Raw genomic sequence first — 69493 nt, 5'->3', positions numbered from 1 at the left:
TGAAAACGAGAAATATTTTAGCGATGAACGGATAATAAACCATTTATTTGGACGCAGTCTCATCCAATATGAAAAATATTGGATTAGACTTTGTCCAATAACTGCTTGATAGTATTATTCTTATGTGAATCTGAAAAAATCTTCAGAGGGTCGCTATACAATTCCATTATAGTGCTACCACTGTACTCTTAGGTTCCAAATAAAGGGGGGGTTGGAAAATTTTTGAGATTTTGATAAACGGGGGGGGGGCCTAATTGCCGGGGTGGTTAGAAATTGTATTTTTGTAAACCCAAAAATAAGGTAACTATAGGCTAAATCAGGCTATTTAGAGCAAAATAAGGGGCCTTCTCTTTGACAGCTGAAAATTATTCTTAAAAACTAATAAACGGGGGGTTCTAATAAGGTCCGTGGGGTTGGAAAATTTTCGAAAAATTAACAAGCGTTTATTTGGAACCTAAGAGTAATTATCTGCAGTAATTCATGATGTTATTATAAATTCAATTCTATTCATCTTCTCTGCTTCACTTCAGGCAAGAAGCTTTCCAACCACGATTTTGTGAAAATGTTTGAAACCATTCGCTCAATTTCTTCTTCGGCTGACGTAGGTTTAGCTAACGAAAGTGTCTCCCGTAACTACGAGGACGCCATTTTGTCACGTGGGATGATCATATTGAGAGAAGACATCAAAGAAAAACCAGGTTTGCTCTCTGTACAATCGTAATTTCTTTGGATTCGCTATTTACACCCATTCCGTTTATTCACAATGATCAACGTCACACCCGAGTTTGCCTGAATGTCCCCAAATTTCACAGGAAAAATTGTTCCAACCTTGTTTTTAGTCTCAAGGTCATCACAATTTCAATATCCCCCATTAACTTAATTAAAAAAAAATTAAAAAAAAGCTTCTTCCTGTATGTTTTCTGTTGTATTATAGGTCATGCGCTGCTTCACAAATTAGGTGAAGTCTGGACCAATTTCTATCAGAACATTTTACCAACACTTCAAGCCTTATTCTGTTCCATTCCTATGAAAGTACGTGAAGTAACTCTCTTGGCGTTCAGAGATAATGTTTTATTGAAACTGAAGATTGAAGAAGCCCTGAATATCAATGATCACCATATACCCAAATCCATCATGCAAATGTTTTGTGTTCTTTTTCAAGTAAGTATTAGGTTTGTTTTTCAAGGTCATTTACTATACTATCGTTTATCAGAAAAAAATTCGTTGACGAGAATTTTCATCACTTTTTCGAGGTGCGATATTACGTTCAATTGCTCACAAGTCAAAACTTTATACCTTATCGGCCCTTTTTACACCGGCGCCCTTATTGGCGTTATTTTTGGGCTCGTGGTGTAATAAGGGCCGACGTTAAAAGGGCTGGCGTAAAAAGGGTCAATATTTTGCAATTTTAACCTAAAAGCGGTGTTAATTTTTTATCATTATTTCTCAATTTAAAGGATTTTAGGTATGATTCGAAGACGAAAATTATCCATTGTTTTACTCCATATTTAAAACTTCAGTGAAATATTTAATATATTTAAAAATCAGTGATTTTCGATGGAGTTTTCAACAGTTTACTACTTAAAAAAGACATTTTAATGTAAATTTTAGTCATTATTTACTAATTTGAAGCTTAAGTAGCCATTTTTACAAATTTTGGCGTAAAGTAGTCTAATTTTTCGATAGGCATCACGAGACCCAGAGGAACGCGAGCGGAAGAATTTTGATGAACTAGAACGATTGATGGCTCGTGTGATCAATCCCTTCTTGGGAAGTAAAGGTCTACTTACACCACCACAAAGAAGCCACCATCATAATAGCCAACATTCTCATCATAAGAAACAAGACAAGTTGACACCCTCCTCTTCCATAGGATCCGGAGCAAGTACACCGGAAACCGAAGGTACCATTCTTCTTTCTTTTTGTCTATCGATAAAGTACCATAAAAAAACCTTCTCAGGTCGAAACATCTAAAACCTCAAAATATTCTGCTCAGCTTTTGAATCTGTTTGAATCATACTTCATACTCTTTTACGCATTTTTTTGTAAGCAACTCCAATTTTCGGGTCAGCCTTGGGGTTGCTTAGCATTCTAGCTCATTTTCTGAAAAAAAACTGCTTTGACCACCCCTGATATTATACCATATTTATACATTAAATCAAGGGCTATCGTTTGCCATGGTTAGATTATCTAAAAAGCTTATACTTTACGATATAGCGATATTAATTGGCAAATTTGAGCCATCAAGCCCTAGCAACCTAGTTGCTTAAAAAAACAATATTTTTCATTATAATTAAACAGACAAGTATTAAAGAAAAAAATTTTTTTAGCCTTGCGTCTGAAAATATGACAGTGGTAACAAATTTCTAGTTCCAGCAAAGTATCTAGACGTTCATAGTGAACTCTAGTTCCTGGTATATATAAGGCTTTCATTTCTGGTAATTATCATGTGTTGAATATTTTTCTTGTCAGTGAAATCGAATCAATGTTCTGCAGCCGATGATAATGATGATTTTGAAGAACTCCTGAACTTCCGACGACAAAATCTTAACCGGTTCGCTGGCGGCCCACAACGTCTATCAGCTGTCGATGAACAAAAAGGCGGAATTTCTGAATCTTTGGCAAGTCTCATCGCGGATGGGTTTGAACTTGGTTGATGTCAGGTTTGGGCGTATTTGCTCTTTTTAAGCTTGAGCTCTAAAACTAAACTATTAACTTCGTGATTTTCGACCTCCACAATTAAAATGTTTTGTCTTGTGTTGTTAGTTTAAACCATATTTTGAACAAGTGTTAAATTCAGCTAATTTCTTTGTAATGCAAACTTCTGATAATTTTTTGCATTTTCTTTGGTTAGAATGTACTATATGGGGGGGGGGCTTCTGATAATCCGGTATTGATCGATATTCCTGTGTTGACTTGTTTTTCCGGTATTTGACAGTATTGAAAGGCCGAATTTCCGGTAATGTCGTCGGAGCACTTGTTACCGGTACTGTATTTGAGAATTTTTTCTACTGTATTCCGGTGTCATGTTCCCTCGGAAGCCCCCGCTGCATGAATGCATTCTAATAAGTATCATCTCGAAGTATTGGTTCGTATTCGTAATTTTAATTATATTGTTCTTTAAAAAGATGATAGAATTTTTAAATTTATTAGAACTTATTATTTGTGTGTTTGGGAGAAGAGATTAGTTTTTGTGGGTCTAATTCCAGAGTTGAAATCAGTCACATTTTCTTTGTGCAAGGTTTTGGTCTTGTTTTCGCCGAAGATACTATTTTCGCTATTCTATGAAAATTAACTTATGTCACCTAATCTGTGAGGTCATTTTTGTGAAGACTGAATGACTGGAATTATTCAACGAATTGAACCTTGGTAGAGGTTTTCGAGTCATTGTATTTTCCGGGTGTGTTGTAATTATGTTTTAAGTACCTGTACTACTCATACAAAATTATCTTGACGAAAATACACTCTGTTCCGCTATGATTTTCTTATTGATGCATTCTTGTTTGAGGAAAGAAAACTTTTTTGTTGATAATTTTTGTTTACTTTTTTTGTGATTTTTAATATATTTCGTACATCAGATTATTATTTATACTTGTGTTTCTTTTTATAAATATTTCATTTCATATTTTTAATTTTCGAATTTTGATTCATAATATGCAATATAGCTTGTACATAATACTTGAACAAATTAAGCTGTAGTTACTTGAAATTGAACCTTCCCAATGCTTGGATACACACAGAAGCCTAGCCTGTAAAGAGTTTTCTCAATCACTGTCAGTAGACCGACCTAGGTACTTTTTGAAACGTGACCTTTGATACTTTTCGTTGTAAAAATTACGTAATTTCGATTAAGCGTAAACAATCCGGAACATACCAAGGTTCTTGCAAACAAATGTCACTTCATCTCATAAGGAATTTGACAGGGTCCGGCGTGAAACAATACATGAAATTAATATTCATGCCTGTTTCCTCAGTTTTTTCATCATGAATGGACGGAAATAAACGAAATTGTAAGGTTCCTTTTCATTTTTTGAAGCACGCAATGAGAGCTTTTCCATTCATAAATCTTTTTAGTGTAGATATTTTTCTTTCAGACTTCATTTTCTACGTAGGGTCAAACTCGCAGTTAAAGGTGAATTAGAATTAAAACATTTGCTTTGAAAAATTTATAACTGAGAACTTTATTTATGATTTACAATTGACAGTATGGAAATTAGTATGGCTTCTCTTTACGTACATTGTTAAAGCAAGGTTTGAGATTTCAAGATTTTTAATTTTATGATTTTTGTTTCAAGAAGTTACAGCTTGTTCAAAGGGAAAGATTTCTTCAGAAAAATCACGATGATGGAACCGTTAAATCTACAAGAAAACATCGAAAACGAAAGTGAAAGTAATCGACAAAATCGTATTCGGGAAGAGCGTAAAAAATTATTCCAGGAATTTTGTGGTAGTGTAACTTTACACGGATTTCGTTTTATTTTCGAAGAAAAACACATCCGTCGTTTTATTTGGCTACTCATAACAACTGGAATCTTCCTGCTTTCCATTATCTTGTTTTTCGAAATTCTTCAAGATTTCTTGGAGTATAAAACCGTGACCACCTATAAGACCGAGTATGTCACTCAAGATATCAAATTCCCGACCGTTACCATTTGCCCGCTCAACGGAAAATCAATCAGCAAATTGAATAAGACCATCAAAAATTTCAATCTCACACACGACGAATTTATACGAAACATTGACAAACTAACCGTCAATAAAGTCAATTTTACAGACCCGAAAGTTGAACAGATCTTTCAAAAGCTGAGGAAAGGAAATTTCACAACATACAAGGATTTGTTAACATCTTATCAACTGACTTTCAAAGATATGGTGGAGGAGAATCATATCATGCCAGCTTTGGAAGTTCCGCCCTGTAAATTCTACGGCCGCCAATGCACAAAGGATGATTTTGCTATCGTTCGGACGTGGTTTCTTGAATCGTTATGCATACAATTCAACCCTTACAAAGGGGTGGGCAAATCGGAACGCCCTACGCCCCTTTCATATTTGGATGGTTTTCAACTTTTTCTTGACTTGAATGAAGAGGAAGAGTTTGGGACGCTTCACAATTTACACGGTATATTCGATTAAAATGATTTCCAATCAAGAGTTTCCATTTTTAAATCAGTTGTCTGCCATTAATAAAACTTTGTTTTTGAAGAATTATTCTCATTGAGGTACTGTGTATAATAGAAGGCACTAATCACACCTTTTCTCACTGTGTAGACGAGACAAGTCCTCTCTAAATACCCAAGGAAAAAGTGGAACAGAACTTAGGTAAATAAGGAAAGAATTTTAATGACCTAATTAGATTATTTATTTTTCTCAAGTACCTTTAGAACTTCACTCCATACCCAACCATAGCCAGACAAAAGCTTTGGTGCTGCTTTACATTATCAATATCTTTTCTCTGAAGGTGTTGTGGTTTTGATCAAGTCGTATGGCAATCCTCATCAAGTGCTCGGTGATAACGAAATGGTAGCCATCAGTCCTGGTCAATACCATTTCTTCAAATTGAGCACCCGGAAGGTTTAACTTTTTAAATTCTTATAAAATCTTCTCTTTTACTCCTCTGCCGGTGATGGCTAGTTATTCACTAAAAGTGTTTAACGGATAGGCCATTTCGTTTTCAAAATTTAGGCTTGTTTTCGAATTACGTAATTATTTTCTTATCACTGGCTCCGGTTCAATTAGTGAAAAACACCGATGCTAACGTCAATCATTATAAAAATGAAAAAATTATTTTTGGCCTTCTAGGGTTTATGTTGTGACTTTTTGAAGTATTTTTAATTTTCAGTTCAAGCTGCTTCCACACCCATATGAGAGTGATTGCGGTGAACGCGAATTGGAGGTCATCAAGAAAAGCTATCCTTACTCACAATGGATTTGTTTTGTTGATTGCATCGTCTCTTATGCTTACCAGGAATGTGGATGTGTCGGCTTTGACATAGAAGAGCTTGTCGGTGAGATTTCTTATGTGGAATTATATCTTATGGGAATCTTTCTTTTCAAACGCTTCATCAGACCCCATGGCTAAACAGCTTCAACCTTAATAAGACTGTCCAGCCTTTCAATTATGTTACAGTTTAATTTCTCTAATTTGAACTCGAACGGGGATTTTTCTCTGTTTGAATTACAAATTGACGGGGGCTAGGAATAAGTTCGAATTATACTAAAATCCCAATGACAGAAGTTCCAATAAGCGAGAGTTTACTGCGTACACATATGTTGAAAGCCAGAATTATCACGGGATATTCTGACATGTGTTGAAACAAAGTATCTTTGGTTGAAACTTGTATTTTTTATCTCCTTAGATTTGGAAATTTGCCCAATTGAAAAGATGTATTGCTACGAGAAGGCGCGAGGTAAGAGTAAAAAATTAACTCTCTCTTCCGATTATTCAAATCCATGATCCTACCATGTTCCCATTGCAAGACTTTTCAAAGGCGCGCTTGATATTTATTTGAAGGGCTCCTTCAAAAGGAAGAAGAAAGGATCTTTCCCAACGATGCGTGGATCTTATTGATCCTTTCCTTGGATTATTGTCTATTCTAAGATAGGCAAATTATTGCACTTACCAGATACTGTCGGCCCTGTGCTTAGACAGATCCATAGCCTATCGGTGACATTACTCTAACAAGCGGTAGAAGGACAATTTCTCTCGCAAGCTCATCCATGCAAGATACATACACTCCTTCTTTGGAATGCTGGACTCCCGTGCGGGAATGTCGAAAAAGACAACAATAACACCTCTACGCCTTTAAAAGGCTAACTTTACTTTTCCCAATAAATTTTCCTATAAGTTTGATGGAGAGCGTTATATGAATAAGGTTTGTTTGTTGTTGATGAAATTTCATGCAACCGGTGCTGTTTCTTTTGTTTTTGTAGCGAAATACCAGGATGAGAATCGCGAGGAATGTTGGTTTCAAAGATGTCCACGGGAATGCACCAACGTCAAGTACAGACTCATGAAATCGAGTGTTGCTCTTGGCAACCGAAGGATTTACAACAATTTAGAACGCATGCCCGAATGGAACTACACACTTCAACAAACGAAAGAATACATCAGGTAGATTTCTTTGTCATCCATTCTCTGATGCTTGAAAAAATTGTTATCGGCCAGAGGCAAAATTATAAAAAACTTTCATGAAACCTATAAAAAATCTTCCCGTATCAATACAAACGTACAAACATATACTTTAGGCGTACAAACTTTCGCGAGCAGAAACTTTCGCGAGGACGAAAAATCGCGAAATTCACGACATTTACTTTCGCGAATTTAACGGAAAAATATATTTCGCGAGCATAAACTTTCGCGAATCGAGACGTAGAATTGAGAATTTTCACATGAAAAAATGGCTTAGAGGGACAAATACTTCTTGGATTGGTCTTGTCCTTTGACTTATTAGTCTTATAGCAGGCTAAAAACTGCCATAAAAGTTACATTTTATTCAAAGTTTGAAGATTTACAAATTATCTATTTTGTAAAGAATTTTTCGCGAGCATAAACTTTCGTGAATGGCCCTTCCTAGAATTTTTTAATACATCTACTTTCGCAAAAAGGGCCAAAATTCGCGAAAATCGCGAAAGTTTCTGCTCGCGAAAGTTTGTACGCCTAAAGTAGCAATTTCAACAAGTGGGGTCAAAATTCGAGAAAAATATTCTCTTGTTTACGCCCTTTGTATTAACGTCGATACACAATATTGCAAGATTTCGAATTATAACTTTTAAAGCTATATACCTTTAGGTTTAGCAAACTGAATCGCTAATGATAATTCCAGTGCGACTTTTTTTGTTCCCAACTACAGTATGATTTCCGTTCATTAAAGTCAAGAATTAAGTTTCTAAAAGTGATGTGTAATTCTAGACATTTCTTACAAAATCATACCTTTTAACACTGTATTTTTTATGGTTTTCAGGAAAAACATTGTTGGTATCCACGTCTCATTTCACGATTATTCAGCGCTGGTAGAAATCGCACTTCCTGCTGTTACTTGGACCACTTTATTCGGTAAGGGAAAAATCCTTTGACAAGATGTTTTAATCTACATGCTACACGCTAATTCCGATGTCACGCTCAGATAAGAGACAAAAGTCATACGTCTCTTACCGCTTGTCCATCTTTTGAACTTTTACTGTGGGACTTGATCGATTACTTCAATGGGGTAAATTAGCCAAAACTCGAACCCAGTTCCTTAGTTCGCGTTTTATGATACTGATCGTGATAGTGCTCACGTATGACGTCCATCAATCAAAAAGTGGTACATATGGCTCTGGCTATGAGGTTGTGTTTCACCAAAATGTAATCTTTCGCAGAACTTGACACTGTTATATTATTTTCATCACCTGTCCATCTTTACTTTATTTTCAGGTTCTATTGGAGGTTCGATCGGTCTTTGTCTTGGTTTCAGTTTGATTACCGGATTCGAATTCTTGTTCTTTATTTACGATTACATCACCATGCCTTGGAAAATAAAAAGAAGGGGCGAGCTTTGAAATTTGAACGATACAAAACTCCTTCATCATTCCGATTGTATTTATGATTGCATGTGTAATCATGATGAAGTATCATAACACATGGAGGTGCAGAAGATGTGACGATGGTAATGAAGGGTTAGAATTTGCACCTGTATTGTATCGTATTGGCTTGACCAGCCTGAAAATGACGATGACCTCCCTAATCGTCGTAATTGTCAATTCAATGGAAATGGTGTCTTTATCGTGTGTTATCTAGTATTGAATCCAATGGTGTATGTAATAGACGGTTGGAGAATGTCGAGTATGTGCAGAGCGAACCACCGAAAGCCGACCCTCGAAAATTTTGCAAAGTATTAAGTTACAGAGAGACAAAATATGCAAAAAGCCACCCTTAGAAGAGAGCAAACTTTTCAATAATTTGCCATCGGTTTTGCGCCACTACCCTAGTCTGAATCGTGCTCCTTATGCTACCTGTAGTGAGGTCTGATGCGATAATGCGATTCATACACGAAACTCCTATAAAGCTTTTTTCGCTAGAGAGGATGAGCAGAAGCCTACCAATACCCATCTCCCGTGGGTTTTTTGAGCGGAATTTCATATGCGAAGCTCAATCTAATCTACGATACAATACAATAAGACTTGAGGCAGATTAGGCTGCTTAGACATCCACTAACGGATTCGTGCTCCTTATGATACCTGTAGTGAGGTCTGATGCGATGATGCGATTCATACACGAAACTCTTCTAAAAGTTCGATAATTTACGATCAATAAAAGACTCAGGCAGTCAAGGACACCTTCAAATTAGCCTATCATAGGCTATTTAGACTATTTTATATAGGCTATTTAGCCGAAAATCGATTAAAACCTTGATTTCTGACGAAATATAAATAGTCGCGTCTTCTTTAAGGAATACATGGTTTCTCATTGTCAGAGAAATGTTCATGACAAATTTTGACTTTGGGTCAATTTTGGTTTAGGAAATATTCCATATTTTGGTACTGCGCATGCGCAGGGTTAGGAAATCGGGCTTTTTGAAAAAAAAAATTTTTTTAACAAACATGTGTTTTTGTACACGGCACTTTATTATCAGAAAATTAGCCTATAATCGGTTAGTTAGCCGATGGATAATAAATTTATTCATATTTCTGTTTCCAAAATTGAATATCTATATATTAATAGCGGTAGTCTGTATGTCGTTTTGTCTTTCTTTCTTTCTTTCTTTCTTTCTTTTTCTTTTTTTTTCTTTCTTCTTCTTTTTCTTTCGTATTCTTTTCTCTTTGTCTGTTATTTCTGTTTCTGTCGCTTCTTTTCTTCTCTTCTTTTCTTTCTTCTTATCTTTGTTTTCTTTTTCTTTCTTTCTTTTCGTTCTTTTTCTTTCTTTCTTTTCTTTTCTTTCTTTCTTTCTTTCTTTCTTTCTTTCTTTCTTTCTTTCTTTCTTTCTGTCTGTGCTACTTTCGTTTTCGTACGCAATGTTTTTGTTCTTTTAAAAGATGACTTTTGCTTCTTGCTGCACAAATGTGTTAAATCAGATTCGCGCCGTTTTATAAAGACTTTGTTTTGATTGATAGAGATTAGACTTTTTCTTTTTTTTCTTTTTTTTCTTTTGTTTTATGTTTTCGAATGTAAAGTAATTAACGACCTGATTTGATTTGAGACATTCGAATTCTTTTCAAAACAAAAGAAAATCTTTTAAAAAGAATCTGTTATGTTAAAGAAAAGAACAAATATGAAATAAAACACAAGAATCACATAACACCATAACAAGTTTCAGAAGCAGCCAACGAGCCCATTTCCCCGAAATATCTGTTTCCCTTTTCCAGGAGAGAGCTTTTTTTGAAAAATGGGGAAACAGATCCCATTTTCTAGGAGAGACCTTTTCCTTAAAACTATCTGTTTCCCCGCTCCAGCTGATACCGTCATCAGAGAGAAACAGATCAATATTTCTAGGAGATGACATAATAAATTGGGAAACAGATATCTGTTTCCAAAAAAAGATGATATTGCATTGGAAACAGATTGAACTTTATGGGGGAAACAGACATCAATAACAAAAAGAAAGGGAAACAGATGAAAATTTCCAGGAGAGGGGAACATATATCCTATTTGGGAAAACAGATCAAAATTTTAATTCTGAAAATTGTGGAAACAGATCAAATTTTCTAGGAAAGATACTTTGAGATTAAAAATTTAGGTTTTGCGGAGAAACAGATCTTCATTTCTAGGAATAAGATTTTGAAATATTCAGGCCAACAGATCAAATTTTCCAGGAAGGCTATGTCTGGGAAACAGATATTTAAAAAAAGGTCCTCGTTGGATGCTTTCGAAGTTTGTTAGAACAACAGCAACATTAAAAATACAATCAAAAGGCGGTAAAAACTAGAATTCTTTCTTCGTAAAAAGGGACCTTTAAACATGTATGTGGATAATTATTTTTCTGTAAATCTAAGTCATTGTTGAATTTGAAAAATTATTGAAGTTATGACGAAGTTATTTTATAAAAAGCAACATAAAATTGCGCTATCACGCTTTTTTGTCTGCGTGTCCTAGCTGCCTTCCGGGGGGACTATGGTTGCGAGCTGACTTTCGGCCCTGCCCCTCGGACCCTTAGCAGAATAAAGAGGAGAAGAAACAAGGGAAATTGTGTGAATTTTAAATCACTTTTTGGAACTAATTTGACCAAATTTCTATCTTTCTGGGGGCAAAAAGTTGAAATTTTCCTATTTTTCCAATTCTTAGTGGGACTGAAGTTTGATTTTCCGATTTTTCAAACTGCCATGTTTCAAAAAAGGCAGCCTTAAGGCCGGCACATACCCATACGAGCGTAGCGAGAAAAAAAATCTAATTGCAGAGCCGTCTCGGACGTCGCTGGTCGCCGGTATTGTGTAATTTGGGAATGACGCCCTCTTTGTTTTCTGATCATTTTTGCCACAAAAATCTTTTTCAAAATATGGTTAAAAGATACGTCACCCGGGAGGGATAGAGTCAAACTTTGAAGAGAATTCTTCCCTTTAATTTTGATTTTATCGTGTTTAAGCCACCTTCCCAACATCTCAAAGGACTTTAAATGCGTTCAGCAAACAGCTTAACCGGCGTGCGACGCCGGGTACCGGCTAGTTATATATATCAGTTTAAGTGAAAAAGATTCTTTTGGCTTTGGACAATGAAGTAATGCTGAAAAATAGACGCGACTATTTATATTTCGTCAGAAATTGAGGTTTTTATCGATTTTCGGCTAAATAGCCTATATAAAATAGTCTAAATAGCCTATGATAGGCTAATCAGCCTATGATAGGCTAATTTTTGAAGGTGTCCTTGACATTGAGTTTCAAGCCCGAAGGGCTAGAGGTCAATCTCTAACCTTTCTCAGGCAAGAAAAATTGAAGCCTTAAAATATGCGCCGTATTTTGGATGACGGATTGAATTTAGCAATTCCTTTGTCTTCGAGTGATATATTTTTCGAAATTAAGCGGTAAATTTTAGTTTCAATCTGTCATTTGTGTAAAAACCAGGCGGGTCGCTCAAGGCCGCGCACTTGGTAGGATTTGTTGGCTTCAAATCCTACCAAAGAGATTGACCTCTAGCCTTCGGCTTGAAACTCAATGGTCCTTGACTGTCAGGCCGATTATAATCAAATCTCCGGATACCACATGTTCCGGGACAGTTGAACATAAAATGGTAGCCGAAGCTTTGAAAATAAACAAATTTCGAAAACACGTGGAAGGAGTGAGAAAAGTATGAACACAGAATATTGTTTTATATGGTAAATATTTTGTGCATAATTTATAATATCCTATATTTTAATGTTTTAAGCACTTTTTATAGATATTTTCTAATTACTTGATAGTTAGCTTGAAAAAGACACTGTCAACTAGCCATATTGAATTGTACCATCCTGAAATCGGGTGAAACTTTGCTTTGTTTGATTGGCTGGGCCATTCCAGAATTTGTCTGTAACAGGGCGGGGACAACACAGGATTTCCAAGGGCAAAAGTTTTCACCAAAATTCGAAATTTCCAAGACGAGAGAAGACTAGCCGTATTGTATAACGACCCTCGACATGGCCCGAGAATTCTCGGGCCAAAACTTTTAATGGAATTCGCGTAAAGCCCGAGTATGGCCCGAGCTGGCCCGAGCTGGCCCAAGAATTCGGTCCGTGTTCGGGCCACACGCAGGCCAAGCACGGACGGGCCACACTCGGGCCAATTTTTGAAAACATGATTTAATCAGGTGTGTAATTTCAGGACTGAATTTTCTTTTAGAAAAACTTGGTTTCTCTTAATTATATTAAATATATGAATGTTGTAAATTCATATAAATATTAAATGTCTTCTTATTTGGTATGAAAACATAGTTATAAATATACTTAGGGTGGAAATATTTGCTAGTAAACTGGTCCTGGTTTTAAACTGAAGCGTGTCCACGGGAAGCTCGTAAAGTTTTTTTGAGCGATATAAACAAAACAGACAAATCTTATTTTGTACTATTTGACTGGACATGCTGAATCAATTTAAATATGGAATCTTCTGACTTAGATTAGTATTCCGTACTTAGATTAACTCAATGGACCCAGCCAGACAGGCTTAAAAGCGTTACTAAAAAGGAGGCCCGAACATGGCCCGAATGACTCGGGTCATGTTCGAGCCAAAAGAATTGATAGGGTCTCTCAGCCCGAACATGGCCCGAAGAGCCCGAGAATTCTCGGGCCATGTCGAGGGTCGTATTGTATAATGGTCAGTCTAAACTTAAACTCCTATATCAGGATTAGAAGCTAGGCTAGTCTTACCTCTTTTATCTTTTCCTTTACAACAATACAATGCTAACAAGTTGACACAACACATGTGTACTCTCGGGTGCCTAATAAACGTACAGACCAAAATAAACGTACAGGGGAGAGAATAAAATTGGAATTAATAAACGTACAGGCTGAAATAAACGTACGTGCGAGAAATCAGAGCTAAAATAAATAAACGTACAGGCTGAAATAAACGTACAGGGAATAATCTACCAATTTTTCAAAAGTAGAACATCCAGGTCAAAACGAATGACTTAAGTATAGGTATATCTCTTATAGATCAATGACAAGTACTAAATAAGCAAAACGTTCGAATTTACTCGTGTAACACTTGAAATCTCCCACAATACGTTCGAATGTAATTAACTGCCTTTCAACATGTCTTCCTTGGACAAAAAATAACAAATTTTTCCAGTATAAATTGGGCAATATTGGGTGAAAATAAATAAACGTACAGGAGGGAATAAACGTACAGGCGGGAAAATTCTTCAGAATAAATAAACGTACAGTTCCTAATAAGGTGCGTACAGGCGGGAAATTTGACACGAAAAAAATAAACGTACATGTACGTTTATTAGGCACCCAAGAGTACATTGACAAGTAATCTCTGAGAGAAGTTTTTATAAAAATCTGCAACAAAAACAAAAGTGGTCTCTTCTACTGATTGCTTCCCAGCGCTCCTTCGCAGCTGTTTATCAAATTTCCACCAATGAGGTTGCCACATTTCAAACGGCCACTTCTTTTTGGCACCCATGTCCTTTCAGTGCCTTGCACGACTGGTGGCTGTAAAATCCCACCCTTCATATATTTGTTTCAATCCATGATCCGTGGCTTAGGTTTTTTCTCATCTTCAATTTACTGAAGAAAGCGGGAATTTGATGCAAGAGTTAGATTGTCAACAAAGTGCGGTAAAAAATCATTGAATAAAAGAAGAACTTAAAATCTTAAATATTTTCATTTTGAAGAATAGGTGGAAAAAAGTGAAACATAGAAAAGTTTCATTTTTTATTGCATTAATCGAAATGGGGGATTTGGAAAATTTTCTATGTTTAGTTTTTTGCACAAACCCCTGTAACTATGGGCGAGCACCCCGTTGCTAAGATGTTGGCTTGAAATCGAAAATGAAACCACTCAAAACGAAAGTAAAATTGGCCCGTACTCGAAATCCCGTAATCTTGATATACAAGTTTAAGTCTATACTGATGGTTGTGAAGTGATCCAGACTCTCCACCTCAATCCCCAGACCCGATCTATCGAACTTGTCAAACCAATCGAACAATCGAACTAATCGAACTCCATCGAACGATTAAAACCTAATCGGACACTCACAATTTTTGAAGCAATAGCAGTTTGATTGGTTCGATCAGTAAAAAGTTCGATTAGTCTGATGATATTAAATCCTCATATATCTTCCCTCGCTTGCAAAAACTTTGTCCTGGCACGCGATTGCCATTTCGACAGTACCCGGACTTAACAGCTTGACGTTTATTGCACCCGGATATTTGTCTATCCCGAATAAAGTCCGTCAGTTACATCAAAATGCCTCAAAAATGTCAATATAAAAATTGCGTAATCAGAGAACGTATGTCTCGCTCATTATAAAAAGGCCGAGACAAACTTTCAATAATTGGATTGTAACATCGAGTTAAGTCTATTTTGTTAAGTCACCAGGGGGCAAATAAAACAGACCTTGATACATTTATCGTTCGTTTCAACTTGACGATCCATTTAAAACTCAGCTTCCTAAATATTTGGGGTAGGTAAAATATGTACAAAGAAATTCATACTTTTCTAACCCGGCGAATCTTTAAAAAAGCAGCGGAAATAAAATATAATTACCCTTTCCAAATAAACCTCTTCGGTGGCGAGCGTAGTCTACTCTGACGTAATTGTAGAGTTTATGTGATGGGAGTTTGACATAGTAATGTAATGTTGTTTGGGGAATTATGAAGCTCTCTGGAATTTCAATTGAATTTATTCAGGTTGATTTTTTATGACTTCTAATGGTACTTTTTCTAACGAGTTTGATTACTCTGTCCTCACACTTATGTCTTTTTTTTTCGCGTCCTTTTCTGTGATTACTTTTATTTATATTTTTAAAGACAGGTAAGAAGGCATATTGATGTAACTGTCCGCAGCCCCCTCCGTTGCGATTTCGCGCGCGGCCGGATGACGGAATACTACGCCCCAACAAACCCCGCCTCTGGCGCTAAAAGGATACAGGAAAAGTGTGTAATCCGTTATCAGAAGTAATTTCCCGATTTACATTCCAAATTTGGGTTTGAAAAGAAGCTAATATACGGTGGCGGAGCAGCACAAACTTGTCGAACAAAATTGGTTTATCGAACTGATCGAGCCGAAACCCATTGATCGAACTTAATCGAACACTCACAATCTTTTAAAAAATCTTACAATTCAATTAATTTTTTTAATCAAACTTTAATCGTTCGATGGAGTTCGAGTAGTTCGATTGGTTCAACAAGTTCGATTGATCGGGTCTGGCTCAAATCGCAAGTTGCTAGCAAAATAAGAGACGCTCTAAAATCCCTCAAATAAAGCCGCTATTATAGAGACAAGTTCGTTAGAGCCTTAATGCCCCAAACACATCACATAATCCACGGCGGCACAACACCCGCCACCGCCCGCGCATCGCTCTTTTTTCCTTCTAGTTATTCTAGTGTGTTAATGGTGCCTTAAAATAAAATCGAACGATATTCGTCGAACGATCGAACATTTTTATTCGAATCACGAGTCGTCTGTCGTAATCATCAAAACATAAAAATAAAACAAAAACAACAAGACGACTTAAAGTCGAAAATTTCGCATAATAATTGAACATCAACAACGAAGCAAGACGAGTGAAACGTGACTCCGGCAGCATTATGGATTTTGAGTGAAGCGTTACACAAAATATACACATTGTATTGTACACACAGGTCGTAGATACCCTGTTTTCTTATGCAAAATCTCAATCCATTAAAAACAAAAAGATTCCTAAAGAAATGCGACTAAAAAATTCCTTTTTATAAGGTAAAAAAGATCTTTTAATTCAGAATAAATCAGAGAACTGCAATATACTTTAGAAAAATAATTTGAAACTTTTTGAAAATGAAGAAGAAAAAATGAACTTTTCATTCTTTGAAAAAACTTCATTTTGTGCTTTGATAACAAGTCATTTGTGATAAGACTTCTTTCACTTGCGCAAAGTTTATATCAACTTCTTTCTATAAACGTAGAATTTTTCTAAAATTGAGAAAATAGCTACAGTAGTCAAAAAAATCTGTTGTATACTTTCTTTCTGATATGAATGATGGCGCACCACCATCAAAATGGCTTTTCCAGAAAAAAAATTAATATTGCAGAATATTGTGGGGGGGTTGGAGGATACCTTAGGGGAATAAATTAATGCGAGAATAAATTAATGCGAATGACACCTCAAAAATTTCATGTTTTGCAGAATTAATTAATACAAATGAGCCACATTTTAAACTTTATTCATGATATAATCACAGCAAAATTATTGAAAATGCGGAATTTATTAATGCGAATTGACCAATGTTAGGAATTGCGGAATTAAATAATGCGAATTAGGGCCAAATTTGCATTAATTAATTTCGCATTAATTTATTCTTGCATTAATTTATTCCCTTAAGGTATAACATTTTTTGGAAATTTACCCTGTGACTTTTAACCCACAGACAGCAGGTCTAACCCCCCGGACAGCAGGTCTACCTCTCAGACAAGCATCAGTTGACCCCATACCATTAAAGGCAAAAAGCAATTGAGTAGTTGAGCTCCAGCTTCTGAACTAGAAAATGGCAGGGTAAAAACTAGCCAACTTTAAGCTTTAAAGAAATAATACTCCTTGAGATTAAAATTTTCCAAAATCTCAATGCAATAATCCATATAAAATATATTAAGAAAAGCTTGTAACTACAGACTTCGGTCAAGATAGAATATGGGGATTTATTAACCACCTGTCACTCAAATTTTTCCCACCAGATACAAATTGACTAAACCTCACTAAAAGTGATGCAATTATTTTCAATTTTCAATTATTTTCTGATGCTATAATAGAGAACTTCAAAATTAATTATTTCTAGGTTGCCCGTAAATCTTTCAAAATCATAAAATAAATGTTTACACACCAGTGAAAGTAGTAAGTGCTAAAAATAGTAAAATAATCAATATTATACGTAATCAATTAATGGCACTTCTAGCAAATCACAACAATGACTCCTTTATAACTTCTCTAACTGCATCCCATTAAAACAAACCCTCCCCAATCTCTTGCTGGTTATCCCGTAAAATATATATAGGGGAAACATTCCAGAGAATTTTAGTGCGGAAATGGGAATCTCATACAAAACAACGGTACCGCTGGAGTTTTAATGAAAATCCTGATTAGCAAAAGGGGTATCAAGATCGGTGAAGTTTGATTGAAGCTCAATTAGTTTGATTTATTACCTTGTTGCCCATTCTTTTTACACTCTGACGGCTTATTAGCAGACACCCAGGCTAAAGCTTAAAGAGTAGGCCAATATCTATCATCCCATGGGCCAGGCGATGTTCGAACTGTTCGATTACCAAACCAGATCCAACAGTCACCAAACCAAGAAATTCCGGTAAAGTTCAATTAGTCATTAGTTTGATTACTGTTGGATTAGGTTCGATAATCAAACACCTATAGTTCGATTGCGTTCATGAAATTTGATGGTTCGATTACTAAAATCGGTTTGATAGGGTTCGGTTGACATCATCGCCTGGCATCGGGGAGGAAAAGCTGGAACTTTTTCTTAATCCAAACTCATCGAACACCAATCAAACTTCATCAGATAAAAAAACTGTCATCAAACTTATATAATAACTAATCAAAAAATTGTCTTACCAAATTAGGCTCGGTAATGACGAACAGCTATCGTTTGATTTTGTTGAATTTCCAAGGCAATTGAATTAAACTAGCCGTATTGTGTAAGGGTTGCGAAGTGATCCAGACTTCACCTCAATTCGCAAGTTGCTAGCAAAATAGAGCCAATCTTATAAAACCCCAAAAGAGTCTTTCTTAAGCCTTATAATACCCCAAACACACCACACAATAATATACCACGGCAGCACAACACCCGCCGCCCCGTGCAACGCTCTTTCTTTCCTTCTAGTTCTTCTAAATATAGATGGCGCCTTAAATAATCGAACGATATTCATCGAACATTCGAATTGTCTGTCGAAATCGTCAAAAATAAACAAAAGCAAAAATCTACAAAGTTTTGTCGATTTTTTATCATTTTTAAACTTTGACGTTAGGAGGCTGGGGTGGGGGGTTTTCAAATTAGCGTCAATTTGACGTTAGTCATGGGAAGAATCGATATGTCAGTGAACCCTTAGCGATTTCAACTTTCCTATTACTCCTATCCCTAAAAAAGGGTGTCGTAATTCAAAGAGGAATGTTGACTTTTAAGCAAAGAAATCGATAAAAAATTAAGTGTAAAGCATCAGTATGGTCATAACTCATAATGGTCATTTTCCAAAAAAATGGACTTTTTTATTTTGATGCAACGATTTGACAAAATAACTGTTTTGGAGGTGGGATTTATATAGCAATTTTTTTTTTAAAACGCTGCATACATGCAACTCACTGCAATAGTAATTCATACCTTAAATGTACATACTGCAGAAATCACACAAGGCAGCGCCAGGGCCAAGAGGTAGGGGGTCATACATTAGACACTTCTATAATATAGGTGTGAACAGACCTCACAGGCTAGGCTAACTGTTTATAACCACATAGGAGGGTACCCATGCACACAGGAACATAAGTGGGTGTAGGCGCACTGCTGGCCAGATGTGCGGGTTACTCCTTTGCACCAGTGCCAGACAACTTTGTACAAACTCCTAAACCAGGGGTCAGAAAAATTTCAGTCTGCCACAATTCAAGGGTCTGGAAAAATATTTTTTAGGTATTCCATTGACTTCAATTCTGTTTCACAGTTGGTAAAACACTTTTCTTTGTTGAATATTACAGATTTTTTATTGGATTTTTTTGGCACTAAGCCAGGGGGGGTCAGTGTACTAGAAGGCGGCATGTATGTGTACTACAAGGTATTTTTCAAAACTTGACACCCACCCACCCCTGAAGTACACCATACTACATGGAAAAATCCGGATAATAGAGAAACTTTTTTCCGAAAATCGGAAAATCGGGTAAACATTTTTCCAAAAATCGAGAAATTGGGATAACTTTATATCGGAAAATCGGGAGATCGGGAAAACTTTTTTCCAAAAGTTGGAAAAACAGGAAAAATTTTCTCAAAAATCCAAAATGCGTGAGAAGTCAAACTTTTCAAAAATTACGTGAGACCATGTGGAAATACATGAGTCTCACGCCCAATGCGTGAGAGTTGGCACCTCTAATGTACGAATGTTGAATGTTTGAATTCAAATGTTCGAATGTTGACTCGATAAACCTTCATTTCAGTCTGGTAGGATTTCAATTCATTCCAAGAAGTTTGGAAGAATGATCTTGGACAAACTTGGCTTGATCAATTTATAATAGAACAACTTTACATTTCTATTTCTGAACCTTTTTGTTTCCACACTGTTAACATCGATTTTGGACCCAACACCCCTATTTTGGTACACAGGTAGTAAAAATCAAAATCGATTTTGAACCCAACACCCCAATTATAGTACACAGGTAGTACATGACAAATTTTTTTCTCAAACACCCACCCACCCCAGGATACATGCCGCCTTCTGGCACACTGACCCCCCCCCTGACTAAGCGTGTAATTTCATCCCAAACTATCATTTTGAAAAACCTCCCTTGTTCCAATCGCTTCTTTAAATTTTTAAATCCTTAGTGGCATAAGGCCCATACCATATGCCATATATTTAAAAATCACAAATCATCTTTGATAAACCGCTATTTAAAAACAATAATAATATCTACGAACTATGCAATCCATTTGTTGACTGAAGACGGGGTGTTTTTTCATACCAATCCCAATCTCAGCCAAATTATGATATGGTTTGGATATGATTTTCTTTCTTTTTTTGAGGCTAGGAAAAGAGTATAAAAGAAACAAGAAAAATCTGGAGAAATGGTATCTTTCATTTGTGACGCATGTGGGAACACTGTTAAGAAGAATCAAGTTGAAAAACATTACCAAACAGCGTGTAGAAACTGCTCTGTTCTATCATGTATTGATTGTGGGGTTGATTTCCCTGGCGATGCATATGCCTCTCACACAAGTTGCATATCTGAAGCTGAAAAGTACCAAGGACATCTCTATCAACCGAAAGATAAGGAAAACAAAGGGGAAGCAAAACAAAAACAATGGACACAGGTTTGTAAGATAATTACACACTAGCTGTTAATCATTTGCCACAAGAATTTGTCAGAACTCAATGCTGTCAGGCTGCTTGTCTCGCAGGTACAAATATCATTTAGAGATGTTTTTTAATCAAGCAAATTTTCTGAATAATCTCTTCTTTATTGTATTCCAGCAACTACAGGGTGCATCCAGTAATGTTAAAGATCCAAAGCTACGATCACTCCTTGAAAAGTTGTCAGAATATTCAAATATCCCACGAAAAAGGAAAAAGTTTGAAGTAAGCCAGCCTCTTAAAATTTATAAATAGTAGAATTTAGTATATTAGAAGAAACTTTTGATCTAAATTATTATAAGAACCGGTTATTAGGCCCATTATATGAAGCATATCGAGTTTAAAGTGTGGAAGGGCCTTGAGTTGAAACTTTTGAATGGGGAAATGTAGCCACTTATTTCCCATCTAAAACATGTGACCTGTCTGGTTTTCACACAATCACCAGATTTCCAGGTTATTTAGAATTATCAATATAAACTTAATACACTATAGGTTAGTTTTTTGTGTCTCCGTCTAAATCGAGTTTCCTTTACTTATTATTAAATGAAGCACTTTCAAAGTTTTTTTCTCTCATAGAATTTTTGCAAAAACAGTGTCAAGGTATACGATACAAAAACACTTGATGCACTTTGGGATGCATTTAATGAAGGCTCAAACACAAAAACGGTATGTAATTATATTAGATTTTAAGGTTGAGAACTCACTAAGTTTACTCATTGCGTATTTTTTTTAAATTTCAATCAAGCTTTACTTTGGAGAACTGTGTATGTAATTTCTGATCAACGATTTGAAAATATGATAAAGAAGATATAAAGGAGTATCACCTGAATGTAGCAAATTATGTTACGAATCCACTGAAAGACTGAAAAACTTAATAAACTGAAATTTCATTTTCCGCAACAGCCTACAACGAACGGTAATACACAAAATGGACATAACAATACAACAGATGTTAACACGAATGGTACAACGAACAACAACAAGGATGATAGTGAAGATGAAAATAAAGTCACAGAATCAAAGAAAAAGAAAAAGAAGAGGAAGCTTGAAGAAGATGAGGAGAAAGACCAAGATAAACAAAAAAATAAGAAAAAGAAAAAGAAGATAGCTGACCAAGAAGAAATAGGTATTTATTGTCAAATATGCTTAAGTTTGAATTTCCTGCAGCCTAAATTTATTTGTTTTTAAATGACGTTGAGATGACGATACCCATCCTATTGTAATGTTTTCCCTTTTCTCAGACGGGTTGATTTTGTTTTCAGAAGAGGTGCAAGGAGAAGAAAAAGATGAAAATGATAACCAACATAAAGGTACTTTTTTCATTAGGAAATATTTTTGAGGCTCTCTGCTCCAAATCTCCAAGAAATAGATGTCCCATTTGATGTGTTTGACCTTGTTACACTTGTTTACACCATTATCATTAACATAGTATCCATTATTACAGATTATTATCATCTAAAAATTATCCATTATCTTGTAAGCATTTTCAGGGCAGGGCCCGTAGGTTAAAAAAAACCTTGAAATGGCATTTTTTGTAAGTAGTCGAAAAGAGACATAATTCGAGGCAAAATCTTGTAAATTTCTCAAGGGAACTTGCTTTTATAATTTTTAAATCTTTTTTAGCCTAATATTTATTTTTTTTTGAGTTGAAAAATTACTTTCACTCCTTTATAAAAATTATATTGTTTTTCGTCAGGAAACACGTGCCTAAATTCCGTTGCAGAGGAAGGGTAGATTTTGCCGACTGAAAAGCCAGTAATCTAAAGAGAACTGATGTGACCCCCTTGCTTTCAAATAGGAAGAAATCTATATATTAATAGCGGTGCTTTGTGTGTCTGTGTGTCACCACTTTCGTTTTCGCTTTGTTTGTGTTTTAAAATTATGACTTTTAGTCTCTTGCTCCACAAGTTTGTTCTATTGGATTCGCGCCATTTGCAAAAGATCGGATAGAGCTTGGTTTAGACTTTATTCAGCCTTTGTTTTGAAAAGGCCGATCTACATTTTAGTAATTTTAATTTCTTCCCAAATTGTCTTTTGTCTCTCTTCTTTTGTTTTAAATGTTTCGAGTAATTTAACGATCGTATTTTAATGACATCGATTCTTTTCACAAAGCCCACAATTCAGTTCAAATAAAAGAAATTTTCCAAGTCATCAGGAACATCAAAATGTTTGTGGCAACAAACAACCATCCCAAAGGATATAACGATATAATGAATAAGCATAAGAAAAAATTAGTTCCCTTCCCCTATAAAATGATTGAGTCGTCGTTATGTTAAAAGGTGGTATACGACGTCATTTTTTAGTTTAAATTTTCGAAAATTTATGCCAAGAGGGTAAAAAAGAACTTGAATTGTTTTATTTACTTTCGATGATAAAAAACAGAGTTGCACGATTCGTGTGACCTTCGTCCCACTTTTTCTGAAATTGTATTTAAACGGGCATATGTAAAAACGCGCGAGCGAGAAAATAAATACCTGCAAGTCGTTTTAAACGACACTGTACAGTAAACGGCTCTTTTTTGATATACTTTTGACAAAAAATTATATCACGGGGGGACAGTACACGATCCAAATATGGTTAAAAGATAAGACAGCCGGGGTAGGTTAGAGTTAAACGTTGTAGAGATTTCTTTTTTTTTGTTTGATCGCTTTTGGACCTACCCCGGTGAGGTCCTATAATGTAACCTTTGTCAGTCTGTCCCCGTTAGTGTTACCACTTGTCTCGAGATTGCTCTTAGTTTTTTTTTTTTCTGATTTTTTTGCACAATGAATGCAAATGGCAATGCCCAAAATGTGACGAAGCCCGATTTTCGAAAAAAATTGTTGGGCAAATTTGGGCCAAAAACGCTAAAAACGGGGTTTTTGACTTTGTGAGAATTGATCATAATTTTTCTGATTTTTTGCACGAAAGTAGGGTACCATCATAGGATAGATGGTTCAAGCAGAGTTGGCAAAAAAATTTTGTTGGCATCAAAAACCGCATGTTATCTATAGATCACTATAAAAGCATACTCAAATTTCTTGTCAATTAAATCAATGTTTTTATGAGAAATGTTTTTTTTCTGGCTCAAGCAGGGCTTACTTTTGAAGAATATGTGTTATAGACAGGAAATTTGGTTGCTTGGCGTGTGTTTATAGAAAACTGGCCAAATTCGATATTTTTTTATAAGCACATTATCAATTTTAGGTATTGCTTTTCTTCCTTGTTCCTCCCCCCAAGATTGGGCCCAACCCCCCCCCACCCCATTGGAATTTTTACAAAAACACAAGATGCAAAAACATAAAACCCCTTGAAGAAACCACAAAACCCAATTTTTCAAAAAAAAAAAAAAAAAAAAAAAAAATGGTTCCCCCCCCAAATTTTAGAGGACCCAGAAGGGCCAAAACACCCAAAAAAAAGGTTGTTTTTTGGACTTGTTGAAGTTTGGTTTTTTAATTTTTGTCTAATTTTTTTTGGGTGTGGTGGGTACCATGTTTGTGTTTAGAGTGGCTTTGGGAAGCAGTGTTTTTTGCGGTGACCGTTTTGTTTGTTAAAATTTGTGTGGTTTATAGGTTTTTACTGTCACTTTAAATAAGCATAACATCAATGTTCTTTAGACCAAATTAAAACTCCCGACACTTCAATTTTTTGTTTTTGGAGATGTGTTTTTTTTTTTTTTTTTGCCTCAACGGATCTTGAATATTAAAAAGAACATTTTCAATAGCATGAAATTTTGGTTTCTAAAGGTTTTTTATAAGAAACAAACGACTAATTTTAATAGATCGTCACTATTTGTGTTCTGAATGATTGTTTAATGGTCACGTCACGTAGATATCAATTATAAACGTGTTAAATGCATAATCCAGGTAGGTCCATCAAAGTATCACTTGTTTAAGCCAGCTTTAACATCCAAAGAACTTTTAGTGCGTTCAGCTACAGCTTAACCGGCGTGCGACGCCGGGTACCGGCTAGTAAAATATAATTAGGGTTGTATTGAAAGCACGATCTACTGTATTCTACCTGACAGGGAAATTCCACTGGCATAAGGCAATCAAAACGGCGTTGAAAGAATCAGATGATCACGAACTTCCTTTGAAAAAGCTCCGAAAAAAGGTAATTTCTTGTTTTTATATCCAGAGAAAAATTTCTCAGAACTCTTAGAATAGGTTGTTATTCAACTTTCTTTCTCTTAAAGTAATTAGCTCATTTTGAATCAAATTAAGTCATTCTGAAGTATTTCAGAAGAGCAAATAATTTATATTCCTAGCAAATTCTTGGATTGGTATGAATTAAATCGTGATAATATTTTTCAGGTAATAGCGGCATACGAAGCACATGGCACGGACCATCGAGCGAGCGATCTACAGCAGTGTCGAACATTGTTCGAAAAGAAATTGAACACTTATCCAAAAGCTAAAATTATCAAAGATAAATATGTGAAATTATGTACATGATAATACAACAAAATGAATACTTTTTATAACAATTAAATCAAATGATACCCTTAATGTTGTTCCTGCAGGTTGGCCCTGGATTTTAGTTGTTGAACAGAAAAATGATATAGTACCTAGCATTCGTTTAAATTTCTAAATAGCTAGGTCGAGTAAAAGTGCAAAATTGACCTTATCAACACACAGAAAAAGTTAATTCATGATTTTTTATTTATAAGAACAATTTTATAAGAACACCAGCCTCAGATTTACGATTTAGGTCCTCAGAACAATAGCTCGATTGTTTGGAACAATAGAAATTTAAGAACGATCTCAGGCTTTGCCAAAATTTACTGGTTCTTTATAAAAAACAAGCGTGTTTACATGGAATTATGACTTGCAATTATGTTTTTTCTACTTTCTTTTTTCTTTATATTCTTTCTAGGAAGACAAAAATAATATTTATATTTAAAATCAGCAAAAAATGGAAATGTCTTCCAAGAAAGTTTGTGAGAAAAATTCACGGAGCAAGGTAAGAAAACCCTTTTTTTGTATGAGATTCGGAAGAGGGATTTCGAATACCTAGAGATAACAAGATTCAATTATCAAGAAAGTGTGTCTTGATAATTCAATATAAACTGACGCGATTCTATGGTTAGTTCTGAGTTAGACGCTTTTTAAATGTAATCCTTAAATAATCTTAAAGTTTGTTTTGGATTAGTGAAAAAAGCGTGTTTATGTTGTTAAATACAAGTTCTCGTGTTTTTAAAATCTAATTTTCCAAGAATAGTATCAATTTTTTTCTTTCTATTTTCCCTTTCTTGACAGAGTATATAAGTAAGCTAATTTCTATGAAACTATTTTCTCTTAATGCCAAAGGGTTTTATGGGACGTACTTAATTCAACCCAACGTCAGCAAAGTCTATTTATAATCCTGTTTTGACCTAATTGATAAGAACTGTTTATTGTAATTGGTTTAATTACCAAAACATTTCACGACATTGACGCGACTTGTTTGTTAGTGAGAGAATATAAGTTTGTTTTCCTCTTTGGACATAATCATTTGAGAGACAGAAATATACGAAGCAAGATGACTTCGTTTGATTGTAAAGGAGTTCAAGCTCCAAAAGCTGTATCGTTATTTTCAGCGTGCATGGCCATTTTGTTATGTTTTCTAATTACCGTTGGAAATTCAATGATCATTTGGGTGATTTATAAAGATCCTTTGAAAAAGCTTAAAACACCTTTCACATATTTTATTATCAATCTAGCGACGGCTGATTTGATCGTTGGACTTGTTACATGTCCTATATACGCCGTATCACTTATCCAAGAATATTTGGAGTGTTTAAATGGTGATTTGGCTAAGTTGATGCATATGACATTTTTTATTTCATGCACAGCAAGTATCTTGAGTTTGATTGCATTATCATTAGATCGTTCAACATCTGTTCTATGCCCTCTCAAACATTCATCCTACTTCGCTGTCAATCGTTGTCGATTCATAACTCTGGGGATCTGGGTTCTATCCATTTCAATCACCTTGGTCTACTTAAAAATTGGCTTTCTGTACCAAATGGTGGTTTTTGCCGGAGCTGCGATAGGAATTTCGTTCATCATTTTACTGGTGACTTGCTTTCTTGTCTTCAAAAGAACGGAACAACGGAATGAGAATCGACGGCGCTCGAGAGCGATGAGCAAAGACGATCTGTTGGATATCCAAACAACCGAACGCTGTGTTTTAACGCACGCTTTTCTCTACGTCATACTTTTCTTCATCGTGACGTATCTACCAGCTACCATTATGATTTACCTCTTGGAATTTTTCCCGTCATGGGATTGTATTGTTCGACATTGGATTCGTGACCTAGCCATTTTTTTCGTCCTTATCAACTCGTCAGTCAATCCTATCATTTATACCATTCGTTTGAAAAACTTTCGAAGATCTTTGAGATATTTGTTCTTGAAGAAGAAGCGAGGCGACTCGATGAACACATCTCGTACGCGATCGATTCGATCGTCAACTTTTCTATCTTCGACAACGAACCTTGACTTTCATTCCACTAGACCCTTAACGAAGTTCGTAAATACAGAAAATACAGTAGACTCACTATGAATTTCAGCAGTGTTAATTAAATGATTAAAAAACATTGGAATTATTAAAACATTGGTGTTGTTTATATATTCATGTATACGTTATTATAATAAGCTTAAAAAAGTTAGTAAAAGAAAAAGCTCAAGCGGTAATACCGCGCCAAACTAGACTAAAAGGTTTTCTGATCCAATTATTTTTTGTGTCGATGATTGTGCAATGCCGACGAGCTCGATTCGATGTGATTTTATATTTAGTAGTTTTAAAAATGAAAATCGCTATTAAAGATTAACAGTTTTAGATATGGGAAACCTCTTTGATGAGCCCACTATATATTTTGGATTATCACCATTTTTACCATTCAAAAGCTCTTCATTTTATTTGACATTTTCTGTGCTGTATTTCAGATTTCACCCCACTTAAGCCATGATTATTTTTGATAACGTCACATTTTTCACCTTTTTGGGTGTCACGTCATATTTTGACAGTTCGGGCAATCATCGGCTGTCATTTTGTGGTTATTCGATGGCTTTATTTATTGCTTTGACGGAAGGTATCTCACTTTTGATTGTTTATTTCCCTGTAGACTTTAATACAAACGATTGTAAGCATCAAATCTTAGCTTACATACACTACCAGTGAACCGCCTCCCATCTCGAGGTTTCTTATAGGGGTAATGTTGAAGTAACTTAAGTGCATATCTTTTGTAGCTTAACACATCCTGTTTTTAGCATATCAATGCAATGTTTTATTTGCGTTAGGTAAATTCTCATTCAAAAGATTTCTTTGTTTTTCTTTCGCAGATCATGTCACGTCACTTGACACAAAGACTTTTGTTTTGAAGTGAAATCTTGTTGCGGTGGCCTTCTAACACATACCAATTTACAATGGTTTGCTTATAATGGGACTGTTCGCCGGCCATCTCTCAATCGAAAACATTCGTTAGGAAGTGCAGAGGATTCAGACAAGCTAGTCGCTGGATGTTACTTGGTAAGCATAATATTTTTATTCATCCACTGACTTCACCCTTGTGTTACAAACCTATTAGGATCCCACTACCCACTAAAAAAATTGGCTAAGATTTCTTCCCGTTGGGAAAAGTACCCGTTGGGAAAAGTACCCGTTGGGAAAAGTACCCGTTGGGAAAAGTACCCGTTGGGAAAAGTACCCGTTGGGAAAAGTACCCGTTGGGAAAAGTACCCGTTGGGAAAAGTACCCGTTGGGAAAAGTACCCTACAATTTCAACCCCACTGGAACTGATTTGTTTTCACCGTCATTTGAAATTCAATGGAAAGCCATTCCAACTGGATTTGTTTTACCTGGGAACAATAGAATATCTCCATTGGGATTTCGATAAAAATTTTCATCCTCACTGTGGGAAGAAGTTCCATCAGGGCTGTGAGACAGGGATGTCTGACTGTTAAGTATCAAGTTTTGAAAGAAGAAAGAAATAAATCTTTGGGCCTGTTCTTATATCCAGCCTTTGAAATGAGCGTTCGTTTTCGAAAGATCCAGGTATTACTAAAGATATTCCCAATAATGGTAGTCTGTTTCCCTTTTTTGTCTTCTTCAATATCATGAAACTTTCTCACAACATTCCTATCTAATTATCACCTTCCCTTGTTATCATGTGACCCTCGTTATGCAATTAAATTGGTCTTTAACCAATCAAATCCAATCAACTGGGGTATTGTTTTTCAGCTTCCAAACAATCAGTGTTAATTGCTGAAATCCTATTTAGATAGAGCTATTTTGTTTTTTCGTCATAATGTACTTGCTAAACCGTTCAAATCCTTAATGTCTGGTTTAATGTCTCTCTAATGTGCTTGGTGTTTGAGTTATTTTTAACGTATTTGGTAACGATTACCTCAAGTTACAATTTTTGTCTTTTGAAGATAAGATCTTGATAAGATCTCTTAAGTCCGCGCTTATGATTTTCTTCTTTTTCCGGAGTAGATTCTACTTGCTGTGAGTTGAGCATGGCGATGGTCACTGAGTTGAGATGATGCTAAATTGAACTTCAAAATTGTTGAAAGCTTTCGAATGCTCTTAATGTTCTCATATTCAATGTTCTTGGTATTTTTTGGTAGAATTTCTTAGCGCGTATTTTTCATCTTAGTAAGTTTGATATATTTTAAAGTCTGAGCTTGAATTTTGGGCCGCTTCAGCCTTTTTCTTTATTCATTTTCTTATCGATGATAGTTTTATGATATCTTTTTTTAAGCTGAAAGACATTCTTGACCTTTGTTAAATTAATTTTATAGGAATGAGCATTAGGGGGTTTCGGGAGAAAAATATCATTTTTGTGCTTTTCAATCAACTCGAGATGATGAGTTTACTTGTGAGAAAGGGTTTTGTATAACGAGTGTTTTCCATCTTGTTCAGAGGTTGAAATGTTTAGTCACTACTGATAATTATATTTTGGGGAATTGTTGTGATGATGAAGATTCGAAATGGCAAAAATATTCATCGACCATGAGTTGTCAGCATTATCTTGTTAAGACACTCACTGTTTCACTATTATTAGTTAGTCGATCTATTGAAAATAAGGTCCAAAAGATATCTTACGATGCCATGGTTCACAGCTCTTAAATAAAAAACATGGAAAAGTACTCAGTATGTTTTTTTTTTCGTACCAGTTCATGCAAAGAGAATCTCTATTGAGAAACAGCGTGATCGTTTCTTTACGTGATTACAAGAGAGTAATCACGATGCTAACGTCCAACCTCTAAAAGGTTTAAATGTGAGGGGATGGAATTTGAGAGGACCGTTTAATGTTCAATTTATATCATCACTTTGTATATAAATTGAATGAGAACGAAAACACTGAAACTAAAAATCTTAAAAGGTTAAACTTGGTATCTATTTGTAGACAGACTTGTCTTTCGTGTCACATTTCGTTACGTTACGTGTGCCTAAGGTAAAGTGTTACATTTTGCAGTGTGATAAACTTTTTATGACCTGTTTTCAACGCTTTGAATTCTTCTTGGTTTTAATAGATGGATGTTTTCTATAGACGGACTGTAGGGTGGGATTTACTTGGGACATATCACTGGACTATCCAAGGATCAAAGGATCAAACAAAGGTTGGAATCAATGAACAGCGTCAGCTTAATGTCAACACTTTTGGATATCTTTATTCCTGTTGCAAAACTTTAAAATGGAATTTAGAAATAGCGTTTTATTTCACTTAATCACCTATTAAACCCGTCTTTTTTTATCGAGATTATATTTCAATGGAATCTCTATTCTGCTTTGCTTTATTTCTTATTTGTGACTATTAGATAAAAACTTTTGCATACTTTATACTGGAGGAATGCTGATGGGAAATTAGGCTTGAATCTCATGCTGGTTGCTGTACGATTTGCATTATTTTAAACTTGTGTGATTAATTTCAAATGACAATACTGACAGTTTGTACGGCGATGTTTGATGAATATTGATTTTTTCCATGTTGTGTTTATGGTCCGTTTTGTGTTCTGCAGAATTTCAAAATTTATTGTTGTAGTTGTTCCTAGCGAATAATGTATAAGACTATTACAATCTCATGGTTTTATTAAACTCGTCGAAAATCATTTTTGAAAATAGCAGTGTCTTTTATGGGTGGACGTGACGAATGAGTTATAGTTTCTTTCTGGAGGTCAGTCGTTCTGCTTTCTTTTGTGTTAATCTTACGAAAAATTGCATTAACATTTGAAAGGATCAATAAATCCAATGATTGTAATGAGATCAACAGTTCTCAAAGCTCAACAGGCCTCACTGCGGATCATCTACTTTGATTATACTAACTTTCCGTCTGACTATGAAATTAGCATTTTATTTTGACTTAGACGTTATTCTATACGAGATCAAGCTAATCTAGAACAACGTATATAAGAATATCAAGCTTTTTTGCCTCAAAATGGACATATTAAGATTTTTAAGAAAATACACCTTAAAGGTCGATTTTTTGCTCATATTTACTCAAATTTGACTAAATTTTTCCATATGCACTTTAAGAGATCAGTCTTTATTAAATTAGTTTCTAAAGTATAGGATATCACTTAGGAAACTTCACCAAAATCCTCTCAAAGTGCTGACGAACATATATTTTATCGTATCTGATGCGAGTAAGATCTCCAATAAATCTTCAGCAAAGAGGGCTTTTAGTGGAAAATGCTGCATCAAAAGTTTCAATTCCGCTTTTCATTTGGTGGAGGGTTTGATGTAAAGAAAAATCGATCTCATTTCGTCAACGGAAAGAGTGATTGGTTCTGTGTGTCTTTACAATAAATATCTGGATTCTTATTCAATTTGGATGTATTTTACTTTGGGCTGACCACTCGCGAGTGTGGCACGATCTTCGGGAGCCTCAGTTCTTTTATAGTTTTTTTTATTTTTTGAATCAAACTTTGGGGTTATCCCGATGTGTTTTACCGATTGTACTGGTTGTACGGGTTTCGTTAGAGACGAATCGTTGTCATTGATTGCTTCAATTTTTAGTAAAACAATTTACTAATTTGACTGTAAATACTGACTTGATAGACTTTTTTCCGCTCGTTTTGATGTTTTGATATTTGTTCCATTCAAACGAATGATTATTTCTTGCTCATTTGTCAAGGCGGAGTAATTGCAATATTTAATGACCTGTGACGTCACATGCATTATCATGCCTTTTATAATTAAGAAAACGTTAAGCTAACCACGGCAACTAGACAATGGCTTAGTATTGCTTTTTTTGTATCTTTGATAGTTAGGGATGGAGAGTGTTAACAAGAAGACTGGGAGCTAATAAAGGCTTTTTTTAAACTCCCCCTCTAAGTATTGATTACGTCACTCTTCAGTCATATTGTAAATGTAATGATGTAACGTTTGTCATTCATGTTTTTTTTCAGCTCCAAAAAAATCTTAGAAGAAAGAAAAATCTGGTTAACCTGACGGTGATAACAGCGGTGAAGACAATTCAATGACTTCGTTCGATTGTGGTGGGGTCCAAGCCCCTAAGGATGTTTCAATCTTTTCTGCAGTGACTTCTCTTTTGTTATGCATCATCATTTCAATCGGAAATTTCTTGATCATTTGGGTGATTTATAAAGATCCTTTGAAAAAGTTACGAACACCTTTCACGTATTTCATCGTCAATTTAGCGACGGCTGATTTGATCGTTGGAACGATCACATGTCCAATTTATGCTTATACACTTATTCTGGAAAGTTTGGGAGGTTTGAGTGATACAATGGCTCAAACAATGCATATGACGTTTTTTATCTCCTCGACAGCCAGTATTTTAAGTTTAATCGCGTTATCGTTGGATAGATACATCGCGATAGAATTTCCATTCCGATACAAGTTATATTTTACCGGCAACCGATGCCGGTTGATCACCATAGTGATCTGGGTGCTAGCGATTTCTTTATCATGGATTTATATGAAAGTCGGGTACATTTCGCATTTGATGGTTTTTGCGAACTCTTCTATCGTTATCGCGTTCTTTATTTTCATCGGAACTTACTTTCGAGCTTACCGATTTTTACGACAAGAAACGCAACGTTACCGACAACGAGCGATCACGATCATGAGCACGACACAAGAACATTTGAACCGATTAAACAACGAACGACGAGTAACTCGAGTATTTTTGACCGTTCTTATTGTATTTCTTTGTACATATTGTCCAGCAACCATCATGATATATCTTTTACAGTCATTCCCTTCTTGGGATTGTACAACCAGACACTGGATACGCGATCTTGTCATCTTTTTCATCACAATAAATTCAAGTGTCAACCCTTTTGTATACACTATCCGTTTAAAGACTTTTCAAACATCTTTAAGACTTGTTTTGAGTCGAAGCGAATCGATAAACCGACAAGATCGACATTCGTCAGTATCCTCATCGACGGTAATGACTCATGATTTACATTCGATTAAACGGGATAGTGGTTCAACTTTACCTCATCATTTGTAGAAAAATGTGGATTTTTCTTTTTGGTACTGGAAAGAACAATTTCTTACCAATCTCTTTATGATAAGATAACATCAAAGTGATTATGAAAATTGTATTTAATAAAATAGAAAAAGAATAGAGCATAAAATTTTAATTTCTGTAAGATATCTGCTCTTACATGCCAGCTTGAATAGACTATGAAAATTAGTTTCCTTGAAATCATCCGTTCTTACACGCTAGCTAGGAATATTTTTCAACGCAAGGGAGATATCGGATTTCCATGCCAAACATCTATAGCTTTGACCAAATTTTCAGATTTCCCTAGAACAGATCGCCATTTTCAGCTAGCAAATGTCTTCCAAACAAATATTTCTAAGAACCTATTAGAGGGCTAATTCGTAGGGCCCGTAGCATCTTTCTTGGGTCACACTGCATATAGTTGATTCCATTAAAAAAGGGCCGATTCCGCTCCTCCGCCAACCTTGAACCCCCCCATATATTAGACGTTGGTAGCTCGTAGTGGCATAGTGGTTTTTTTAAGGTTGAGGTTTGAAAATTTCTGGTGTCAATACCTTATTGGAACTAATTTTCGCGGGTTTTAATTTCAGCGTTTTTCGCGGTTTTTCGTCAAAATCGCGAAAATTTGATCCCGCGTTAAATTTTGAGAGTTGGAAACCGCGAAAATTAATTCCCGCGAAATACAATTTTTTCCAATTTTATCGAAAATTTTGAAAAATCCCTAGGAAAATGAAAGAAATTTGTCCAAAAAAGGGCAAAGCCGCGAAAATTAAAACCCGCGAAAATTCCAGAATGGAAAAAACCGCGAAAATTAAAACCCGCGAAATGCAATTTTTCGAATTTTTTTTTTCGACCGCGAAAATTAGTTCCAATAAGGTATTCAATAGCGCTCCGCAACGCATACGTCATAATTATTTCTTTTCACTTTTTTGACATTTGTACGAGTTGCAATCCCACAATTCAACGCGGCTCAATTAAAGATACGTGCAAGCTGTTATATAACTTTTGTCAAACGATGTAATTAACGTGCAAAAGAGATTAGCGCAAAGGTTGATGGGATTGGAACTCGTACAAACACATCGAGAGTAATGATTATCTCAAAAATAAAATCTATTTTTAGATTCAGCCTGGTGCACTATTTCTTATACATAGCTAGCATGTTTTTGCATCTTTCTCGCAATATAAAACGTCATAACGACATATCCTTAGCAATTTTGGGAATTGGATAAGTGCTCTTTTATGGAAATAACTGAACCGAACGGTTTTAACCAAAATAAAATCATTCATTTGAATTTTTCGACGAACTTACTGCTAGGGGTTAAAAGATTTACCTACATTGGAGTCAGCTAAATTTTTATTTGTTTATTTATTCACGATAGGATGAAATTATAAAAACTCTACTGTCTAGAACTTTATATACAGTCCGTTATTTATACACCAACTATGAAAATAAGATGAATTGCATTTACTTTTTTACTATGAAATGAGTTTTTACGCACGATGAGTTATTTTTTCTTATAGGCCTTTTCCTAAATTACGCCACGAACATCACTTGCCTCGTACTCAAACAATTATCATGGTGATTATATCCCTCGAGACATTAAATGATTTTTTTATGAAAATTAGTTTTAATAAAATTCGCTGAGAGTTAATGTTACAGAGAGTTAAATTACCATGGTAATAATTTCAAAACGAGGCAAGTGATGTTCGTAATTTATGAAAAGGTCTATTTGTCGTACCTTAATTAATAATGCAATTAATCGTTAATTGCATCCTGTAGAAAGCAATTAATCATTACTCACTCTTCAATACCGCGCAAATGTTTACCAAATTGATTTTATTGTTTATTCTTGCATTTTTTCATCGAACGCATTCGAAATTGATTTTGTGAGAAAGAAAATCCATAAATAACAATAAAAGAAAAACATAGAGAAAAATATAAAATTTTCAGTGTAATTTAATTCCCTAATGGGAAAAAAGTAGTGACACCAGTCTCACAGCCCCGGTGGAACTTTTTTCCTCAGCGGCGATAAAAATTCCTATTGAAATCCCAATGAGGATAAAAATTCTATTGTTCCAATGTTAAAAAATTCCTATTGAAATCCCAATGAAGATAAAAATTCTATTGTTCCAAGGTTAAAATATCCAGCGGGGATGGTTTTGAAGTGCAACTTTACACATGGAATTTCGAAAGGGGACGAAATCAAAGTCAATTTCTCACCGGAGACGAAATTTTTGCCAAATTTTCCAGTGAGGCTGGGGTCCCAGTGGGTCTGTGAGACAGGGGTGTGTAGTGAAACCAATTGTGTGATCAGCTGATCGAATTGCACTCGTTATCATATGATTACATTTACTAATCGAGAGCAAGTGTATATACAAAACTTTAAAAGTTAACTTCAAAGAGTGATATTACAAAATGTGTTCAAGTTTTCTAAATCAAGGGGTGTCCGAGAATGAACAGTGTCTGGTAAAACATGAAAATCAAAAAAATCCGCCAACGCAAGACTAGTTCCCAATTCAAATTTAGGAGCAGATTGCATGAACACGATAGGACGGGCTGCAGCTTTAGCCTGAATGAAATCGGTATAATCGTACCAGGTCCAGAGGCTAGTTGAGTTCGGAAAATTCGGTAAATGAGAGGGAAAAGTGACGCGGATAATAGCGACGGTTCGATCGCTTCCGGTGAGGGGTGATCTCCATTCGTCTGAAGCATTTTCCGGTCTTCTGATGATCGCTTGGATGTTTGCTTGACCGAGTTGTGGCCACCATGGCGGTTGTTGGGCGATCGGCATTTCACCAGCAAACATTTGTGAACATTCTGTCTGCCGACTATCGATTGCTGTCTTCAAAAGAAAGCCTACCCCTGGACGAGGTTTGGTAGTGCTATTCCAATGGCCAAATAAATCTGCTCTTATTCCTTCCATTCGTTCGAAACGGTTGTAATCGTGATAAAAGATGGTAGACTGGGAGCGGTCAAAAGGTGCGCCTGTGTATTCTTCGTCGTCATTCCAGCGATAGTACACTTTGGTTGGGTACGGGTTGTGCGGGTAATCTACTGGAATCATGTGAGCAGATACTGAAAAGTGATTGGTCCAGTTGAAAACTTGGAAATTATCGGGATTACCACATGTTAATCCGATTTTTCCGATATCCATGATATGAAGTCGTGAGTGGTGGATTGGCTCTGGTTTTGCGTTGACGATGAACGAGAATGAGTACATTTGAAAGAACGCCAAATTATCGGGTTCGCCTTTCAAGTTGCTTCTGGGTGGAGCGGAAAACATAATCCGAAACGGGAAACCGTCATTATTCCGATCGAACCATGTCCAGGTGGAGGTATTTTTGTAATTTTTTTTCCACCAATCAACGTCAACTTCATCATTCATCCAATTCAGTTGAGAATGTCCGATGTATTTGTCTTCTGGATCAATCCAATTCTTGCCCGGTAATGTCCATCCCAAATCGATCTTTTTCCACTGCATTGACGAATTTCTGGCCACGAACGTAGCATGCGTGGTCACATTAAACCACCATTCACCGTAAAGACATCCCTTTACATAAATCAACATTTCACCTTTTTGATAATCATAGGTCATCTGACCATGACTGAGTTGAAAGAAAGGAAAATCTCGTTCGGGTCCAGTCCCTTGTTCTTCACTAAACGGATGCAGGACAATGGTGGCTGACCACGTGTCGGGGAGCTGGTTGTCAACAGGCTGGTCCATCTCATGAATAGGAGGGAACGTCAACGGAGGATTCTTTTCAGAATCACATTCGTCAGCATTTAACATTTCAACAATTTTGTCAGGTGGACAATTTGGTGAGAGTGTGATAATTACAAAAACTGTTCTACGTCCTTGTACACCTTCGTAATGAGGCTGCCATTTTGGAATGACCATTTCGTCACCAGGCTTCATGTGAATCGTATTCTTCATTTCGTGAGATTTGAAATACATTTCACCTTCCAAAACCTCTAGCTTTAGATGTACAGGATGGCGATGGCATGCTCGTTTCCAACCAGCTTTCATAGCCATCATCACAACTGAACTATCCTTGGTCACCGACAACAAGTAAATCGGTTCACTCTCTGTTTCCAACTTCTTCTCCAAAACCTTTTTGATGTCTTTCACACGCTGAGTGTAGACGTGATCATTCCATAAGAAAGACAAATGTTTGACGTTTCGTCTTGGCCACCTGTTATCTACAAAATAAGAAAGTGATTGCTAGTTCATTGGTTCCTTTGACTACGCAGTGCAGTATCCTTGAAAAAGTTTTCGCTCTACGAAAACATATTAAAGAAGAATGTTAGCAGCCTAGCAAATACCACCTTGATTCATTTTTGCGTGTGTTTATGTTATGACCAAAGAAAATTCGGTAAGTTTGGTGATGTTGAAGATTGAGACAGTAAAACGCATGAAAAGTTAAAAGGTGGTAGGACGAGATACCACTTGACCTCCTTTGCAATCGAAAATATTTTTCGTCTTACCTGAGACAGGCGACTGCGTGTTCAACGTAGTCTCATCTTCGCTGAAAATAAAAAAAACGTAATTGTTCGAGAACTGGTTATTTGGTTACAATTCAACTTAAAGTCTGTCTCAAAAAAAAAATGCAATTGTCATAATTGAGAAATCATGAACATATAAACGACTGGACGTCTATCTTTTATTGTCTCTTTGAAGCGAGCTTCGTTGCCGCTTGTATTTCAAAATTGGTACGAAAAATCCGACAATATTCCGTCATAATTTTATTTCTTTGAATTATTTAGGTAAAAGGATTGATAGAGCTTGAACATTACTCCTAATGTACAAAAAAATTATTTTCGAATTTTTTCACAAGTTTGCAATATATTTTATCAACATTTTCAACTCTAAAATGCAGAATTTCAACTGCGTGTATACTTTTGAATCCCTTTTGTCACTCAAATAATTTTTTTTATGACTTGAAAAAAATAGCTTGCCAAAGTTGAGAGCCTGTTTCGCAAGAAAATCGAAATTAGAATGTGACACTCTCTAAAATAATTAGACACTTTTAAGTCAAAATTTAGAAATATTAGTCGGAGTTTTGACAAGCTGACGATGATTTTGCCTCTGTTATCTTTGTTATGATATAGATAAACGACTTGAGAAGAGTAGAACAACAGAGACTTTTGTCGAAGTTTTGACGTTGTTAGCAAGGTATTCCCTAGTGGTATATCATCAAAATCTATTGTTTCATTTTATGCTTTTAACGAGGCGGCAACGAAGCTAGCAGCCTTTTCTACAAAAAGACAAAGGAGATGGATGTCCAGTCGTTTATATGTTTATGGAGAAATAAACTGGGAGAATTCACTCATTTGGTTTTATAAGCATACGGGAAAATCGGGTCGAGGCTCAAATGTGCTTAACAAAATCTCATTTTCAGCCTTAATTTATACTTATTTATATGCTAGTCATTAGTCAAAAACATTGCTGACAGCCTCCAAATGTGTATGTTTTTAAAAATATGATCTAAGCTGCACGATTATTTTAGCATTTCAGCTTGAAGGTTTGCTTAGCATTATGCATATTTTCTACCGAAACAGAGCCTAGGTATGCTTATAAAACAAAATGAATGTATTCTACAACCAATGACGTAATCCAACTGACGAACAACGTTGAAATAAGACTGGAAACTGTAAATATCCACTTACCTTACAATTTTAGGTACATCCAAGAAACAGACACCTAATGTGATGAAAGTGACCAAACACAAGCTAGCAGTGACCAATAACACATTCCGCGCTCGTCGTATTGCAATCGTATCTAAAACGATAAAATTGTTCTGAAATCTAGTATGGTAAAAAGATATATTCTACAGTTTAACAAAACATTCACAAATCTGAGCAGGTAGCAATATTAGAATAGCATGTCTAAAGTCCTACGAAGCATATTTAGCAATATGTGAGAGGATGACATTTTTGGAGTGCCATGCATGAATAAGATGTTCCGGAATATCGAGTGGTATAATAATGGACAGTAAAATAAGATTATTTTCAGGTTGAGTGGAACAAAAAATAAATTTTTCAATACCTTCTCCTTCTACTTTCATCCTGTGAAAAGGGATTCTCAATCTCTGGTCCTGCATCCTTCCTCTGCAACGTCCAAACTGAAGTTCTCAACTAAAAAATCATCCTGAAATAAAACTCAATACAATGTCACGTGTAAGAAGCACCTCAATAACGAGATCAATGAATTCAATTTAAGGGTTCTGGTAAGTCCATTAGAATGCCAACTCATAAAGAACATAGTCAATAAAGTGCAGTTGTTAATCTTGTTATTACCTCGACAGTTATTATTAAAAAAATTAGGGCAATAAGCTGAACGGTTAAAGATACAGGGTGGTCGTAAAGTGTGTCCTATGAACAAAAATCTCCAAATAGAATAAAACAAAAGAATCTATTGTTTGAAACATTTTCATACACAGCTCTCGAAGTAAAAAATATAAAATATAAAGTAATATACCTCCTTGCTGGAAACATTACTTTGAGAATTACGAGAGGAAAAAATTGCCTTATCATAAGAGTGAACCGCTTTTTATAAAACTCGATAGGTCAGTAGGTCTAAAAACAACATTAACAATGCTCATAATAATTTTAAATTTTTATTATTTGAAGTTCTTTTCTTACCTTTTTACCTTAGCCAAGGATCCAAGGCTCGAAATATCCATTTAGAAAAACCTTGTCAAACCTTTTTAACATTTATCTCAATCATTTGGGTTGAAAGTAAGACTCAAGAAAAATCGTTTGATATCAACTCAATTCCTCACAAATCATTGCACTTTGATAAAAATAGACACATAACTTTAATGGGATTAATTTTCGCGGAGATTAAATTTTGCGGTTGAGATCATCAGCGAAATTGTAAGAAATTGTAAGATTTTTGAAATAGGCATTATCAGCGCCTTAGCAAACATTCAAAATATATTTATTTAACATTTTTTGAGCTTTTTAGTAATATTTCGTGGATAAGGCCTTTCCAAATTTCCATTAGACTTAATGACACCCAAATCCGCGAGATCTGCGAAATTTAATCCCCGCGAAAATATATCCCACTAAAGTAAGTCAGCGGCTCTGTTTCAATGAGAAATTCGATCAGGTTGAAAAGCTTCAAAAAGATCAACCAAAGAATGCAGAAAAAAATGTTATGGGAAAATAAATCTCTTTTTCTTTTACACTGATTATATTGAAAAGGTTGCGTTTACAATGGAAGAGTCATCCTTTTCAACGTTTGACCCATTGGAAAGCACGTCGAGCCTTCTTTCGACCTGGCTTCTTACGTTCTTTCTGCCGATAGTCTCTAGTCAATAACTGATGCTGATTCAGCACATCGAAATGTTCTGGGCATAACGCAGCGATCGCCCGACTTATCCCTAAGCGGATAGCACCAGATTTTCCAGTCGAACCGCCTCCGATTGCGTTCGCTTCGATGTTGAATTTGCTTAAAGAATCAGTCAATAAAAGAGGATACATAATTTGCTCGCGGTCGTTTCTCAAATAAAAATAATCCAAGAATTTCTTATCGTTGACCATAATGTGACCCTCTCCGGGACGAACGATAACTTCGGCGATAGACGTCTTACGGTAACCCATAGCACGCGCAACTCCGTCGTAAATCTCCACATCTTTCAACTGCTCAGTACTTCCTGAACTCGTGGGCACCTGGTATTGTTGCAAGAAACCTTTAATCTCATTGGCTCGTTCATGTTGCGATAACTTTTTCAACCGAAACATTATCATATCATATAATTTTTCATTTAGTTTCTCGTTTAATTTTTGCTCCAGTTGATATTGTTTCATCCATTGCATCACTTTATCTTCATTGGACGGCGCAGGAGAGTCTTCAGCCGTAATGGCGGTATTGGTGTCTAATTTTTCCTTCAACTCCCATACTTGGTACGTCAAATCGTAAAACTTTGGTTTACCAGTGTAAAAAGCACTTGAAAGTGGTCGGTTGTTACTATCGAACTAAAAAAAGATGAACAGAAATTTAGAGGTTTTTTTCCTTCCTATTAAGCCTAAATTACTAAATATAGATGGATAAAACAGTGAACTGTTATCAGATAGAATAATATCTCACTTTGGCTACGTCGTCATCTATTGAGATTTTCTTTGTTAAAAGTGATTAATGGTCGTAAAAACAGTTTCTCAAAATCTGATGCGTGGATAGAAATCTCTTTATAAGGGTATGTTTGCACGGTATTTTTTCTCAGTTACGAAATTTTTAGTTTTGGAAAACGTTTCATATTTACAAATCTATTTTAGCTTACAATCTGGAATTTTAGGAGCTGAAATTTAGTGATTCCTTCGATTTTAACTCCTAAAATTAAAAAATCTATTTTAGTCAATACGGAAAGAATATCTAATTTAGGTGAAAACTTAACACCCAAATTTCCTTTCTTAGAAGTGCGTTTTCAAATATGTAGTTTTCAACACTGGTGAATCTATAAAATGAGCTGAATTCAAATATGTAATTCTTATTTGCATTGAGGGGACCGAAGTGCCCGAAATTTCCAGTTGAAAATAATCAAATTATGTGCATAAATTTTTGAGAATTCAAAAGAATCCAATCAAGCATGAGAAAATATGCAATTAAAATACGATAAGAACAAAGAAATGACATTATCATTGCACACGTGCAATTGAATTCCCATTGCAACTAAGGGACCCCTTACAGACACGCTTCATTTTGAGGAAAAAAGCATGAATTCATTCTATCTGATAATAATTCTATGGATAAAATACGCGAATAGGCGGCACTGAAAATGTTGCTTTTAATATTGGTTGGTTGAAAATATTGATTTCCACTCTAAGTTACTTTAAGGATTCTCACCTGAATTTACCAAAAAAGGTTCCATTCTATTTTAACCTCACACGTCGGAGACTTAAACCTGGATTAAGCTGAATAAACACAGAGTCTTACCAATGATTCTTTAGTTTTGGGGAAGAGTTCATAAGGGTGTTTCATGACAGGTCGTGCATCTTTGGCAAACAAACTGCTTGGCAACAAATATGCAATAGCTTCATCCACATCCTTCTGTGAAAAATTTTCCGGATCTTGACCCATCATTCGTGCCAACCATCTTTTACCTGCAAACATAAACAATTTTTAATAAATTTCAATTAATAATTTTATAAACATTTTTTATCTTAAGCCGGTCTTATTACTCGTTTTCCTATAAGGGACTAAGAACATTTCAACTATTTAGAAAGTTATAAAATATTACTTTGTAATGGTCCGTCCATTTTCATTTGAATAATATCGTTAACTAATTTTAAGTCAAAACCTTTTTCTCCCACTAATAAAAAGAAGACGTAATGACCATCGTTCTCAAATCCTAAACGGGAGACCAAGAATCGAATCCGAATCGGTGCTACGATTCACTTGGCAATTAGAGGTAGATTCACACGTGTCAACCCATACAATGGGAAGGAAATCTGATATAATACACTCTGATATAAGAGCGGCTTATTGATTCATATTTGGGATATCGCATGAATAAGCACTCAGCTCTTGTTTTCGTGTAATGTCGCCGATACGCCTTATCTAATATCCTGGAATAGGTAACTATGACTGGATAGGACTCACGCCGTCTTAATCGACGGGATTATCCTTCGTCCTTCTTTTTCAAAATGAATGAAAATAAATTTCCTTCAAATTTCCGTTCGGACTAAACAAGTACTTGCAAACATAAAACTTTAAAGATGAAACGAATCAATCTAAGGGACACACCTTCACTTACAAAATACATGTTCACACGTACCTGTATTATATTTCTTGATTTCATTTTTCAGAAACGGGTCACTTTCTTCCAGTTCATTTCGTTCTTCCTGTACTCGTTCTACTTGTTGATTGGCCGCTGCAAAACGGGCACTCGTCACCAGACGTCTAGTCACATCAGCCAATCGGAAAAGTCGCTTTGGTATGTAATTATTGCATATATTCATTTTATTATATCTGAATGAAAGAAACAGATAAATGAAACAGATGAGAACTTAAATAAAAATTAAAGAAAAGAGAAAAAAGATGGTATATTATTCATGAAAAGCATTTAACCCTTACATAGTCGATCTAGGAAGTTTTGAGAAAAAAATTGACGTCAGATATATATTTTTCAAAAAGCTAGATCTAGAAATTAAATCCTACCTACAGTATAATATACTAATAATTTCTACCAAATTTTGAGCCGATATATAAAAATTTATAAGTTTTAGAGAATATGGTACTATAATTTACTAAATCTAATGATAAAATCTCGTGAAAATCCCAAAAAAAACAGGACATATCAAGATCTGGCGTTGTGGGTTCCCTCACATTCGGCGGTTCATCTTTAACAAACAGGTGATGATTTATACAAAAATATCAAGGCGGTTGAATACATTTTAAAAGATGGGTACACGGAAAGACATAGCAAAAATTACTGAAACATTCTAAGATAATGATGTGTGATACTGTAAGATAAATACGAGTTAAATGCTAAATGTGATATATCAAATATTAAAAGTTAAATAAAAAGCAAACGAAAACCGAAAACCCTATAAAATGTATATTTGTGTAGTTATAAAGTAAAATCTTTAGAAATGCACAAATTAAAAAATTCCAAAAGTTCTAAACATTCTATTGTTCCTTCTTTGCTTTCTTCTCTTTTTTGTTTTTCTTCTTTTCCTTCTCAGTGACAATGACAGTGGGTGACAAGAATAAATTGAATCGAATGAAGGTTAAGAAGAGAACCACAGCAGGAACAACCCATTCTTCCCGAGGTTTATTCGCAGCTTTTACAAAATACAGTGCACCAACCATGAGAGAGGAGAGAACTAAACAACAGATCATGCGTGTCGATCGTGGTCCAACAACAAGAAAAGTGCCAGCGATGACTTCCACAACACCAACTTGTGGCATGAATTTCTTGGGATCAATATCATAACCAAATTTAACAGCTGGATGAAGTTTAGCATACTGAACGAAATCTCGATACTGAAATATTTAAGAATTTGGTTAATCAAAACATAACAATGGTAGACAAAGGGGCCTTTCTTGTGTATTAAATTGGGTCATTAAATTTCAATACAAGAAAACGGTGAAATAACATAATACTTTAGGCGTACAAACTTTCCCGAGCAGAAATTTTTGAGGTAAAAAAATTGTGAAATTTACATTTACTTTCGCGAATATGAGAAAAAAAATGTTTTTCGCGAACATAAACTTTCGCGAATTGCTCTGTTAAGAATTTTTAAGACATCTGCTTTCGTGAAAATCACGAAAGTTTCTGCTCGTGAAAGTTTGTACGCCTAAAGTAGATTTCATCTGACAAATGATATATCAGTTCAACTAAGATTTGAAAAAATCCTTAACTTACTAAAGAAGTTTAGAATTTCTTGGCTTATTTCAGAATACCAATTCTTTTAAATGTACTTCTTTTCACAATTCTATATAGCTTTCACCTAAATTTCGCATTCGGTAGATTTTAAGGAGCTTTTCAAACTAAGTTTTAACATTTCACTGTAAGTATTAAACTAAAAAGAAAAATAACACCTTTCACCTACCATTCTCTTGTGTGCTTGCACAGAAATTTTAGGTGTCAGTTTGATAGCCCCTGCCGTAATGAAGACAAAAGCTAACAGGCCAGTTACCAACCCAACAAAAATAGTTCGACATCGACCCATTTTTCTTTCTTATTTATTTCAAATGCTCTGAAAAATGAATTACAAATCAATAATCAAAATCAAAAATCAAAAAAGAAAAAATACATTTTTAAATTTTTACGTTGTATTTATTACTCTGTATCACTTTCAATACCACCCAATGCTAAATAAATAACCCGTAAAAGCAGGTCAAAATACAATTTTTTTGAAGTTTAAAACTAAATTACAACACAGAAAACTTAGAACTTGTAAAATTTAGTCTATCGATTTTTCTTAAAGTCTTCAGGGTGTGATACCTCACCCTCTTGGATTTTGCTGAAATTTGTACCAAAATGATCTATCATACAAGAAAATAAGATACTGAAAATTTCATCTTGATATCTTATATAGTTTTTAAGATACAGCGTCTCAAAGATGGGCTACTAAGCAAAAATTGACCCCCTAAAAATTGTAAACTCTGTGAGGAGCAGATTTTAAAATTGAAAGCTAATAAATCTTTATTCAAGTACATTAGAAAAATGATTTACAGTGAATTTGAAGAACTTTTTGTAGGGAATCAGAAAATATCGAATTGAGTCTCCAAAATTTTGACCCTGAAGATCTCTAGCACCTCCTTTAGAGGGCTTCAAACTTTGCTTAATCTGAGTTTTGGACAACTTTTAGCTGCCTGCTGATGGTCCTTGTGACTTTTTTGAAGCAAACTTTTAACCTGGAGTGGTTTACTGGTGGGTTTTATTGGTTACAAAATACTATTTTAAGAATTTTTATTTTTGTGCTCCCATTGAAAATGACCAAGAAAGTTGCCATTTTAGCAAAATTCAAAGTGGCGTATCTTTTTGCAGCGACAACAGATTTTTTCTTAATAGCCTGATTTTAGCCTATATTTACCTTATTTTGGGGGTTTCAGAAGTACAATTTCCAACCCCCCCCCGGTAATTAGGTCCCCCCCCCCCGTTTATTTGGCACCTAAGAGTAGAGTTTTAACATGAGACTTAAGACTTAGCTTAGTAGGATCTGAGGATCAAAAAGTTCAAAACCGGTCCATACCAATAAGGCTCATAATATAGCCTGGAAGTCTATAAACCCGAGCCAAATTGAAATATCCGATTAAATTTAAGAGATGGTCCAAAATTAGCCTGTTAGACGAAAAACCACTTTTTTATCGCGATTTAACTTGGTTTGAAATTAACTAATTTCTCTTAAAACAAAAACACAAGGGAACCGTCCCCATGGGGCCCAGACTGAAAACCAACCAGTTGTCCACATGGAAAGTAGTTCCAATGTGTCAAGGCTTAGGGTATTAGTCGAGACTTGATCATCAACTATCAAAACCAACATATATAGAGAATGAGGCAGTAATATGGGATTTAATGATAGGTGTGATAGGTATATTTGAGATGATAATTGATTCTTGATTGACAGTTTATGGTTTATTGGTAATTATTTGTATATTAGTAATATAAAAGCCAACAGGGCAAGACTGGGCAAGAGTCCCATAAATTGACTGCAGATACTAGAAAATTACTCTCGGGTACCTAATAGCCGGGGGGATTGGAATAAACAGGGGGGTTGGAAAAAATCTCAAAACTTAACAAGCGGGGGGGTTGGAATAAGAATGTCCTGGGTGGAAAATATTCGAAAAATTAATTAGCGGGGGGGGGCTATTAGGTACCCGAGAGTACTAATTATAACTTCATACAGATACAGGGTAGAAATCATACCTTAGGATTAACCTCATTATTAGGTTAGGATGAATTTGATCTCAGCAGATGTGAGACCATAGCTTGAAAAAGTGAAACCACCAGAAGAAAACAAAGACTACATAAAATTAACATCAAAATATTGGAGATCTGGTTTTTGGCAATGGGAAGGATGGAGAGGAGGAGCGAGACAGACAAGGAGTATGCGAGAGAGCATATTTTTGAATGGGAGTGAACCCACATTGGAGGCCGACATGAAGACATGAAGATGTGAAAATCTTATGAAAGGGTCTTTGAACAACTGGGAAATTTTTTTGAGAGAGCAGAACCAAAATCATTTGTTTTGAGAAGTTGAAAAGAATTAGATCCTATCTACCTAGGGCCAAAGTGCTGCAATCCAATGATGATCGAAGACAAACTTGTACTTTTTGTATGCTTTGGAATGGCAACGAATATCTTTTGGGTATGGCTTGAAACCTGGAAGAATTTATTTTGTTTATTCCTCGCTTATTCCAGTGGAAAGATGAACTGTTTGTTTGTTATTGTTTTTATTGGCTGTTCGATGTGGTTATGGTCTCTGGTTGCTAGTTTGAAAATATTCCATTAATGAAATGGTGGAAAGTTAATTGACATATGAGTGAAAATAAAGTGAAATGTGATTGTATTCAAAAGAATTTAATGAATGATGCAGGGAATGGAAATGACTTTCTTCAGCTGTCTGCTCCAGTGACATAGACAAGTCTTGACAATTGTCGAAACTTGACACTATTTTTATGATATTGTTCTAAAATTTTTACATTTTAATGTGAAGAATTTGGTCCAATATAATCAGAGTTAAGACTACCAACTAATTTTGAGATCTCGAGAAGATTTTTAAGATTTAAATTACTCAACTTTGGAAACTAGATAGTAGCCAGTAAAATTCAGAGGTTTTACTTCGAATTGTGGAAGGAATCTACCTATCTACCTAAATTTTATTATTTTTATATAACTTTCCTATATATTTATATTTTTTAAGATATTACAGTCATTGTCATAGTTTATACAGCTTTAGAACTTTGCTAGTTTTTTTAGTAAATACAGTAGTGATATATTTCTATATTATTTGTACCTCTAAATCCTGAAATTGCACAAGATCAACTCATTTCTATCACAATGATAGTCTTGGAATCCTCATTATTTTACATCCCTGTTTCAATGACTGGCTAGTGTTGAGAGTTTTCTAGTTTTCTTTGATTTTTGTTGTTTCTCTACAAGGAAGAAAACCTTTTGAAGAAAGGGGGATTACCTTATTACCTTTCTAAATTAAGAGCCCGTCCAGTACCTTTCGAACCACACATACCTACCACGCCATTCGAGGCGATTGTCTGCGACTACTTCCTGTTCAAAGGATGGTATTATCTCGTCACAGCTGACCGCCTATCAAGTTGGACCGAGATCTACCGTATCCTCCAGGGCTCTTCAACATCTGGCTCCAAAGGGCTATGTACAACTTTGAGAAAGCTGATGGCAACGTTTGGCGTACCACAAGAAGTATCCAGTGATGGCGGACCAGAATTCACAGCACACGAAACTCAGTCATTCTTCGAACGCTGGGGGATTCGTCACCGCAATTCTTCAAGTTATCTCCCATCATCCAATGGTTGTGCGGAAGTTGCAGTCAAGACCGCCCAACGCCTTCTGATGAACAATATTTCCGCCGATGGTTCCCTTGACACAGACAAGATGGTACGTGCCTTGTTGACACTTCGCAACACGCCTGATGCTGGTTGTAAATTGTTGCCCGCTAAAATTCTGTTTGGTAGACGCCTCAGAGATACCCTTCCTTCAATCTCCAAAGACATCTCCGCCTTCGACAACCCCGAGATCAGCAATCGTTGGAAAGACGCTTGGGACCTAAAAGAACGTTCATTGAAGAATCGCTGCATCCGCTCAATGGAATTGCTTAACCAACACGCTCGTCCTTTGGCACCATTGAAATTCGGAGATAAGGTGTTCATTCAAAACCAGACCGGCAACCACCCTAAACGTTGGGATCGTGAAGGTACCGTGATGGAGGTGAAAGATTTTGATCAATATCGTGTTCGAATCTCAGGCTCTGGTCGATTGAGTTTGAGGAACCGACAATTCCTTCGGAAGTATACGCCACTCGACTTCCGTTCAGAACGTCAAGCCGGACTACCAGTTGTCTCCAAGCCGTCGTCTGATGTATCATTCAAACTACCTCCGCCTTCTCCAGCAACTCAGAGGGATCCTGTTGTTCAACCAATGACCCCGATTGCTCAACCCACAGCTGTCAACGCAGAGCCACCTGCGGCTGTTAACGAAGAGCCACCTGCGGCTATCATCGCAGAGCCACATGCGGCCGTCAACAAAGAGCAGTCAGTTGTTCGTGAGACTATCTCTCCACGACGCTCATCACGCATACGTCAACCAAGAAAGATGTACGAGCCTGAAACTGGTCGATACATTGTTCCACGATGAAAGTGATGAAATGAACTGTATAATTGTCACGTTGATGTGACATTCATTGACTTTCTTGATGTTTATTGATGCTTGACGTTTTACGTCTGATTGAACTATACGAGGGACTGATACTCTCAGTGCTTTTAGAGCATGGCATTAGTTTATTTGCTGTATATGAACTGTTACAGGGCACTGACTTGTCCTTGATACATTATGAGAGTTTCATTCTCTCTGTGCTCTTATAGCACCTGTTGATTGTATTGATTTTTTGTTCGTTTTTTGTTCATTCGTTCCCAGCAGGACCTGCTGTGATCTGGGGGGAGATGTTGGGATATTAGGTATATTCATTCATTCATTTATTCAGAGCTATGTTGTAACTATCTTTTATTATTGTTTAGATGCAAAACAACATTCTTAAAGATAAAAACTAATTAAGAATCAACATAACTTGTTCAGGTTTGGTCCAACTAACTCCTCTGCAGGGATATCTCTATCTGTCCCTGCATATGCGAGTGTATCTAATTGGTCAGTACGCGCCCAGTCACTGAGCAGAATTTTTGCGGGCTTTTTTATATTTTTCTTTGCGCGCGCATAATTTATGGAAAAAAGCTGACATTGCAAAATAATACAAACAAATGAAACTGAAAACACAGGTTCATTTCTAAACAAAATGGCCGCTGGAAAGGAGCCTTATAAATGTGGCTGATGTTTTGATGTAGTTTTAAAGTAGTTTTGAAAGTTTATTGAGTTTTTAAAAGAGGTTTTAATAAGGAAGAGGTTTTAATATAAGGTAAGTTTTAAGTATGTGTGTCTACCTGGGTTTTCAAAGTTTTGATAGTCTGTCAACAAGGGTTCACTCACATACAGTATCAAACAAACTGTATCAGACTTTTTTAGTTGCACCAGACTCTAAAATTTAAGAAACTTTGCATGTTGAGGTATAAGTCTTTTTTCTGAAATTTTGAGTCTGGATACCCAGGCTACATATTTGGTATTGAGACCACGATTTAGCCCCCTGATACAAACAGGAGAAAGTTTTGGTACATAAATTTCCTAATTCTCCCACTTTTCCCATTGAAAACTCAAAGTTTTGGTCATTTTGGTGGGAAAAATGGTATCTTATGATTCATAATTATTCTAAACTTATTTGAAATTTATGCGTATCATCCTCCAATAGCAATCGAATAAAGAACTTTCACTTTCGATTTTATGAAGGAATAAATTATAGACGGGCATAATTACGATTTTTCCAAGGTCACTTTTACTTGGAAAAAATTATGGAATTATTCTCTATTTGGTGCTACCATGTTGCAACCATGGAAAATCCCCCATTTTTACAAACATGGTTCAAAGTTTTGGTCAGGAAAATTGTAAAAGTGTTAAAGATTGGAGAAGTGGTAAGTTTTTTTCCCAAAACTTTCTCCTGTCAGTTGCAAAAATGTTTTTTTCAATTAGGACCACCACTTACAGTTAGTCACACTAGGAAATCTAGCTTTCAGAAAAAACAACATCAGTCATCTACAGGATGTATTTGCACAGCAAGGATGAGAGTTACCTGAATCAAGGAGGCCCCCCCCAGCGGTTGGCGTGATGGCGTGATAGAGGGTTTTTCGTGGCGTGATGGCGTGAAATTTTGAAAAAAACGGCGTGATGGCGTGAAAATGAAGTGCCGGCGTGATCGTGAAATCAAGTTTTTTTAGGCGTGATGGCGTGAAATTTGCAGTTCAGCGTGATCGTGAAAATTATATTTATTACTTGAATTGTAATTTCATCTCCATTTTAGCCAGTTTAGAGGGTTTAAATTTCAAAATTTTCTTGGTCGGCCCCAACTATGGTGGGGCCTCCTATAGATATCATTTTAAAACATAAAAGAAACGGTGCAAACAGTTTTATTCATCTGCCATTTATCCCCCCTTGGGGGGGGGGGGTGGGGGTATGGGGTAGACCATGTCATACGTTTTTAAGAGTTACTTTTTTAAGCTGGTTTAAGACCAAATCAAACCACATAAACTATTATTCTCCCCAATTAAATATCATATCATATCAGGTGTTTAGAGGGTGTAAAAAGTGAAAAAATTTCGAGTATATAGTCGAGCTTGCGTCATTTTTCCTATCCGAAACACCTAGAAACTAGAATTTGACCCCTGTGTATTACTAAAAATAGAAAAACAGAGGTCCCAAATTCCTTCCAGATTTTTCGGGTGTTTCCGATAGGAAAAATGATATAATCTTGACTTACGCGCATGAGAATGCCGAAAAACTGATTGACAGAAAAAATAAGCTTCTATAAAGGCATTTTATCCATACCAATGGGTCTAAACGTGTTCTAAAACTGAATTTATCCAGAGATTATGAGCGTGAAAACTAAATTTTCTAGGAGAAATGGCGTGAAATCGAAAAAAATTGGCGTGATCGTGAAAATCAAAATTTTCAGACGTGATGGCGTGAAATCGAAAAAAAATTGGCGTGATGGCGTGAATTTTGGGTCCGCTGGGGGGGCCTCATCAAGTACGCAAGACAATTAATTAAAACTTGAAAGTTTGAAACAAAATAAAACGTGCAGCAGCCAAAATCAACCAACCAAAATTTGTCATTTAATTCCCGAGACAGCGCTTCCATTTTTAAGGCCTTGTTTATACGCTAAAGTAAAAATAATTCCGCACATGTAAATGGGTCATTGTTTGAGGTCTGGCAAAATTTCCGGGAAACAGCCTATCCGGTGGTGCGCGGATCTAGGTGGGTTCCGCCTCCCCCATAGATCTTCTTCTTGGGAAGTTGGTCTTCAAATTAGTTTCATCTATGGCTCAAAGTTTAGGCAAATTCTCAAAGTTTTTGAAAATGTTAATTACATTAAAAAGCGCCGGGTTATTTTTTCATGAATCCCTTTAGAAGTTTTGCGGCGCATTTTTTTGCTTGAGAGTCAAGTAAACGATATAGCGCTTTTGCAGCATTAATCTTTGATACGCATTTTGGCGGGACGCTAGTGTGACTAACTGACTTAGTACCATGTACTAAGTTGTTTTTTACTTACCTTATCAGACCACCACCCGGCACTGGCCCCCACAACTTAGTACCAACCCCCCTGCCCAAAATCGACTTTCTCGCCAGAACTCCAAATTTCAAAAAACGAGGAAAAATACTTAAAGGGGAACTCAACAAATTTTCGATTTTTTCGTTTCTATCCTGAAATGGTTTGTTTCAACGATAAATTTCAAAATTTCAAGGCTGCAACTCTCCTTTCACTCTAAAAATTTGTTTAATGAGCTTTTAAAAAAGAGGCTCCCCTCTACTAAAATGAAATTATTTATCAAATAAAAAAGATGCACTTTCAGCTGTTTTATGACGTAGCTGTATTCAGAAAGCCGAAGATGCTTATCTTCTCAGGCTAACAAGCTAGATGCTGAATGGACCTACCTGATGATGAAAGTTAGATAGCAATGCGAGGAGAAAAAAATCAGTCAGAAGAGAAAATATATCGTTTAGCGAAAATGCATAACGCAATAAATTCATCATTGATTGTTGATGGGGGGAGAGGGAAGGGTTGTAGGGAAAAATTAATAGAAAGTTCTGGTCGCAAAAATCAGTTTTATTGACAATTGAATCATGCTTGATGGTGAGCATTGTTATCAATAATGTTTTTGTGTGAAGAACATAGAAATACAAGGAAAACATATAATGAAAATCTGCAAAGACGGCGATTTCCGGCATTTTCAACCGGAAAAAAATTTTTCTCAAAAATCGAACTCGGCCATGTTTTGAGCATTGCAAATACGCATCTTTCTGCAAAAAATCAGAAAAAGCTAAAGATGAAAATTCGAGAAAATGTAAAAAAAAACGGTTTTCCGGCATATTTCTGGCATTTTCGGCCGGGAAAAAATATTTTTCGAAAATCGGGCTCCGTCACATTTTAGGTATTGTCATTTTGCATCAGTGTGCAAAATTTCATGAAAAAATATAAAGTACAGCTCGAGAAATTCAAGAAATACCGTTTTTCCGGCGAAAATAGGCTGTTCCGGCGATTTTTAGAAAGTTCCGGCTTCAAAAATCACTTTTATTGACAATTAAACCATGCTTGATGGTGGGCATTGCTATCAATAATGTTTTTGTGTGAAAAAACAACGAAATATGTGACTCCCCAAGCGATTTGAAGTACACAAAAGTCCGATCGGCTAAAGCGGGTAAAAGACCGGTCTCATGGGTGCATGTCACTAGTCCGACACTTTCTAGTCCGACAGTAAAACAGTTCGAATCTATAAAATAAATTTACAATTTGGAAGTCTTTTTTTCCGATGTCACTTTTGTCCGAAAACGAAAGATTTTAGAGTGTCGAATGTTGAATAAGAGTTTTTCACTGAGAAAATATTTTAATAAAATTTCTTTTTGGCGGCATTTTGACATAATTAGAAATAAAGGACCAAACAGGGTTGTAAATCACTAAATAAGGGTCGTAAAAACAGCCAAATCCAATTTCTCTTAAAAGCCTAATCCTAACAAGCTTCCCAAAATATAAGAAAAGTCGGGTTTAGGGGCCTAACCTCAAAATCGGGACTTTGGATTTTTAAATAAAAGATGTGCCTCCTCTACACGATTCATATTTCGTTTTTTATATGTTTTTTTTGACTCGTTGTCGGACAAAATTGTTGTCGGAATACTGACGCATTCGTCAAATCCAACGTCGGATATTCTTACTGTCGGACTAGAAAGTGTCGGACTACTGACGACCTCCCGGTCTCATAGCGGGCGAAGTGAAATTTCAAGCGGCCTAACATTTTAGAAGATCGGCCATGAAGCGGCCAATAGAATTTTTCCAAGAACGGCCTCAAGGCCTCTATTAGAGGCTTTTTCTTGATCGAGAGACCGGCCAAGCGGCCAGCGGCCTATTTAGCGGCCAGCATCCTATTTAGAGGCTTTCTTTAGGGATCTTCTCAAAGATATAATCGATTTTCGTATATGAAGTTTGATTAATGATTCGACTATATATTCTCCTATATTCGACTATTTTTAATCTCCCATATTCGATTATTTAATCCTTGTATTCGATTAATTAATCCTTCTCAAAAATATAACCGAATTTCGGTAAAATGGTTTCGGTTAAATTCGGCTGTTTAACCGAATCGCGTCGGTAAAAAGTTTAACTAATTCGGTAAAAGTAATTATTGAATTCGGCTTAAGCTTGTGGAATTCGGTTAAAGTTTTACCGAATTTCGGCTATAAAGAGTTTTACACTGTGTTAGAATAATAATAGAGAATTCCACTGACTGAGACGGGGATATTAACAAAAGGATCGTTCGTGGTGAGACAGGGTTGTCTTGAAAATTGTTCTTTTAACTACTTACAGATTCTGAATTTGTTTATCTAGTATTTTTGAATAGCGAAATACTTTGCTCTCTTACATTTCTTTTCAAATCATAACAACGAACGAAGCAGAGTGCAGACTTTTACAAAATGTTTGTTTACATTGAGCTCACTCTGCGTGCTTTCCTTCCTGTTATCACGTGAACTTTTACCAAAAATAGTGATGAAATACACTCCTTCTGAGTGTGTCTCTTTCTTTTCACGTGATTTTCACTTTTTCTCTCCCTTCCTTTGAAAAATATCTCGCATTCTAAATGTTGCATCACATTCGAAACGTCACAGATCAGGAGCTTGTGACAAATCAGGAGCTTATAAGAAAGCAAAGCCTGCAAGATGCCCTTTTGGAAGCTTTCCCCCTTCTCTACTGGGGAAGCAATCATTTTATTTTATTTTACAACATTTGATGGCTTCTTAGGTCCTTCTTTATTTTGAGCGGCCCTCCCTTTTATCTTTTTTTTTTGTTTTGCCCTTTTTGATTTCTGAAAAAATCTTTCTTTGTTCCAAATGTACTTGAAAATGTAAGTAAATTAAAAAATAAAGCTAAGGGCCGCTAATGGCCGCTAGTAGCCGCTTATGTCCGCTAAGGGCCGCTGTTAGCGGCTTAAAACTTACTATGTTGCCGCTTCACTGTGACCGCTTTTAATAAGCGGCCTCGCATCGGCCTTCTTCAATATCCAAGCGGCCCAAAAGGTAAAAAGACCGGTCGAGTAGAGGCCAAAGAAGATCGGTATTTTTACCGATTGGACTTTTATGTACTTCAAATCGCTTGGGGAGTCACATATAAGGAAAAAGTCCGATGAAAATCTGCAAAAACAGCGATTTCCGGGATATTTCCGGCATTTTCAGCCGGAATAGAATTTTTCTCAAAAATCGGACTAGGCCATGTTTTAGACATTGTTAATACGCATCTTTGTGCAAAAAATCAGAAAAAACTAATGATGAAATCTCGAGAAAATGCCAAAAAAACGGTTTTTCCGGCATATTTCCGGCATTTTTGGCCGGAAAGTACGTTAATTGAAAATCAGGCTCTGTCATATTTTAGGTATTGCCATTTTGCATCAGTGTGCAAAATTTCATGAAAAAATATAAAGTACAGCTCGAGAAATTCAAGAAATACCGTTTTTCCGGCGAAAATAGGCTGTTCCGGCGATTTTTAGAAAGTTCCGGCTTCAAAAATCACTTTTATTGACAATTAAACCATGCTTGATGGTGGGCATTGCTACAAATAATGTTTTTGAGTGAAAAAACAACGAAATATAAGGAAAAAGTCCAATGAAAATCTGCAAAAACGGCGATTTCCGGGATATTTCCGGCATTTTCAGCCGGAATAGAATTTTTCTCAAAAATCGGACTTATCCATGTTTTAGGCATTGCTAATACGCATCTTTACAGGACCCGTTGGAAAACAGTATATTTATATAACTGAGGTGTATATCCTGTATAAATATTCGTAATAATAATAATAATAATAATAATAATCTTTGTGCAAAAAATCAGAAAAAACTAATGATGAAATCTCGAGAAAATGCCAAAAAACCGGTTTTTCCGGCATATTTCCGGCATTTTCGGCCGGAAAGTACGTTAATTGAAAATCAGGCTCTGTCATATTTTAGGTATTGCCATTTTGCATCAGTGTGCAAAATTTCATGAAAAAATATAAAGTACAGCTCGAGAAATTCAAGAAATACCGTTTTTCCGGCGAAAATAGGCTGTTCCGGCGATTTTTAGAAAGTTCCGGCTTCAAAAATCACTTTTATTGACAATTAAACCATGCTTGATGGTGGGCATTGCTACAAATAATGTTTTTGTGTGAAAAAACAACGAAATATAAGGAAAAAGTCCAATGAAAATCTGCAAAAACGGCGATTTCCGGGATATTTCCGGCATTTTCAGCCGGAATAGAATTTTTCTCAAAAATCGGACTTATCCATGTTTTAGGCATTGCTAATACGCATCTTTGTGCAAAAAATCAGAAAAAACTAATGATGAAATCTCGAGAAAATGCCAAAAAACCGGTTTTTCCGGCATATTTCCGGCATTTTCGGCCGGAAATGAATTTTTTTCGAAAATCGGGCTCCGTCACATTTTGGGCATTACCATTTTGCATCTTTGTGCCAAAAATTAGGAAAAACTAATGAGCCAATCCCGAGAAAAGCTAGTAACGAACGGACGAACGAACGAACAGAGGTTAATTTATAGGACCTACAGCCCACCGGGGTAGGTCCAAAAATTAGTGAAGACAGGCCTTTCAGTAGAGGGTTTGTGACTAAATTTTTGTGTTTCTTGTTGGATTTTTTATTGTTATTCAGCTAAATCACCCACAATTTACCAGGAATACTTTTCTATGTATTTATTTCTTATTTAAAACAGAACTCTGAAAACATACTGTAGTCATAACTGAATTTGTTTTGTTTTCTAAATACTGTGACGTCATAATCCAAAGAGAAGTCGATCTATTTTTAAAAGAAAGGGGGTGATTTTTTTAACATATTTTTAACTGAAGTTAAGAGAGATTTTTCATGATTTTTATTTGAGAGATCGGACTTATATACTTTCTTTCTCATTTTTATACTTAATATTACCAAAAATTAGGAAAAAATTAAAATGACAAAATTTGTTGAGTTCCCCTAATTCTCAATAGATTTCGACCTTGCAAATAACCAAGTGGATATTCAATGATAAAGAGGTACGGAGGTAATCAAATTTATCGAATTTGTCAAGAAAGCAAATCAAAACTGGCCAAAGAACCAACGACATGCCATCTTTGTAGATTTTTGCTTTTGTTTAGCTACATTTGATGATTTCGACAGACGATTTGATTTGAATGAAAATGTTTGAGCGTTCCATTTTTTAAGGCACCATTTACATTAAAAGAACTAGAAGGGAAAAGAATAGACCTTTTCGCCTTTCCATCCGCCATCTTGAATTGTATGCAAAAATAGAGGAACGAAAAAGCCGTGGTTGGATTTAGTTGGAAAGTATGCAAAACATATGCAAGTTTAGACAAAGATTAAAAAGACAACAAAGAATCTTATAACTAAATATTATAATCATTAGAACAATAAAAGATGGAATTTCTCAATCCAAAAAAGAAATATTCACAGAACAACAAAAGCCTTTTAGAAATTTGTTCTTAAAGACATTGCATATTCTGTTTTCATGCCATTAAGAAATTCCACGAAGACGGAGTACACACATCAAACTTTCAAAACACGCAAACTGAAAAGCAGTAATTATGATGTCACACATTAACAATGTTTTGATTTGATCATTTTGGCGGCTCTATTCCCAGGAGAATAATTTACCGTCAGCCGAATAAGGATTATTTTTTACCTTCGCTGATGATTTTTCAGTTTGAATTTATGTCTAATGTTATTGATTTTTGAAGGGCTTGTTCGAAGAGATGAGTGAATATAATTATTTTTAGTTTTCAAGAGAAGCAAATTTAATCTTTCTTCTACAAGATTACACTTTAATATAATGCCAATTATGCATGTAAGTTTTAAGCATTAATAACCCCTGGTCTCTTTTTGGGGTTTTATCAAAGTGGCTCTTATTTTGCTAGCAACTTGCGAATTGAGGTGGAGTCTGGATCGTTTTGCAACCCTATACCTACAACACGGCTAGTTTAAACTGTCATTATAAGATTTGGGAAATTCAAACTCTCAGCCAGCAGTCAGCGAAACCCTGCCATTCATTTTGCCATCAATAGATATATAAAAGAAAAAATCATAGCATGGATCTCCAAGCCAAGCTAGGAGTGTAGGGGGTTTAGGTCCCCCAGGCCAGGCAAAAATTACCCCCCTCTTGCTCTTGAGCCTATGCTATATATATTGATTCAAGAATCTTTTGATAGCCCCTTCTAGGCTGTGCCCCTAGCTAATATATAGGAGGGTTTTCGACGCGACCCTCTACCAGTCAACTGTACTGTCAACACTAAAAAAGTCAAAAAAGGGTTATTCAATGTAAAAATCACATTGTCAGTTTAGTCACACTAGGAAATCAAGGATTATTTCATTCCACAACAACAAGGCCATTAAATCCAGCATTCATTTCGCATTTCCAGTCGCCATCTTGGATTGTAGAGCAGCGACCATTGAGTTTAAAAACCCAAAGGGACTAGAGAGAAAGCTCTGTTCTGAAGCGCGTAACCCGAGTCGTTCTCCTGGATTGAAAGTAAAATTCATCGCCAGATTTTCGAAAATATGCCACTTAAAAACAAACAAAGTACTAGATCCAATCCGTCATTCTAGTCTCCCGCGATAATCCCGCGATAATCCAGTCACCCGTCACTGTAATCTACGGCCCAACGGCCCAGCATTTTTAGTAGGCTAGGCTGTATGAATAACAACATGACTCTTCTTTATAATCTTCCATATGTGATCCCCGAAAAGATAAAAGCTCACACGTTACGGTGTCACCATTTGCATATAACCAAAATTCTACGTATAACGAATAGGATAATGGGTTCACGTCTTTATCAATACGTTTTAACTCTTTCTTGTTTAAAGCTTGTCACAAGATAAAATTTCATCGGGTGGAAGCACATCATCATCAAACTTCACAATATAACTTATACCAACTTATAATATCAACCATGTCGAATGAAGTAAGTAATTTTAACTTTTAGAGGTTAGACTGTAAATCATAAGCTTCACATTTCCTGTTTATACGTTTAATGATTTTCATTTTCATTCAGTTCTTTTCTTCTTGCAAAGCTAAAGTTTCACTATCAAAAAGTGCAGTTTGGCTTTAAAAACCTTCATACAAAATATAAAGAAAATGTATTAAACTCTGTACATATGCTTGATTTCATGTAATGCTAGACAAATAACGTGCAACAGCAGGTGAAAATGAAGGCATGCCTGTCAAATTTTTGCAAAAGAAAACTTCAATTAGTTCAGTCCGAAATATATTGGCCATTTTGGGTATTTTAACATTTTTCAGAATTTAAAGCTCAGGCGGAGATTGCAATTTCAGTACTTCCACTTTGTTTCAATGGATTTTATTTTATTTTGGGAGGGGTTAAGTTGCTTCCAGACTGTATTGTATTCTCAGTCATATTTGGAACATTTTTTAGCTTCAAGATCCTGAGATCCTAACTACTAAGGGGTCTTCGACAAAAAACTTTCGAATTTTTTATCGGCATAAGCTTCAGACCCCCTCCCCCCCTTGCTCTTATCGACCAAAATTTTTCAAATCCAACTTTTACATCTTCGAAAACACAATTTCCTCCAATCTTGTCCGCCATCGCCTTCCCACCCGTCATCGTTGAATTTTTGTCTATTTGTGCACCAACATTGAGTTTGTTCATACCCGCATTGATATTGTTAATCAAAACGAAAGTTAAAATGACAGGATATTTCGAAGGAAAAGGCAGCGCGCTGGCCAATGAAAAAAGGGTTTTTTATCAAAGCTAGTTCAAAACTGTACCGTGAGAGGTCCTAAAGCCGACAGCCCAGCTTAAAGCCGATGGGGTCTTTCAAAGATACAAACTAAAATAAAAACAAACCTTTCGCTGTGACGCAACGAAGATACCAAAGTGTCAACTAAACTGAGAGATTTGATACATTGAACCAATTGAACCAAATAACAATAATTGCTTCTTATAACAAAACATATTTTTTTATTGCAATATGCACAACGTCATAAATGACAACAGTAGTAACAGCATCATAAAAAGTAACGAGATGTTTTGAATTTCCAAAGCACACGAAAATATAAAAGAGGTCTGTGTACGAGCGTGCTCATTTTGAAACGTTACGTAATCAAGCCTGGTTTTTATTACTTTACACTGGCACTTGGCTTGATTGCGGGGATAGGACTTTGTGTAAGGATACATATAGACGACGTATATTACATTATATTATATATTACATGATAAGAATACAAATAGACGACGTATATTACAATTATTATGTATTACATGACACCTTGCTCCTATTCTAGTAAAGATAATATATGTCGTCAAAGAGTACACTTAAATGAAGAGCTGTCCGATTGCGGGCCTTCCGTAAATAAACATCCGGACTTATCGGTGGTAAAGAGGGCGTTGATAGTTGCCGCCTCATTGATTCAATGTTTGTTATTCAAATTAGTGCTACCACATCCGCCCTTTTTTCAACTTCGCGCCATTTTTACAATTTAGTCTGTTTGTTTCTTGATGGAAACCAGTCCAAGTTGTTTCGTATTTTTCCCGCACAAGTCACTTTTATTATAAAACTGTTATCGTTATAAACATGAGCAACTGATCCAGAATAAAAAGGTAATTATTTTACAACTCACACTTTTTAATTACATTAAATTGACATCTTGACATTACAGCTATCTTGTTAGATGTTTTGTTTCGAGAGTTCTAGCAATAGTTTATCGTTCAACTTGGAGAGGGAATGTTTGTAAACATAGAATTTTTTTTCATAACAGTTATTTGGGGTGTCGGAATTAAGCTGGGCTGTCGGCTTTAGGACCTCTCACGGTACTTTTAAAGCTGCGAATTTGAGCTCAAAGGTGAAAGCAAGTGAAATCATATGCTTTCAGTGGAGTTTGTGGACGAAATCAGAAAGAAATTGGCTGAAAGGATTTTCGTCTCAATACTTGTTTTTTTATCGGTATGTAGTGGGACCCCCCAAATTCGAAAGTTTTTTGTCGAAGATCCCTAAGGTCTTAATTTTAATGATAAAACTCAGAGTTAAAACTCTACTTTTCCAGCACTTAAAAATCACTTGTAGTTTTAAAGTTTTGAGGGAAATTCTCTTTCGTGCCAAATATTCACTTCCGTTTGGTTTGGGAACACAAACTACTAATGTCTAGATTTTTCAATACATCTCCAGAACTAACAGGTTTTTTGAAATTCTTTAAAAAAGTCCAAGCTCCTAAATAGTTTAACTATGTTTAACTACCATCAGTAGAATACTCGTTCATCTATTCAAGTTTGAAGACAAAAATTTGCGAAGAAAAGAAACCTTGAGCACAAAAAATGCTTTTTTAAACACTTTTTTCCACCGAAAAACAAAAAACTTTTATAGACTAACGTTCCCCAAACATTGAAGAAGCTTCTACTGATTAAAGTAAATGAGAGAAGATAAGATAAAACCTTGTAATCAACCAGAATTTACAACCTTTTGTTCAAAGCAAAAAGACGTGCTTTTCTCGCCACCATCGCCAACATGGAATTTTTTTCATCCAATCAGATCGTGCAATTTCACTTATATATAATAAATAAATTCCTGTAACTCAATGAAAATTGGAAAAAGCTGGTTTTTGACTGTTTCTTATCCTAAAGTGCTATTTTTTGATAAAAGCTATGCAATTATGTTTGAATTTCTAGAAAGCTTATTGTCAGTCAATATATTTTTTATTTGAAAGTAATTGCTTCATGGAATAAAAAGATATATCAAATCAAAGTCAAATCTTGTAGTGTCATAGGGTCACTCACCTTGTCAAGTTTAGCATTTCTTGAGATATATCCAATTTAAAGTGCTTTTGGTAGCTCTAATTCTAAAACAATCTCACCACTGCTTGAACAACTTCCCACGGTATGCACTGGCAGCACAAACTTAATTTCTTGCAATGGCTTTAAAAACTTGTCACACCATTCTGAGCTTAGAATTCTAAAAATTGGCTGTTTTCTATATGCTACGATCTTAAAAGTAGATTTACGTTGCCCTCTAAACTTTCAGTGTGAAGTAACAAATTTTACACCATTTTGTTGCTTGAAAAATTCTCATCATGATGATGATAGGAAATTTTGAGTAAGAAAATATTATAAGTGGGCTAATTATGGGCTGTTCCCAAAACCCCTAAAGTTTACCCACAATTAGACTCCAAACAAAAGAATTTCGTCACATAACACAATTACTCTTCATAATTGTGTTATGTGACTAAATTCTTTTGTTTGGATTCTAATTGTGGGTAAACTTTAGGGGTTTTGTTATTAAAAATATCCATTAACCGAAACAACCCTTAAGGGCAAAGGGCCTGGTACACGACAAGCCTAATTTTCAATTTTTCAAGAAGCTGTTTTTCTCGTTACACACCTCTCTTAAAATCAAACATTACCAAAATTTTCCATTTTGAAAAGGGTTCTTTAAAGATTATTGTGTTCAAACTGTACACATGGGATTTATTGACTCAAAGAATGGTGTCCTATTAAAAAGCAGTACTTCAAAAATAAACTTTGGGTTTCCCAAATTTCAAAGTTTGGTGTTATTGTTAAAAATTTTAGACCCTGTGAGGGTTATGATAACAGACGTCACTAGAATCCCTTAATTAATTTTCTTTTATCAATCATATTGATATGGTTTTTATTAATCTTTTCTCGTTTATGTTAATATTTTAGCCATCAGATGTCCCAGACCCAGCTGCAACAGTACTGTAAGTGTTTAGATGGAATTTATTTGTCGATTTTTCATCTAAAATTTGTTAAACCTGCATTTCATCACATTAAAATTTTGTTAGTATATTATTTTATAAACAACCTTCCTTGCAACTCTTAGAGCAAAAGTTAATTTAAAAGTAAATGAGTTTTAATGGAAGCCTTACTGTTTTCAAAGCTCGTTGATTATAGCTACTCAAATTGATATTTAAATTGGTATTTTTGTTTATTTGATAAAAAGAATCCTTTATACATCCTTTATTTATTTCAGATATGTTGGAAACCTTGATAGAAGGGTCACAGATGTCATGATGATAAACATCTTGAAATCAGGATTACAACAAGGCGAAGAGAAAGTCTTGTCAGCTAAAATGTTTGCCCCAAACGACCCTGTAAGTTTCATCTTCACTTCACTTCACATTCTGCCATGCTTTATTATCTTAAATCCTTCCCAAGAGATGAGTTCAATTGGCTTTCTGTTTAAAATTAGGTTATGTAATAACTAACTGCAATATCATGCAATTCTGGATATTGAAATCAAACTTACTTTCAAACTTTCAGTCACAAGGACCAGAAGGTTATTGTTTCGTTCAATTTGCTGACAATATTTCAGCATGCCAAGGAATGACCTTTCTCAATGGGCGTGATTTTTGTGGAAAGGTTTGTGTCTATTTTTTTCTGTACAACAAGTTTTGATTTTTTTTAAATCAAGTTTGTAAATATCAATAAAAATTCTGGAAAGGCTCCTGGTCTTGAAAAATGCTACTAAAATGATAAAGTAGCTACTTTTCTTATTATCATCTTATTGATTTATCTATTTTAGAAAGTGAAAGTCAACTGGGCAACCAACTCGAACAGTGGTGGGCCAGGAAATTATAAAATTATAGGAAGTAAGATTTTTTTGATTAACTTCTTGACTCCTTCGTGAATGAAATAATTTTTAAAACCTAAGAAATTGTCAAGGGTAAGATGATGTTTTTTTCTAGTTCAGATATTAAGCAGATATTCAATGGGTAAAAGTTGGTTATTGAGATTTATTAACCCGAGATGATGTAATATTCAACGAGGCGAAGCCGAGTTGAATATACATCACCGAGGGTTAATAAATCCAATAACCAACGAAAACCTATTGAATATGTTTTATTATATACCTAGAGGCAAAAATAAAACATTAATTATGTCAATAGCTAAACGTTTCACTTAAAACACTCCCATAATCGAACGTTCGAATGTTTTTATTTCTTAATGATTTTCTTAATTACTTTAAGTCATAAAATTTGTTTATGAAATTGACAATAGATTTATTTTAATGAATTTCTTTGATAACAACAAGAGCAATAAAAAAACTCAAACTTTAAAGCAAAATTTGAAAAAAAAATTATACCGTGGTATAATAGCCATGGTATATCAGGAATTATTCAATGGCTATTTTTGCCTACAGGTATATAATAACAGGCCATATTTCAGGGCAGGGCAGGATCTGTTGGTGAGGCTGTTTTTACCAAAATTCACAGGGGGGGTCCATGTACAAAACAGCGTCATGTATCAGTACTTTGTAGCAAATTTCGATTTTAAACACCCACCCACCCCTATAGTACAAAATGTACAAAATACTATCCAGCAAACTCCCAAAAACACCCCAACACCCCCTATATTTTACAATATACTATCCAGTACTATCCAGCAAACTCCCAAATACACCCTGACACCCCCTGTATGATACAATATACTATCAAGCAAACTGCCAAATATACCCCAACTCCCCCCTTACATAGTACAATATACTATCCAGAAAACTACCAAATATATCCCTACACCCCTTCATAAAATAAAAATTTTATGCCAAAAAACTTGAAACTTTGGGGCAAGTTTTTTATTCTTCCCATAAAAAAACTTTCAAAAAATTTTCTCAAAAATTCACAAAAACAATTGAGAATTTAAAACAATTTTCGACAAAAATCTAAAATAAATCACAATTTGATTTGATTTTGGCTTTTTAGTACACAAATACTAAGCAGAAAATCCGAAATTTGACCCTGACACCCCCTGTATAGTACACGTATACTAAACAGCAAATCAGAAATTTGACCCTGACACCCCCATGTATTGTACACAAGTACTAAACAGCAAAAAATTTTTGAAAACACCCACCCACCCCATGATACATGCCGCTTTTTTGTACATGGACCCCCCCCCCTGAAAGTCAAGTGATTTAAAGAGGAGCAGCAAAGGCCATGAAAAGTGGTCTGGATATTGTTCAGAGAGTGATCTGAATCCCCCCATTCATGATGCACCTATCTTCATCATGTTTGAAAAGTTCTTGAAAGAGAGATTCCCTTCAAAGAAGGAGGGGTTTGGGGCTCGCACCATGTTTTGCCAACAGTTATCCTGTATTGTAACAACTTATAAAATTTTGTTCCTTCTTAGGCAGTGTGACCATCTTTGTTGGTGATTTAGATGATGAAATAACTGATACAGAATTGAAACAAGCTTTTGATCCCTTTGGTGAAATATTGTAAGTTCGTATCATATCTTTAGCACTTTTTAGACATTTTGATGCATGCTCTTTAATTCATGTCCCACCTTGTTGGGGTTTGTATTTTTTTATCAATGCTTGTTGATTTAGAATGATCAGTCAGTTTTATTCTAATACCAAGATTCTCTACACTCGACCCTTAGGCCAAAAAAAAAAGTAGTCTTGTTTCCGGAAATCGGCCGGGTGAACTTTTTTTTGGAAAAAAATATATCTCACCCGGCCGCAAATAGAAAAAAACTTTTTTTTTTGTGCAATCGAAGAAAAAAAACAGCGAGCTCGTCGCAATAAAAAAGATTTATAAAGAGTTTAATTTCCATTTTACGATTTTACGATCCATTTAATGATTGTATTCAAAGATTTATAAAGAGTTTATTTTCCATTTTACGATTTTACGATCCATTTAACGATTGTATTCAAAGATTTACGTATGTCACTTGTGTTTTGAAAAAGAAAATCTTCTGTCACAAATGTTTTCTACTTTCCTGTTTTATGTTGTTGTGAATAGAATTACCTTAGAGTACAGCTTCTTCTTAAAATTTCGTTTTTTCAAGTAAAGAGACATCGAACCTGGATTATTTTTTCGTACACGTCAATTAGAGTTTTTCTAGGTAAATTGAAAAAAAAAAATATTTTCCGGCCGCCCGGGTGAGATTTTTTTTCGTCACCCGCATTTCCGGAAACAAAACTACTTTTTTTTTTGGCCTTATTCCATACTATCAAAGCTAAATTTTTCATGTCCTTCTTGATTTTCAGATACAAAATAAATTATCATATATTTTTAATTTGCTCGAATATTTTTTAAACATCTACAATTACAAATATCTCATTCCAAAACATTTTACAATAATTTTGATATTGATTGTAGATGGCGCAACTTGCCAACAGAACGAAATCTGGTCAAAGCATAATGCTGAGTAATTTCATGTTACTTTTACATTTTTTAACTTATTATCTTTCTTACTTTTTTTCTAATTTACACTTTTTTTAACTTTTTCTTACTTTACCTTACCTTTTACTTTTTAGCTTTTGATTCAGGATAAAACCAAACGAAGCAACATTACTATTGGCTTCTGCTTGGTTCTTCCTGGATAATCTTTTAAATTCTTTATAGTTGACATAGCTTTTTTACACACTTCAGGAACGCGAAAATTGTGCGTGATCTAACGACTCAGAAAAGCAAGAATTATGGTTTCATCTCTTTCTCCAATAAACCCGTAAGCTCACATAAATTATTTTTGCTTTGGTATAGAAAATATCACCAATTACAACGAAATGTCAACTTTTTGGACCTACCTCCGGGTACCCGGTGGAGGTTCTATAAATTAACCCATGTCCGTTCAGGGGGGGTTGGTAGTAAAATCTCAGACATAATGACGTTTACTACGGTGGTGGTGTGACGAAAAATCGAGAAAAAAATTTACCACCCAGAGTAGTTAAATACCAAAATGGGTGGTATCTATGTGTTAAATGTTGAAAAAATTTTACTACCTGGGTAGTTAAAACTGGTAAAATCAGCAAATTTTAGCTATTTTTGTTATTCTTTTAATTTTTTGGATGAGCTGACTTTTCTGAAAAAATCTGAAAATTTTTATAATTTGAAAAGATTTTCTGTTGAAAAGTTGTTTGCTGCAAACAAAAAATTCTCAAAATTTTTTGTCAAATATAAAAATACTTTAATTCTAAGAGCAAAACATTAATTTTTGCACTGAGTGAAAAAGAAATAATCATTTTTTAGCTTTTTTTGTAAAACCAGTCCGAAAAGCAACCAAAAAATAGGTGGTCTCCATGACAAATTGTCCCAAAAACTTTTACTACCAGGGTAGTATAATACCTCTTCCAAGAGTCTGGGTGGTGGTATGTAAAAATTTGGAAAAATCCTTTTACTACTCATATATGTCTGAGGTTTTACTACCGACAACTCCCCCCCCCCCCTGGTCCGTTCGTTCGTTCGTCTGTTACCAGCTTTTCTCAGGATTGGCTCATTAGTTTTTTCTGATTTTTTGCACAATGATGCAAAATGGCAATGCCTAAAATGTGACGGAGACCGATTTTCGAAAAAAAATATATTGGCAAATTTGGGCCAAAAACTGCCTAAAAATAGGGTTTTTTGGACTTTGTGCAAAATCCTGTCATTACTTTTTTCTGATTTTTAGTACAAAGATGGGGGGCAAGATTCTCTAAAGAATGGCTGAAGTGGTTTTTCACGGAAAATTCTTATTCGCCATAAAAAACGGATTTTCGTATTTTGGGGAAATTCCCTTTAACCAAATAAGAAAATATAGCTTTTCTCAATGTTGACTCATATTTTTTTCTGATTTTTTGCACAATGATGCAAAATGACATGGCGATTTTTGTATTTGGGAAAATTCCTTTTTACCATTCATACCAACACACAAGCTTTATTTTTCCATTCTGAATTTTTGTACAATTATTGTAACTTTTTTCTTATTTTCATCTGATGTTAATCATTAGGTAGGTCCATTCAGCATGTTGGTTGTTTACTTTAAAGTCTAGAAACAAAATATGATGCCAGACTTGCATGGTTTATATCACTGCTAAAATTTACGTTAAAATAACAGCCAAAATTATTTTTCAAACAAGCCAAAAGCGGCCAGTGTACTAGAGAGTTGCTCTGAATTTCAAAGAAACATTAAAAATACAGTAAATGGTCTTTGATTTCATGAAGAAAATCTATTTGAAACACACAAATAGAAAAGTTGAAAACTTTACTTTTAGGATGCAGAAAAAGCGATACGAGATATGCATGGTGCAATGTTAAAAAGACGACCTATCAAAACAAATTGGGCTACAAGGAGTCAGAAATCAGAGAATGGCGGACAACGAAGTTGTAAGATTCCTTGAAAAATTTTAATTTGAACTTCATTGGGGAAATTAAAAGAAGCTATCTAAATTATCTCTACTCTAGCAATTCTTATGTAAAAATTACAACTGGGTCTTCAACAGTTGACCAAGTAATTACTTATTTTAAAAGTTCATTCATTCAATGATTCATTCATTCGACATTCAAATTCTTTTACATGTAGCCGAATTGGATTACGATGAAGTAACGAAGGAATCAAGTCCAGAAAACTGCACTGTATACGTCTCAAATCTTCCCGACAGAGTAACAGGTGAGTTGAAGATTTGCAACGTCTCTAAAAATGAAAAATCTAGACATACATCTTCAAATATTTTTGAATTTCAGCACTTCACAAATATGTGATGTGATGAAAACCTGTGTAAATTTTAACACTCTCCTTTTGGTAGGTTCTTTCACCTGAATATTCTGTTTTCTAATTTCCTTTTAATTTTTTTAGATGAAGCTATCATGAGACACTTCGGAGACTTCGGCAAGATCATTGGTAAACCAAGGCTTTTCGAAGGCAAGAATTTCTGTTTCATTCGATACGATTCTCACGACACAGCAACGTCAGCCATATGTAAAGGAAATGGTACAGAACTCAACGGCTCTATTTTAAAGGTATCCCTGTTTCATTTCTTTGCCTCGACCCTTATCCTCATTCTTATCTTTAACCAAGCCTGTAATATTTTTAAATGGATTGTACTGTCTATATTCACAATTTGGATCAGTGATTTCAGAGTTTTTATCGGTCAAGCAATTTTAAATCAAATAGTTAACTACTGCAATTTCTACACAAAAAGAACCTGATTACGACAGGAGAATCTCTCGGAACGTTGGTAGCCAAACGTAAATCTCGTGAGCCGCGAGTTCCAATAACATCTTTTTGTTAAAGGGTATTTTTTTTATCATTGTGATAGAGTTTTTACCTTTTTATCGACATCGTACCCATCAATTTCTAACATCCTTTCGTTCACCAACAGTGCTGGTGGGGTAAAGAGAATGCAGCCGACAACCATAACGGGCCAACCAGTAACTACTCCAGCAATCGAACACAACATGTTAACGTCAATCAACAGAATCCACAACAACAACAAGCTGCCATGTACCAACAATACATGCAACAATATGTACGTCACTTTTCCCGTACGCTTTTTATAAGGAAATTAGGCTAGCTTTGACTCAAATCTAAGAACAAATTAACCGACTCAAAATTTATTGGCCTTTTTAAAAAAGGTCTACTCGTTTTTTTTCTTTTTATGAAGAATAAACCAATGCTAATTTTTGAAATTGTTTAATATAATTTAGGACCATTTTACAATTTTAAGCTCTGCAATTATTTGCGAATCCTAGATGGGGAACAATCTATCTATCACTTATAGCCTCACTCATATCGTATATTTTT

General features: G+C 35.4%; 10 protein-coding genes across 11 annotated transcripts in view; 7 read left to right on the top strand and 3 right to left on the bottom strand.

The window, feature by feature from the left end:
• The window catches only part of LOC136817372 (proline-rich protein 5-like), a 5359-nt gene extending 1671 nt beyond the window's left edge, over positions 1-3688 (top strand). Inside the window, exons 2-5 of the mRNA XM_067073713.1 lie at positions 531-698; positions 935-1161; positions 1687-1903; positions 2473-3688. Coding sequence (XP_066929814.1) covers positions 531-698; positions 935-1161; positions 1687-1903; positions 2473-2657 — 797 coding nt within the window. The 3' untranslated portion in view covers positions 2658-3688. The remainder of the gene's footprint in view (positions 1-530; positions 699-934; positions 1162-1686; positions 1904-2472) is intronic.
• Positions 3689-4207: 519 nt separating this feature from the next.
• Positions 4208-8538, top strand: LOC136817259 (acid-sensing ion channel 2-like). The gene is made up of 7 exons (XM_067073592.1): positions 4208-5119; positions 5459-5571; positions 5840-6005; positions 6357-6407; positions 6931-7111; positions 7962-8053; positions 8414-8538. Exons 1-7 carry the CDS (start codon positions 4279-4281, stop codon positions 8536-8538), a joined length of 1569 nt encoding a protein of 522 aa, XP_066929693.1. The 5' UTR covers positions 4208-4278.
• Positions 8539-20371: 11833 nt separating this feature from the next.
• On the top strand, positions 20372-25174 carry LOC136817370 (cell growth-regulating nucleolar protein-like). Of its 2 annotated transcripts, none has more exons than XM_067073710.1 (7): positions 20372-20656; positions 20817-20921; positions 21273-21362; positions 21600-21822; positions 21959-22006; positions 24703-24788; positions 24989-25174. In XM_067073710.1, exons 1-7 carry the CDS (start codon positions 20411-20413, stop codon positions 25127-25129), a joined length of 939 nt encoding a protein of 312 aa, XP_066929811.1. In that variant the 5' UTR covers positions 20372-20410; the 3' UTR covers positions 25130-25174. The 2 variants fall into 2 exon arrangements, with proteins under 2 accessions (XP_066929811.1, XP_066929810.1); XM_067073709.1 differs by having other exon boundaries at positions 21938-22006.
• Positions 25175-26068: 894 nt separating this feature from the next.
• On the top strand, positions 26069-27263 carry LOC136817371 (adenosine receptor A1-like). The gene has a single exon (XM_067073711.1). The coding sequence runs from the start codon at positions 26196-26198 to the stop codon at positions 27219-27221; it is 1026 nt and encodes a 341-aa protein (XP_066929812.1). The 5' UTR covers positions 26069-26195; the 3' UTR covers positions 27222-27263.
• A 4713-nt stretch (positions 27264-31976) lies between these two features.
• Positions 31977-33321, top strand: LOC136817369 (adenosine receptor A2a-like). The gene has a single exon (XM_067073708.1). The coding sequence runs from the start codon at positions 32143-32145 to the stop codon at positions 33142-33144; it is 1002 nt and encodes a 333-aa protein (XP_066929809.1). The 5' UTR covers positions 31977-32142; the 3' UTR covers positions 33145-33321.
• A 2192-nt stretch (positions 33322-35513) lies between these two features.
• On the bottom strand, positions 35514-39273 carry LOC136817367 (uncharacterized). Its single transcript, XM_067073707.1, has 4 exons — positions 39189-39273; positions 38810-38921; positions 37628-37668; positions 35514-37342 (listed from the first exon to the last, which is right to left on the bottom strand). Exons 1-4 carry the CDS (start codon positions 39241-39243, stop codon positions 35538-35540), a joined length of 2013 nt encoding a protein of 670 aa, XP_066929808.1. The 5' UTR covers positions 39244-39273; the 3' UTR covers positions 35514-35537.
• A 1026-nt stretch (positions 39274-40299) lies between these two features.
• LOC136817366 (small ribosomal subunit protein uS9m-like) lies at positions 40300-43114 on the bottom strand. Its single transcript, XM_067073706.1, has 3 exons — positions 42919-43114; positions 42078-42244; positions 40300-41122 (listed from the first exon to the last, which is right to left on the bottom strand). The coding sequence occupies exons 1-3, from the start codon at positions 43100-43102 to the stop codon at positions 40379-40381; spliced, it is 1095 nt and encodes a 364-aa protein (XP_066929807.1). The 5' UTR covers positions 43103-43114; the 3' UTR covers positions 40300-40378.
• Positions 43115-43248: 134 nt separating this feature from the next.
• Positions 43249-44864, bottom strand: LOC136817365 (transmembrane protein 35B-like). The gene is made up of 2 exons (XM_067073705.1): positions 44699-44864; positions 43249-44129 (listed from the first exon to the last, which is right to left on the bottom strand). The coding sequence occupies exons 1-2, from the start codon at positions 44816-44818 to the stop codon at positions 43773-43775; spliced, it is 477 nt and encodes a 158-aa protein (XP_066929806.1). The 5' UTR covers positions 44819-44864; the 3' UTR covers positions 43249-43772.
• Positions 44865-46547: 1683 nt separating this feature from the next.
• On the top strand, positions 46548-48981 carry LOC136817258 (uncharacterized). Its single transcript, XM_067073591.1, has 2 exons — positions 46548-46568; positions 47755-48981. The coding sequence occupies exons 1-2, from the start codon at positions 46548-46550 to the stop codon at positions 48979-48981; spliced, it is 1248 nt and encodes a 415-aa protein (XP_066929692.1).
• Positions 48982-58815: 9834 nt separating this feature from the next.
• Positions 58816-69493, top strand: part of LOC136817364 (nucleolysin TIAR-like) — an 11152-nt gene continuing 474 nt past the window's right edge. Inside the window, exons 1-11 of the mRNA XM_067073704.1 lie at positions 58816-58927; positions 62657-62691; positions 62964-63084; positions 63254-63352; positions 63516-63582; positions 65120-65207; positions 66367-66442; positions 67965-68076; positions 68273-68359; positions 68546-68709; positions 69072-69218. Of these exons, the coding sequence (XP_066929805.1) occupies positions 58916-58927; positions 62657-62691; positions 62964-63084; positions 63254-63352; positions 63516-63582; positions 65120-65207; positions 66367-66442; positions 67965-68076; positions 68273-68359; positions 68546-68709; positions 69072-69218 (1008 nt within the window). The 5' untranslated portion in view covers positions 58816-58915. The remainder of the gene's footprint in view (positions 58928-62656; positions 62692-62963; positions 63085-63253; positions 63353-63515; positions 63583-65119; positions 65208-66366; positions 66443-67964; positions 68077-68272; positions 68360-68545; positions 68710-69071; positions 69219-69493) is intronic.

Source organism: Clytia hemisphaerica, unplaced genomic scaffold (assembly GCF_902728285.1).
Source record: "Clytia hemisphaerica strain Z4C2 unplaced genomic scaffold, Clytia hemisphaerica genome assembly, whole genome shotgun sequence".
Lineage (NCBI taxonomy): Eukaryota > Metazoa > Cnidaria > Hydrozoa > Leptothecata > Clytiidae > Clytia > Clytia hemisphaerica.
This window is presented reverse-complemented; position numbering and strand designations above follow the sequence as displayed.

Coding starts and splice junctions, on each gene's coding strand:
- LOC136817370 (XM_067073709.1), top strand. CDS start 20,411: ATGGTATCTTTCATTTGTGACGCATGTGGGAACACTGTTAAGAAGAAT. Junction 21,363..21,599: donor AAGGCTCAAACACAAAAACG/GTATGTAATTAT, acceptor TTTCCGCAACAG/CCTACAACGAACGGTAATAC. Junction 22,007..24,702: donor AAATGATAACCAACATAAAG/GTACTTTTTTCA, acceptor TCTACCTGACAG/GGAAATTCCACTGGCATAAG.
- LOC136817371 (XM_067073711.1), top strand. CDS start 26,196: ATGACTTCGTTTGATTGTAAAGGAGTTCAAGCTCCAAAAGCTGTATCG.
- LOC136817365 (XM_067073705.1), bottom strand. CDS start 44,818: ATGGGTCGATGTCGAACTATTTTTGTTGGGTTGGTAACTGGCCTGTTA. Junction 44,130..44,698: donor TGCAAGCACACAAGAGAATG/GTAGGTGAAAGG, acceptor TAAATATTTCAG/TATCGAGATTTCGTTCAGTA.
- LOC136817258 (XM_067073591.1), top strand. CDS start 46,548: ATGAATTTGATCTCAGCAGAT. Junction 46,569..47,754: donor TGAATTTGATCTCAGCAGAT/GTGAGACCATAG, acceptor TTTCTCTACAAG/GAAGAAAACCTTTTGAAGAA.
- LOC136817369 (XM_067073708.1), top strand. CDS start 32,143: ATGACTTCGTTCGATTGTGGTGGGGTCCAAGCCCCTAAGGATGTTTCA.
- LOC136817367 (XM_067073707.1), bottom strand. CDS start 39,243: ATGCAGGACCAGAGATTGAGAATCCCTTTTCACAGGATGAAAGTAGAA. Junction 38,922..39,188: donor GATGAAAGTAGAAGGAGAAG/GTATTGAAAAAT, acceptor TTATCGTTTTAG/ATACGATTGCAATACGACGA. Junction 37,669..38,809: donor GATGTACCTAAAATTGTAAG/GTAAGTGGATAT, acceptor TTTTATTTTCAG/CGAAGATGAGACTACGTTGA.
- LOC136817366 (XM_067073706.1), bottom strand. CDS start 43,102: ATGAATATATGCAATAATTACATACCAAAGCGACTTTTCCGATTGGCT. Junction 42,245..42,918: donor AATCAAGAAATATAATACAG/GTACGTGTGAAC, acceptor TTATGTTTGCAG/GTAAAAGATGGTTGGCACGA. Junction 41,123..42,077: donor CCAAAACTAAAGAATCATTG/GTAAGACTCTGT, acceptor ATCTTTTTTTAG/TTCGATAGTAACAACCGACC.
- LOC136817259 (XM_067073592.1), top strand. CDS start 4,279: ATGATTTTTGTTTCAAGAAGTTACAGCTTGTTCAAAGGGAAAGATTTC. Junction 6,006..6,356: donor TGACATAGAAGAGCTTGTCG/GTGAGATTTCTT, acceptor TTATCTCCTTAG/ATTTGGAAATTTGCCCAATT. Junction 7,112..7,961: donor CAAACGAAAGAATACATCAG/GTAGATTTCTTT, acceptor TATGGTTTTCAG/GAAAAACATTGTTGGTATCC.